This window comes from Arachis ipaensis, chromosome B6, assembly GCF_059453495.1.
Source record: "Arachis ipaensis isolate K30076 ecotype BB chromosome B6, ASM5945349v1, whole genome shotgun sequence".
Taxonomy (NCBI): domain Eukaryota; kingdom Viridiplantae; phylum Streptophyta; class Magnoliopsida; order Fabales; family Fabaceae; genus Arachis; species Arachis ipaensis.
The window spans coordinates 92,192,366-92,264,454 of NC_142441.1; the positions used below are offsets into that span (position 1 = coordinate 92,192,366).

The 72,089-nt window shown below is 38.2% G+C and overlaps 2 non-coding genes across 2 annotated transcripts; both read right to left on the reverse strand.

Annotated features, from left to right (window-relative positions):
- Positions 1–14,007: 14,007 nt before the first annotated feature.
- Positions 14,008–14,111, reverse strand: LOC148561773 (small nucleolar RNA R71). The gene has a single exon (XR_015886379.1). It is a non-coding gene; the product is annotated as a small nucleolar RNA R71 (small nucleolar RNA).
- A 6,889-nt stretch (positions 14,112–21,000) lies between these two features.
- Positions 21,001–21,104, reverse strand: LOC148561774 (small nucleolar RNA R71). Its single transcript, XR_015887434.1, has one exon. It is a non-coding gene; the product is annotated as a small nucleolar RNA R71 (small nucleolar RNA).
- Positions 21,105–72,089: the final 50,985 nt, after the last annotated feature.

The window sequence follows — 72,089 nt, forward strand, 5'->3', positions numbered from 1 at the left end:
ACCGCATGCCCCATGCGATCGCGTCATATTGCGAGAAACACCACCCACGCGACCGCGTGATCCACGCGGCCGCGTGATATATATATCGGCGTAAGCATCCAACGAACAGAAAGTTAGGCTGGAATCGTGCGGCCCTTGTGCGTTTCGCACAAATTGGCCCACGCGATCGCATGCCCCATGCGATCGCGTCACTTGCACAATACCAATCCCACGCGACCGTGTGAGCGACGCGATCGCGTCACATGGATTGCACATCACCCCAAAAGGAGACAGAGAGTTGCGCTAAAACGGCGGTGGAGTCTTGCGTTTATCACGAATTCCGGCGACGCGATTGCGCGACCCACGCGATCGCGTCACCCTTCTTTCCCCCATCTCATGCGATCGCGCGCCCCACGTGATCGCGTGACTCCCATTTTTACCCAACCACGCGACCGCGTGCCCCACCCGGTAGCGTGAATTCGAAAGTATAACCCCCAGCCACGCGAACCCTATCAGTTGCGCAGCCCCCCCACCCCCAACCCTCTTCTCCCTCTCTGCTCCCTCTCCCTCCAACCACCACCCAGCACCCCCAGCCGCCACTGCGCCACCACCCAGACGCTGCCGCCACGCCGAACGCCGCCGCCGCAACCCCCTCCCCTCCCTTCTTCTCCCTTCTTCTTCTCTCTTCCCCTCTCCACCACTGCCCTCCACGACCACCGCCTCCCCACTGCCGGCCACGCAGCCGCGCCCCCCCTCTCTCTGCCACCCGCCCACAAACCCCCTTCTTCTATCACTAACCCTAAACCCTCTATCCGCCAATACCCCCCTCAGCCGCCACCGCAACACCGTGCCCCGCCACCGCGCCGGACGCCGTCGCAGCCACCTTCTTACCCGTTCCACCCCTCCCGCCTACCAGGTTCCGCAAAACACAACCCCCTTTTATCCATTCGTCGTTTTTCTATAATTTTTTCCGTTTCTGTTCATCATTAGGATAGATAGATATGCATGCTGTAGTGGATTTTTAGGTTGTTAAGTAGCTTAGGCTGTGGTTAGTGGATCTAGGTCTGTTTACTTGCACTGTTCCTATTTATGTTTTATCATAACTGCAATTCTGCTGTTCCTGTGACCTCATTCATATGCTATGATTTCTTGCAATTGCTGCTTGTTACTCCAGATTTTCCTGTTTCTATTCATTACTCGTAACTGCAGCAAGTTTTTAATTCATATGAACTGCTATGATTGCTGTTTATTTTCCGGGACAATCCAATTTTAGCCGGAATGCTGCCCAAATTTTTTTGAAATTATTTTCATTCATGTTTTGGTTTGGCAATTCTGAACTCTGTTTTACTCTGCTTTACCCAAACCATTTCATGAATGCTATGGCAGACATTCTTATCCTCTTTGATTTTCTGGTTCATAAACTGCATTTGTGATTCACTGATTCCAATTTTTGCTTTCTTTATTTCTATTCGAATCAGCATCACCCTGTTTTCCTTGTTCGATTATGAGTACTTCTATTCTTACCTGTGAATCCTTGTTATATGGAATTTTTCTATGCCACTTACTTTAACCCGCACTTTACTAACTCACTAATTTTAATTTACTAATTTCTTTTTCAAATTCTAACCATACTAACCCTTTTGATCTCTCTTCTGTTTATTTTCACTTTCCTCTAACTTTCTAACCATGGCATATTGTTTATTTTTCCATTTAACATAAATTCAATCACATTTCATTTACTCATTTTCCTTATTCTATTTCTCCCTTGCTGCTTTGAGTTTACTTTGTTTAATTGCCTATTTGCTTTCCTATTTTATCCATATCCTGGTTTTCTATTTTTCAGGATGTCTGCCTCACAGAGGAAAGAAAAAGGCAAGGCTACTGGCAAGCGCAAGAGAGGAGATTCCTCCCAGTCCATCATTGCTCTAATGCACGATTCTTCATGGCGGGAGAAGAACTTCACACAGCAGGAAAAAGCTGACCAGCTGCTCCCTGCGAATGACCCTATAAAATTTGCAAACCGGTACTGTGAGCTGAAGTACCCGGCTTTTGCAAACTCCAGAAATCTATATCTAAAACGAACTCTGAAGATTCCAGAAGCCCTCCAGCAGTACACCACTGAGCAAATCAAGAAAAGGGGCTGGTTCTTTCTGGAAAAAACACTGACAGAGGTCAATTCATCTTGGGTACGGGAATTCTACTGCAACTAATATCTCACTACCCTAGATGCAGTGAACCTGATAGGAAAACAAATTCTGGTCACTGAAGAGGCCTTAGAGGACATTCTCCGGCTCCCAGCCAAGTCCGATCAGCCTGATGGTTATTCAAAGGCTGAGGAGGACATGCGTCAGATGCAGTTTGATTGGGATGCCGTAAAGGCACGGATAGCTCTCGACCCGACAGTTCCTTGGGAGATGGGTCAGGACACTACCATGCCTAGAGGGATCAAGAGAGCGTACTTAAATGATAAGGCTCGGTTATGGCATCAGATCTTGAGTAATTATGTGATGTCGAGTACTCACGAGACGGAGATCCCGGCTGCAATGATCACCCTCCTTTGGTGTGTGCTGGAGGGTAAGGACCTTTATCTGCCACGTTTCATTCGGCACTATATGGCCAGGGTCCACGTCCGAGGCACCCTCCTCTTTCCATATCTAGTTACACAGCATGGCCGTCGAGCTGACGTGCCATGGGAGGCTGCCGATGAGAGACCACCAGCGGCGGATTGTAGGAAGATCATTCCGCACAGCCGAAACTTCTTAGCCTTGGGCCACAGACCACCACCATTCACTGCTACTGATGAGTCAGCCCCACCGTCTGCTGGACCCTCTTCCTCCACTGCTGTACCACCCACCCCTGCTACCACCACTGCACCTCCACCTACCACAGAGCCCGTCTATCATCTGGTGCACCGCTTGTTCCGACGACTTGACCAGATAGAGCATCGCAACAAGTGGCGCTATGAGCACCTAAAGCTGATGATATGATCTGGTGACATCCCCTCCGAGCCCGACACACCATCCGAGGCATCTGAGGAGGAGGCGGATGCGCCCGAGGCAGAGACCCATCCCTATGAGGCAGCACCAGCCGCACCACAGGCAGCGGTCCCACATCAGATTGAGGCTGCGGATCTTGAGATCCCGATCCAGTCAGCACCTCCTCCACAGCAGCCAGACCCTCAGCATACCACCACTGAGACTCCCGCTACCATCCCTCCCAATGATGACACTCCTTCACACCCGGCTTGATTGAGCATCAAGGACGATGCTTCCTTTTAAGTATGGGGAGGTCGCCATCTCTAGCGTTTATTTTGGTGAACCACTACATACTTTTTCTTTTATTTTGGATATTTTTCTGTATTTTTCTCTTTTTCTTTTACTGTTATTTTCTGAGTACTTATACATTGCTCTTATGTATTTTTACTCTATTTTCTGTATTTTGCATCTTTAGTTCACATTTTAGCCATTTAGTTTATTTTAGTTATTTAGTTTAGTTTGCAATTCTGATTTTGCATTAGCCCAGCAAGATGCATGCACAAAATCCTATTGGAGGATGATGCTAAGCCAGTGGTTCAACCACAGAGGCAGCTAAATCCAGCCATGAAGGAAGTGGTGCAGAAAGAGGTCACTAAGTTACTAGAGGCTGGGATTATTTATCCTATTTCTGATAGCCCCTGGGTAAGCCCTGTCCAAGTTGTCCCGAAGAAGGGAGGCATGATAGTGGTTCATAATAAAAAGAATGAACTGGTTCCCACAAGAACAGTTACAGGGTGACGTATGTGTATTGACTACAGAAGGCTCAATACAGCCACCAGAAAGGATCATTTTCCTTTACCATTCATAGACCAGATGCTAGAGAGACTAGCAGGCCATGAATACTACTACTTTTTGGATGGCTATTCAGGCTACAACCAAATTGCAGTGGATCCTAAAGACCAAGAGAAAACAGCATTCACATGTCCATCTGGAGTATTTGCTTACAGAAGAATGCCTTTTGGTCTGTGCAATGCACTTGCAACCTTTCAGAGGTGCATGCTTTCTATCTTATCTGATATGGTAGAGAAGTTCCTGGAAGTCTTCATGGATGACTTCTCAGTATTTGGAAACTCATTCAGCTCCTGTCTTGATCATCTAGCACTTGTCTTGAAAAGGTGCTAAGAGACTAACCTGGTCTTAAACTGGGAAAAATGTCACTTTATGGTGACTGAAGGAATTGTCCTTGGGCACAAAATTTCAAGCAAGAGAATAGAGGTGGATCAAGCCAAGGTAGAGGTAATTGAGAAATTACCACCACCTGCCAATGTTAAGGCAATCAGAAGCTTTCTGGGGCATGCAGGATTCTATAGGAGGTTCATAAAGGATTTTTCAAAAATTGCAAAACCTCTAAGCAACCTGCTAGCTGTTGACACGCCATTTGTGTTTGACACAGAGTGTCTGCAGGCATTTGAGGCCCTGAAAGCCAAGCTGATCACAGCACCAGTCATCTCTGCACCTAACTGGATATTACCATTCGAATTAATGTGTGATGCCAGTGACCATGCCATTGCTGCAGTGTTGGGACAAAGGCGCAACAAGCTTTTTCACGTCATTTACTATGCCAGTCGTGTTCTAAATGACGCACAGAAGAATTACACAACCACAGAAAAGGAGTTACTTGCAGTGGTTTATGCCATTGACAAATTTAGATCCTATTTAGTAGGATCAAAAGTGATTGTGTACACTGACCATGCTGCTCTTAAATATCTACTCACAAAGCAGGATTCAAAACCCAGGCTCATAAGATGGGTGTTGCTTCTGCAAGAGTTTGATATAGAAATAAGAGACAGAAAAGGAACAGACAACCAGGTAGCTGATCACCTGTCCCGGATAGAACCAGTAGGTGGGGCGTCCCTCCCTTCTACTGAGATCTCTGAAACCTTTTCGGATGAGCAACTCTTTGCCATTCAGGAAGCACCATGGTTTGCAGACATTCCAAATTATAAAGTTGTGAGGTTTATACCCCAGGAGTATAGCAGGGTGCAAAAGAAAAAAACTAATTTCTGATGCAAAGTACCACTTATGGGATGAACCATATCTCTTTAAGAGATGCGCAGACGGAATGATCCACAGATGCGTCCCTAGAGAGGAGGCACAGAAGATCCTGTGGCATTGCCATGGATCATAGTATGGAAGACATTTCGGAAGTGAGCGAACAGCCACTAAAGTCCAACAATGTGGCTTCTATTGGCCTACTCTCTATAGAGATGCCCGAGCGTTTGTGCATAACTGTGACAGTTGCCAAAGAGCTGGTAACATGCCTCATGGTTATGCCATGCCTCAATAAGGGATCTTAGAGATTGAATTGTTTGATATATGGGGTATTGACATCATGGGTCCTTTCCCACCATCATACTCAAACACTTACATTCTGGTGGCAGTAGACTGCGTATCTAAATGGGTGGAGGCAATTGCCACACCCAGTAATGATACCAAGACTGTGCTGAAATTCCTCCAGAAACATATTTTCAGCAGATTTGGTGTTCCCAGAGTACTAATCAGTGATGGGGGCACCCATTTTTGCAATAAACAGCTTTACTCTGCTACGGTTCGATATGGAATTAGACACAAAGTAGCAACTCCGTATTATCCACAGACAAATGGGCAGGCTGAAGTCTCTAATAGAGAACTAAAGAGAATCCTGGAACGGACTGTAATTGCCCGTAGAAAGGATTGGCCAAAGAGCTTGGATGATGCTCTGCGGGCATACAGAACAGCATTCAAGACTCCTATAGGAACCTCTCCATACCAGCTTATGTATGACAAGGCCTGTCATCTACCCGTGGAACTGGAACATAAAGCCTACTGGGCAACCAGATTCCTAAACATGGATGCTATGTTAGCTGGTGAGAAAAGATTGCTCCAGCTAAATGAGCTAGAGGAGTTCAGACTCAATGCTTTTGAAAATGCAAAAATTTATAAGGAAAAAGCAAAATAGTGGCATGACAAGAAATTGTCATCCAGAGTCTTTGAGCAAGGACAAAAAGTTCTGCTGTTCAACTCTAGGCTCAGATTATTCCCCAGGAAATTAAAATCCTGGTGGAGGGGACCATATGTGATCACAGGAGTGTCACCATATGGTTCTGTTGAGCTTCAAGATATTGATTCTGACAAAAAGTTCATTGTTAATGGACAGAGAATCAAACATTATATTGAAAGCAATTTTGAGCAAGAATGCTCAAAACTAAGGCTTGAATGAAGCTCAGTAAAGGTCCAGCTAAAGACAATAAAGAAGCGCTTGCTGGGAGGCAACCCAGCCATTAGCAAGTTATTTATTTTAATTAATACTTGTAGAAGTTTGATATACATTTTTCTTCAAAGGTTAATCACCAAAACTGAAGGAATTCATAGAGTTACAGAAGGATTCAGTTCAAAAAGCAGAGAAAAGGAGCTTGCTGACAAGAAAATGCCAGTAAAGAGCATTTTGGGCATTTAACGCCAGTAAAGGTGCCATTTTGGGCGTTAAATACCAGAGTGGGTACTATTCTGGGCATTTAACGCCAGAATTGCAGCATCCTGGGCGTTCAGCAAAATGCCCAGTGATAAAGGGGTTTCTGGCGTTTAACGCCAGCCAAGGTACCTGGCTGGGCGTTAAACGCCCATAATGGCCAACAATTGGGCGTTAAACGCTAGAATGGATACCATTCTGGGCGTTTAACACTAGAAAGGCAGGGGGAGGAGATTTTGTTTCCAACTTCAAATTTTTTCAAATTTTCATGTTTTGATTCATACTCTTCTGCATAAACATGTTTCAAACTTTCATCATTCACCCTCAATTTTCAAAAATTCAAACATTTTCTAAATCTCTTTTCAATTTTCTTTCAAATCCTTCCCAAATCTTCTTCAAAAACTCAATTATCTTCTTAATTTCTTTCCAAATCTTTTTCAACTCATCTTATCATCTCTTAATTCTTAGATATATAACCAAATTTTCAAATTTAACATCTTTATATCTTTTTCAATTACAAATCTCATCTTTTTCATATCATGATTTTATTTTCTTCCATCAATCATATCTCTATGTCATATCTCTTTCAAATTTTTCAAAATTTCCCTCCTCCTCCTATAAATATACATTCGGCCATCCACTCCTCTCCACCATTCAAATTTGCCTCTTCTCCTCTCTCTCCCCTTTCCCTTCTTTTGCTTGAGGGCAAGCAAACCTCTAAGTTTGGTGTGTTTTTCCGTGATCATTGAGCTAAGACTCATCAAGATCATGGCACCTAAGGGAAAACAAACCAAATCAAGAGGCAAGAAAGAGAATACACCAAAGAGTCTTTGGAATCAAGAGAGGTTCCTAACCAAAGAACATGCAGACCATTACCACAAAATAATGGGTCTGAGGTCAGTGATCCCAGAAGTTAAATTCAATCTGAAAGAAGATGAATATCTGGAGATCCAAGAGCAAATTCGAAACAGAGGATGGGAAATTCTAGCTAATCCAAAAACAAAGGTTGGAAGAAACATGGTTCAGGAATTCTACTCAAATCTATGGCTAACAGATAAGTAGAGAATAACTGGAACCGCCTTTCATACCTACCAAACCATGGTCAGAGGGAGGCTTATTTACTTCAATCTGGACAAAATAAGAGAGGTCTTCAAATTGTCTCAACTACAAGATGACCCAGAATCCTGTAATAGGAGAATGGTGAGAGTAGATAAGGGGTTGGATCAAGTTCTAGAGGACATATGCCTCCCTGGAACTAAGTGGATAACCAATAAAAAAGGTGTCCCAAACCAACTTAAGCGGGGAGATCTCAAACCAGTTGCAAGAGGCTGGTTGGACTTCATTGGGCGTTCTATATTGCCCACTAGCAACCGCTCGGAGGTCACTGTCAAAAGAGCAGTGATGATTCATTGTATTATGCTTGTAAAAGAAGTGGAGATTCATCATCTGATTTCTTGTGAGATTTACATAATTGCAAACAAGAACTCCACTGAAGCCAAACTGGCCTACCCAAGCTTAATTTCTCTACTATGTAAAGATGCTGGGGTAAGGATGGGAGTAGATGAATTCATCCCAATCGAACACCCAACCATCAAGAAGTCAATGGAAGGACAAGTTCAAGACAACTCCATAAAAAGGAGGGCGCAGGAGTTCCTCCCAGAAATTCCTGAAATTGACTACTGGACCCGCCTAGAAGCATCTGTTACCAAGCTACAAGAAACTATGGAACAACTTAAGGAAGAACAGCAGAATCAAAACTGCATGCTCTGCAAACTGCTGAAGGAACAGGAGAAGCAGGGGCGTGAGCTAAAGGAGCTGAAGCGCCAGAAGCTATCTCTTGAAGGACCAAGCACCCCACAGATTGAGGGAGCATCCACTTCTCAAAATCAAGGTTGTTGAGTCCTAACTCTATGATAACCTTTAGTATTAAGAGTCTATTTTTAAGAGTCATTTATTTTTCAGTTTTTTTTCTGCCTTCTATTATTATTGGTTTGCGTCTATATTTATTTTTGAGTCTTATTGTCATTCCATGATTAATAAAATTTAAAGTTTATGTCTTAAAGCTATGAATGTCCCATGAATCCATCACCTTCTTAAATAAAAAGCGTTTTTAATTGAAAAAGAAAAAGAAGTACATGAATTTCAAATTTTAAAACAGTTTAATTATTTTGATGTGGTGGCAATACCCTTGTTTTCTGAATGAATGCTTGAATAGTGCATATGTTTGAATTTGATGTTTATGAATGTTAAAATTATTGGCTCTTGAAAGAATCATGGAAAAGGAGAAATGTTATTGATAATCTGAAAAATCATAAAATTGATTCTTGAAGCAAGAAAAAGCAGTGAATAGAAAAAAAATAGAGAGGATGATATGCGAAAAAAAAAGCAAGCAGAAAAAGCTAATAGCCCTTTAAACCAAAAGACAAGGGTAATAAAAAGGATCCAAGGCTTTGAGCATCAGTGGATAGGAGGGCCCACAGGAATAAAATCCTGGCCTAAGCGGCTAAACCAAGCTGTCCCTAACCATGTGCTTGTGGCGTGAAGGTGTCAAGTGAAGACTTGAGACTGAGCGGTTAAAGTCGTGGTCCAAAAGCAAAAAGAGTGTGCCTAAGAGCTCTGGACACCTCTAATTGGGGACTCTAGCAAAGCTGAGTCACAATCTGAAAAGGTTCACCCAGTTATGTGTCTGTGGTATTTATGTATCCGGTGGTAATACTGGAAAACAAAATGCTTTGGGTCACGGCCAAGACTCATAAAGTAGCTGTGTTCAAGAATCAACACACTTAACTAGGAGAATTAATAACACTATCTGGATTCTGAGTTCCTATAGAAGCCAATCATTCTGAACTTCGAAGGATAAAGGGGGATGCCAAAACTGTTCAGAAGTAAAAAGCTAAAAGCCCCGCTCATCTAATTAATACTGATCTTCATAGATGTTTTTGGAATTCATTGTATATTCTATTCTTTTTATCCTATATGATTTTCAGTTGCTTGGGGACAAGCAACAATTTAAGTTTGGTGTTGTGATGAGCGGATAATTTATACGCTTTTTGGCACTGTTTTTAGTATATTTTTAGTATATTTTAATTAGTTTTTATTATATTTTTATTAGTTTTTATTTAAAATTCATTTTTCTAGACTTTACTATGAGTTTGTGTGTTTTTCTGTGATTTCAGATATTTTCTGGCTGAAATTGAGGGACCTGAGCAAAAATCTGATTCAGAGGCTGAAAAAGGACTACAGATGCTGTTGGATTCTGACCTTCGTTCACCCAAAGTAGATTTTCTGGAGCTACAGAAGCCCAATTGGCGCGCCCTCAATTGCGTTGAAAAGTAGACATCCTGGGCTTTCCAGTAATATATAATAGTCCATAATTTACTCGAGATTTGATGGCCCAAACAGGCGTTCCAAGTCAGCTCAAGAATTCTGGCGTTTAACGCCAGAACTGGCATAAAAACTGGAGTTAAACGCCCAAACTGGCACAAAAGCTGGCGTTTAACTCCAAGAAAAGTCTCTACACATGAAAGCTTCAATGCTCAGCCCAAGCACACACCAAGTGGGCCCCGGAAGTGGATTTTTACACTAAACACCCTGGCTTACTCATTTTCTGTAACCCTAGGTCACCAGTTTACTATAAAAATTACTTTTAGTGATTCATCTTGTACCTCATGACATTCTACACATTTCATATTGTATTTTCTACGGCATGAGTCTCTAAACCCCATTGTTGGGGGTGAGGAGCTCTGCTGTTCTTCATGAATTAATGCAATTACTACTGTTTTCCATTCTATCACGCTTGCTTCTATTCTAAGATATTCATTCGCACTTCAACCTGATGAATGTGATGATCCGTGACACTCATCATCATTCTCACCTATGAACGCGTGCCTGACAACCACCTCTGTTCTACCTTAGATTGAATACATATCTCTTAGCCTTATGATTCAGATCAGAGTCTTCGTGGTATAAGCTAGAATTATTGGTGGCCTTTCCTGAGATCCGGAGCGTCTAAACCTTGTCTGTGGTATTCTGAGTAGGATCTGGGAAGGGATGACTGTGACGAGCTTCAAACTCGCGAGTGTTGGGCGTAGTGACAGACGCAAAAGGATCAATGTATCCTATTCCGACATGATTGAGAACCGATAGATGATTAGCCATGCGGTGACAACGCATTTGGAACATTTTCACTGAGAGGACGGGAAGTAGCCATTGACAACGGTGATGCCCAACATAAATCTTGCCATGGAAGGAGCCTTGCGTGCATGAAGAAGAAGATAGTAGGAAAGCAGAGATTCAGAAGACAAAGCATCTCGAAAGCCTCAACCTGTTCTTCATTACTGCATAACAAGTTGATGCCAGGGCATCTTGGCCAGTTTCACTGACCTTTTCTTTACTGTTTTTAGGTTAGTTTCATGCATTTCTTTAGGAAATAAGCTAGTTTTGGGTAGATATTCACCTATGCCTTGATTCAAGCATACATTGTGCATTTTACATAATTTCATGAGGATTTTGCATAAGTTTAGTGACAATTATTATGTTGCATTACTCATGACTTGGACTAGAGCTTTGATGCACTTTATTGCTTGATTTCAGGAGCAAAAGAAAGCAAGAAAAGGGGAGGTAACTTGCAAGGTTAATGAGAAAAGTGATTGCCAATAACACTCTCAAAAAGCCATCAATGCCCACGTTAGAAAGTCACGTTAACTAAGTTAACGTGAACTCTAACGTGGAGAAGAGAAGTTGAGCCAACGTTAGTGACACTTAACATTGTCACTAACGTTGGCAATTACTCATAAGTGGCCACGTTAGAAGCCACGTTAACCTAGTTAACGTGACCTCTAACGTTAAGGGGGGAAGAGAAGCCAACGTTAGTGACACTCAACATTGTCACTAACGTTGGCCTATGATGCAAAGTACCACGTTAACTCCCACGTTAACATGGTTAACGTGGGAACTAACGTAAGGGATGAAGAGTTGTCGACAACGTTAGTGACACTCAACATTGTCACTAACGTTGAAGCAACCACACAACCCCCAAGAGTCACGTTAACTTCCACGTTAACTTGGTTAACGTGGATGCTAACGATGAGGAATGAAGGATGAACCAACGTTAGTGACACTCAACATTGTCACTAACGTTGGGATGGCTAAAGATGGCCACGTTAGAAGCCACGTTAACCTAGTTAACGTGGACTCTAACGTGAGACCTAGGGGCACATTGGAACATTAGTGACAATGTTGAATGTCACTAACGTTCTCGAAGGATGGCAAGGGCCATGTTAGAAGCCACGTTAACCTAGTTAACGTGGGCTTTAACGTGAAGCAAGAAGGGGCACACTGGAACGTTAGTGATAATGTTGAGTGTCACTAACGTTCTCGAAGGTTCACAAGGCAACGTTAAAAGCCACGTTAACCTAGTTAACGTGGGTTTTAACGTGAGGCAAAGGGGTGCATTGGAACGTTAGTGACAATGTTAAGTGTCACTAACGTTCTCGAACTATTATTCTCACTAAATATTAACACCCCTAACGTCCTGAACTAAAGTCTCCGCCCACTTCGCACTTTCTCTCTGCAAGTAAAGCCAAGCCCAAATAAAGAAAGGAACTGCTTCAAACTCAAGATCCAAAGGCCCAAGACTTGAAGAATCACATTAGAAGTGAGAAGAGTAGTATATATAGGAGTAGCTTTGAATTGAGAAGGAGTTCGGGAAGGCTGGGAAAAAGAGAACTACTCTCTGTATTTACTTTCTTTGCAATTTCTAGTTTTATGATGTATTCTCCATCTTTGTTTTCATTTTCAAGAGCTATGAACAACTAAACCCCTTTCATTGGGTTAGGGAGCTCTGTTGTAATTTGATAGATCAATACTAATTTTCATTATTCTTCTTCTATCTTTCCTCTTGATTTTACTTGAAAGCTTTCGATCTTCATCCAATTGAGTAGTTATCTTGGAAGAGAAGCTATTCAAACTTGGATCTCTTTTGAACCTTGAAAGAGGAATGAAGAGATCAAGCTAGAAATGCTTTCTCATGCTGGACCAAATTGGGTTTAGATGGGTATGTGACTATAACCCTCTCAACACTTGATTTGGGAAATGCATGTGGTATAATCAGTGACCATACTTCATCTCTTCTCATGAGCAATTGACCAAGGAATTGGCTATTGATCAAGATTTGAGAGATTGAATTGCAAGAAATTGTAATTCAATCACTTAAGATTGCCAAGGAGATCAATGAGTGCATTGATTGAGGAAGAGATGAAAATGAACTTGATCCGGAGAATTGCAACATCTCCTAAGCCCAATGAACTCCCCATCTCTGATCTTACCCATTATCTTTAATTTCTGCTATTTACTTTTATGAGCAAATCCCCCATTCCCATTTACAATTCTGTATTTTATTTTCAGTAATTTACTTTCAGTTCTTTAATTCTAGCATTTACTTTTCTGTTATTTACATTCCCGCCATTTTATTTTCTGCAACTCTTAACCCAAATTCTGGATTCGCTCAACTAGAACATTCTTCTAATTAAAGTTGCTTGATCAATCAATCCCTGTGGGATTCGACCTCACTCTATTGTGAGTTTTTACATGACGACAACTTCGGTACACTTGCCGAAGGGAGATTTGTTGAGAGACAAGTTTTCCGTGCATCAAGTTTATGGCGCCGTTGCCGGGGATTGATTGTGCATCAACAATGATTAAATTGGAAGATCACTAGATTGAGCATTTTTATTTTGTGAATTATATTTTTCTGTTTGAGTAATTTACATTTTGTTTCAGTTAAACTTCTTCCCTTCCCCCTCTACTCTTTTGTTTTTCTTTGTTATTTTCAATTCTGTTTGCTAACCCACTAACTATTTGATATATTGCATCACCCACAACTACCAGTAATTCTGACACAAATACTATCTGTACTTATTTTCTTTACTTGTACTTGTTGGTTGTATGACAGGGAGAAGAAGCGGGGCTTCAACTTCCTTTGATTCTGAACCTGAGAGAACCTTCCTTAGACTAAGGAGGGAGGCAAAAGAAAAACGAGTAGTTGGTGCTAAAGAAGAGGAGGAACACTTTGAGGAATACTTTGAACCAAACATGGAAGAAAACATGGAAAATCATCATGAAGAAGAGACTCACAACCATGGCAAAGGAGGTGGAGCAAATCATGCTGGGGAGGATAGAAGAGTTTTGGGCTCTTACATTAATCCAAACCCAGGCAATTGTGGAAGTAGCATCCAAAAGTCAACAATCCATGCCAACAACTTTGAACTTAAACCACAGCTCATCACCCTTGTCCAGAACAACTGTTCGTTTGGAGGAGGTGTTCAAGAAGACCCCAATCAACATTTGACCACCTTCCTGAGAATATGTGACGTAGTGAAATCTAATGGTGTTCATCCTGACGCCTATAGACTGCTCTTATTTCCTTTCTCACTCAGGGACAAGGCAGCCAAGTGGCTGGAATCCTTCCCAAGGGAGAGCTTGACAACTTGGGAGGATGTGGTGAACAAATTCTTAGCAAGATTCTACCCTCCTCAACGAATCGATAGGCTGAGAGCTGAGGTTCAAACTTTCAGGCAACAAGATGGTGAGACTCTGTATGAAGCATGGGAGAGGTTCAAGGACTTGACAAGGAGGTGTCCACCTGACATGTTCAATGAATGGGTCCAGCTGCACATTTTCTATGAAGGTCTCTCTTATGAGTCAAAGAAGGCCGTGGACCATTCATCTGGAGGATCCTTGAACAAGAAGAAGACCATTGAGGAAGCCATAGATGTTATTGAAACAGTAGCAGAAAACGACTACTTCTATGCTTCCGAAAGAGGGAACACAAGAGGAGTGATGGAGCTAAACAATGTAGATGCTCTGTTGCCCCAAAACAAGCTCATTACCCAACAGCTGGCTGACCTCACCAAGAAGATGGAGAGGAACCAAGTAGCAGCAATCTCATCTTCATCAACAATCCAAGAAGGGCTGAATGAAGAAGCAGAAGGGAGTCAGGAGCAAGCCAACTACATTGGAAATTCACCAAGGAAAAACTATGATCCATACTCCAAAACTTACTACCCTGGATGGAGAAACCACCCAAACTTTGGGTGGGAAAGTGAGCAAGATCAAAACCAAGACCAGAGACGTTACAACTCCAACAACAATGCAGCTCACCAGCAATTCACCAGAGGACATCTCAACACCCCCACAACAACACTTCTCCACACACTTATCAAAACCAAAACAGCACATCTGCTTCGAACCACTCATCAATTAATGACAAGCTCTCTAAGATTGAAGCCTTACTTGAAGGAATAAGCCAAGAGATTTAATAAAATAAGGTGTTCAAAGAGGAGGTGCGAGCCAATATTAAGAACCAGGGAGAGACCATTAGGAAACTGGAATTCCAGGTGGGATATTTAGCTGAGAAGATTCCCAAACCTACTGATAGCTTCCCAAGTGACACGGAGAAAAACCCCAAGGGAGAAGCAAAGAAAGTAAGATGGGAAGATTGCAAAATGGTCACTACAAGAGATCAAGAGATTGAAGACAAGCAAGGCACAATGTACAAATAACCTGAAGACAACTCAACAAAGGAGGAGAATAGAGATCACAAAGAACCAGAAATCTCACAACAAGAGCTGCTGAAGCTCTATGCACCATTCCCTCAACTGCTCAATGGTGCTGTGGGAAAGAGAATATACTCAAGGTTCCTAGACTTGTTTGCATCTCTGCATGTAAACATACCATTCATTAAGGCAATTCAACAAATGCATGCATTCATCAAGTATATGAAGGAACTTCTTCCCAGGAAAAGCTCACTCAAAAGAGGCCAGACTATAGTGATGAACAAGGAATGTAGTGCCCTTATTCAACCTGAGCTGCCTACGAAAAGAAGGGACCCAGGGAGTTTTCACATCCCTTGTGCCATAGGTGAAACTATGTTCGATAGAGCACTATGTGATTTGGGGGCCAGCATCAACTTACTGCCTTTATCCCTGGTGAAGAGGCTGCAGATTAATGAGATAATGCCCACAGATGTAATCATCAGACTGGCTGACAAAACTCAAAAGCAAGCAGTAGGAGTGGTGGAAAATGTGTTGCTAAAGGTTGGGAAGTACTTTCTCCCAATAGACTTTGTCATTCTGGACATGGAAGAGAGTCACACTCACCCAATCATATTGGGAAGACCATTCCTAGCTACAGCCAGAGCACTTATCGATGTAGAGAAAGGGGAGCTAATATTGAGAATCCATGATGAAAGACTCAGCTTCAATATCTTCAAACTCTCACAAGAAACAGATCAAGAGGACAAGGAACTAAGCACAAATGATAAGGAGACACTGAAGGAGGAGACAAGCACCGAAGCACAGCCAGTTCATTCTGAAACCCCCTCAATTGATAAACAAGGAAAACAGCAAATGCCACAGCTCAAAGAAAAGTTGGAGGAACCCAAACCTCTAGAGGCAGGCGAAGACAGCATCACAACTCCTTGGAGAAAAGAGATCACCAAGGGGAAGGCAACCTCAAAAGAAACAAAGAACAAGGTACCAAGGAGATGGAGGAACAAGAAGATCCCTACGGAAGATTTCTCTCCAGGGGATAGAGTTGTCTCAGCTTACTTCCTAGATATTCCCCCTAATCTCCCTACTGTACCATCTCAGTTACCTAAGGTCTTCACTATCAACAGAGTTCTTTCCCTGGAACATGTGGAGATCATTGATCCAACCAATGGATACAAGTCCACAGCAAGAGGGGAGGACTTTAAGCACTACCAACCACCCTGATGAAGGAAAAACGTCAAGCTAGTGACGCTAAAGAAGCGCTTCATGGGAGGCAACCCATGTTTTATATGTTTTTAAAAAATAATGAATAAATCAATGTTTATGAATTTCAACCCAAACTTGACAAACATTTGGTGAAATCTTTATCATGCAGTATATAGTGAAGAACAAGTTTGGTGTTCAAAGCAAGCCAAGATGCATGCTAGTCTTGGTAGCTTTGAACAAAAACTTTTCATCACATTACTTCAAACTAAGTTTGGTGTCACCCCATGGTGCCACCAAAATGCATATAAGGACCCACCAATAGTTAGTTAGTTAGTTGGAATTCATAAATGAACAATCAAATCCTTTCTTTCATTTTATTCTAGCCATAGAGTTTCAATTTTTTTTATGATATTAATTGCCTTATTTTAAATCTTTATAGGAGAGGAAAAGAAGCATGAAAAGAGCATGGACATCCACAATAGTAAAAGGTGGTGGAGTTCCTTCTTTGTTCCATCTTTCTCTATGTCTTAAAATAAGGAAGATCTTGTATGAAATAGAACTTGCTTCCATGTTATGTTAAACCTTTTTCAATCATGTCTTTTAAGTTTGTGGTATTGAATAGGTCTATGTGCACTAGTCTTTATGTTACTGCACCATCACTTAACTTACTTGTATGCTTGTCCCTTTAAATCAAATAAAAAGAGAATGAGTGTTTTTAAAAGACCAGAAGTAGAGTTCATATTGTGGAAGTGCATTCATGAATCTTTGGGGTAGTCATAAGTTAGCTAAGTTAGTTCAACCACAAGGCTGGGATGACAATTATATGGCCTGAATACTTTGCTTTGGATACACTCATGAGACTAAGTTAATAACAAGATCCTAAGAAGAGAAAAGGGAAAGAACAATGGAAGTGAAAAACAAAAGAAAAAGAGTAAACAATAAGGCTAGGCATCAATGGTTTTAATCTTGAGGCAAGTGTCTGTGGTGCTCCTGTGTGAGGGATCTACTTGGATGAATAAGCTCTTAGGGGTGCCTTATCACCTGGTAACTTGGGTTAACTAACTCGGGATTATCAGCTGAAAGTCCACTATCAAGAGTAACCTTCACTACAGAGCATTTAGTAACCCAAAGAGGTGCTGGACACCAAGGTCTCAAGAAAAGAAAATAAACAAACTATATGCCTGTGGTGTGTATGTATGGGGGATAGGCTTGAGGGAGTAAGTCCTTAGGGGTGTCTCAACACCTAGCACCTTGAACTAACTGGTTCGGGAGTGTTAGCTGAAAGCTTATCTTAAAGAGTTGCCCCCTTACAGAGCACTTAGCCTAAATAACACAAACAACCCTTGAAATAACAATAAAAGGATCAATGAATAAAAGTCTCATGGGATATAAACAAAGTGGGTGTTTTAGGACATGATAAAGGTCTGAAAGCTAGTAATGGAATGAACCTAAGTTGCTATGCATGAAACAACCATAAAATCAGTAACATGACTTCCACAAGAATGACTCATTCCTCTGGACATTTCATTCATCATTCTCTTGTTCTAGTACTTGCTTAGGGACAAGCAAGCTTTAAGTTTGGTGTTGTGATGCCAGGGGATCTTGGCCAGTTTCACTGACCTTTTCTTTACTGTTTTTAGGTTAGTTTCATGCATTTCTTTAGGAAATAAGCTAGTTTTGGGTAGATATTCACCTATGCTTTGATTCAAGCATACATTGTGCATTTTACATAATTTCATGAGGATTTTGCATAAGTTTAGTGATAATTATTATGTTGCATTACTCATGACTTGGACTAGAGCTTTGATGCACTTTATTGCTTGATTTCAGGAGCAAAAGGAAGCAAGAAAAGGGGAGGTAACTTGCAAGGTTAATGAGAAAAGTGATTGCCAATAACACTCTCAAAAAGCCATCAATGCCCACGTTAGAGAGTCACGTTAACTAAGTTAACGTGAACTCTAACGTGGAGAAGAGAAGTTGAGCCAACGTTAGTAACACTTAACATTGTCACTAACGTTGGCAATTACTCATAAGTGGCCACGTTAGAAGCCACGTTAAGTAGATTAACGTGGCCTCTAACGTTAAGGGGGGAAGAGAAGCCAACGTTAGTGACACTCAATATTGTCACTAACGTTGGCCTATGATGCAAAGTACCACGTTAACTCCCACGTTAACTTGGTTAACGTGGGAACTAACGTAAGGGATGAAGAGTTGTCGACAACATTAGTGACACTCAACATTGTCACTAACGTTGAAGCAACCACAGAACCCCCAAGTGTCACGTTAACTTCCACATTAACTTGGTTAACGTGGAAGCTAACGATGAGGAATGAAGGATGAACCATCGTTAGTGACACTCAACATTGTCACTAACGTTGGGATGGCTAAAGATGGCCACGGTAGAAGCCACGTTAACCTAGTTAACATGGACTCTAACGTGAGACCTAGGGGCACATTGGAACGTTAGTGACAATGTTGAATGTCACTAACGTTCTCGAAGGATGGCAAGGGCCACGTTAGAAGCCACGTTAACCTAGTTAACGTGGGCTTTAACGTGAAGCAAGAAGGGGCACACTGGAACATTAGTGATAATGTTGAGTGTCACTAACGTTCTCGAAGGTTCACAAGGCAACGTTAAAAGCCACGTTAACCTAGTTAACGTAGGTTTTAACGTGAGGCAAAGGGGTGCATTGGAACGTTAGTGACAATGTTAAGTGTCACTAACGTTCTCGAACTATTATTCTCACTAAATATTAACACCCCTAACGTCCTGAACTAAAGTCTCCGCCCACTTCGCACTTTCTCTCTGCAAGTAAAGCCAAGCCCAAATAAAGAAAGGAACTGCTTCAAACTCAAGATCCAAAGGCCCAAGACTTGAAGAATCACACTAGAAGCTGAGAAGAGTAGTATATATAGGAGTAGCTTTGAATTGAGAAGGAGTTCGGGAAGGCTGGGAAAAAGAGAACTACTCTCTGTATTTACTTTCTTTGCAATTTCTAGTTTTATGATGTATTCTCCATGTTTGTTTTCATTTTCAAGAGCTATGAACAACTAAACCCCTTTCATTGGGTTAGGGAGCTCTGTTGTAATTTGATGGATCAATACTAATTTTCATTATTCTTCTTCTATCTTTCCTCTTGATTTTACTTGAAAGCTTTCGATCTTCATCCAATTGAGTAGTTATCTTGGAAGAGAAGCTATTCAAACTTGGATCTCTTTTGAACCTTGAAAGAGGAATGAAGAGATCAAGCTAGAAATGCTTTCTCATGCTGGACCAAATTGGGTTTGGATGGGTATGTGACTATAACCCTCTCAACACTTGATTTGGGAAATGCATGTGGTATAATCAGTGACCATACTTCATCTCTTCTCATGAGCAATTGACCAAGGAATTGGCTATTGATCAAGATTTGAGAGATTGAATTGCAAGAAATTGTAATTCAATCACTTAAGATTGCCAAGGAGATCAATGAGTGCATTGATTGAGGAAGAGATGAAAATGAACTTGATCCGGAAAATTGCAACATCTCCTAAGCCCAATGAACTCCCCATCTCTGATCTTACCCATTCTCTTTAATTTCTGCTATTTACTTTTATGAGCAAATCCCCCATTCCCATTTACAATTCTGCATTTTATTTTCAGTCATTTACTTCCAGTTCTTTAATTCTAGCATTTACTTTTCTGTTATTAACATTCCCGCCATTTTATTTTCTGCAACTCTCAACCCAAATTCTGGATTCGCTCAACTAGAACATTCTTCTAATTAAAGTTGCTTGATCAATCAATCCCTGTGGGATTCGACCTCACTCTATTGTGAGTTTTTACATGACGATAACTTCGGTACACTTGCCGAAGGGAGATTTGTTGAGAGACAAGTTTTCCATGCATCAAGTTTATGGCGCCGTTGCCGGGGATTGATTGTGCATCAACAATGATTAAATTGGAAGATCACTAGATTGAGCATTTTTATTTTGTGAATTACATTTTTCTGTTTGAGTAATTTACTTTTTGTTTCAGTTAAACTTCTTCCCTTCCCCCTCTACTCTTTTGTTTTTCTTTGTTATTTTCAATTCTGTTTGCTAACCCACTAACTGTTTGATATATTGCATCACCCACAACTACCAGTAATTCTGACACAAATACTGTCTGTACTTATTTTCTTTGCTTGTACTTGTTGGTTGTATCACAGGGAGAAGAAGCGGGGCTTCAACTTCCTTTGATTTTGAACCTGAGAGAACCTTCCTTAGACTAAGGAGGGAGGCAAAAGAAAAACGAGTAGTTGGTGCTGAAGAAGAGGAGGAACACTTTGAGGAATACTTTGAACCAAACATGGAAGAAAACATGGAAAATCATCATGAAGAAGAGACTCACAACCATGGCAAAGGAGGTGGAGCAAATCATGCTGGGGAGGATAGAAGAGTTTTGGGCTCTTACATTAATCCAAACCCAGGCAATTGTGGAAGTAGCATCCAAAAGCCAACAATCCATGCCAACAACTTTGAACTTAAACCACAGCTCATCACCCTTGTCCAGAACAACTGTTCGTTTGGAGGAGGTGTTCAAGAAGACCCAAATCAACATTTGACCACCTTCCTGAGAATATGTGACGTAGTGAAATCTAATGGTGTTCATCCTGACACCTATAGACTGCTCTTATTTCCTTTCTCACTCAGGGACAACGCAGCCAAGTGGCTGGAATCCTTCCCAAGGGAGAGCTTGACGACTTGGGAGGATGTGGTGAACAAATTCTTAGCAAGATTTTACCCTCCTCAACGAATCAATAGGCTGAGAGCTGAGGTTCAAACTTTCAGGCAACAAGATGGTGAGACTCTATATGAAGCATGGAAAAGGTTCAAGGACTTGACAAGGAGGTGTCCACCTGACATGTTCAATGAATGGGTCCAGCTGCACATTTTCTATGAAGGTCTCTCTTATGAGTCAAAGAAGGCCGTGGACCATTCATCTGGAGGATCCTTGAACAAGAAGAAGACCATTGAGGAAGCCATAGATGTTATTGAAACAGTAGCAAAAAACGACTACTTCTATACTTCCGAAAGAGGGAACACAAGAGGAGTGATGGAGCTAAACAATATAGATGCTCTGTTGGCCCAAAACAAGCTCATTACCCAGCAGCTGGCTGACCTCACCAAGAAGATGGAGAGGAATCAAGTAGCAGCAATCTCATCTTCATCAACAATCCAAGAAGGGGTGAATGAAGAAGCAGAAGGGAGTCAGGAGCAAGCCAACTACATTGGGAATTCACCAAGGAAAAACTATGATCCATACTCCAAAACTTACAACCCTGGATGGAGAAACCACCCAAACTTTGGGTGGGGAAGTGAGCAAGATCAAAAGCAAGACCAGAGATGTTACAACTCCAACAACAATGCAGCTCACCAGCAATTCACCCAGAGGACATCTCAACACCCCCACAACAATACTTCTCCACACACTTATCAAAACCAAAACAGCACATCTGCTCTGAACCACTCATCAATTGATGACAAGCTCTCTAAGATTGAAGCCTTACTTGAAGGAATAAGCCAAGAGATTCAAGAAAATAAGGTGTTCAAAGAGGAGGTGGGAGCCAATATTAAGAACCAGGGAGAGACCATTAGGAAGCTGGAATTCCAGGTGGGATATTTAACTGAGAAGATTCCCAAACCTACTGATAGCTTCCCAAGTGACACGGAGAAAAACCCTAAGGAAGAAGCAAAGAAAGTAAGATGGGAAGATTGCAAAATGGTCACTACAAGTGATCAAGAGATTGAAGACAAGCAAGGCACAATGTACAAACAACCTGAAGACAACTCAACAAAGGAGGAGGATAGAGATCACAAAGAACCAGAAATCTCACAACAAGAGCTGCTGAAGCTCTATGCACCAATCCCTCAACTGCTCAATGGTGCTGTGGGAAAGAGAATATACTCAAGGTTCCTAGACTTGTTTGCATCTCTGCATGTAAACATACCATTCATTAAGGCAATTCAACAAATGCCTGCATTCATCAAGTATATAAAGGAACTTCTTCCCAGGAAAAGCTCACTCAAAGGAGGCCAGACTATAGTGATGAACAAGGAATGTAGTGCCCTTATTCAACCTGAGCTGCCTACAAAAAGAAGAGACCCAGGGAGTTTTCACATCCCTTGTGCCATAGGTGAAACTATGTTCGATAGAGCACTATGTGATTTGGGGGCCAGCATCAACTTACTGCCTTTATCCCTGGTGAAGAGGCTGCAGATTAATGAGATAATTCCCACAGATGTAATCATCAGACTGGCTGACAAAACTCAAAAGCAAGCAGTAGGAGTGGTGGAAAATGTGTTGCTAAAGGTTGGGAAGTACTTTCTCCCAATAAACTTTGTCATTCTGGACATGGAAGAGAGTCACACTCACCCAATCATATTGGGAAGACCATTCCTAGCTACAGCCAGAGCACTTATTGATGTTGAGAAAGGGGAGCTAATATTGAGAATCCATGATGAAAGACTCAGCTTCAATATCTTCAAACTCTCACAAGAAACAGATCAAGAGGACAAGGAACTAAGCACAAATGATAAGGAGACACTGAAGGAGGAGACAAGCACCGAAGCACAGCCAGTTCATTCTGAAACCCCCTCAATTGATAAACAAGGAAAACAGCAAATGCCACAGCTCAAAGAAAAGTTGGAGGAACCCAAACCTCTAGAGGCAGGCGAAGACAGCATCACAACTCCTTGGAGAAAAGAGATCACCAAGGGGAAGGCAACCTCAAAAGAAACAAAGAAGAAGGTACCAAGGAGATGGAGGAACAAGAAGATCCCTACGGAAGATTTCTCTCCAGGGGATAGAGTTGTCTCAGCTTACTTCCTAGATATTCCCCCTAATCTCCCTACTGTACCATCTCAGTTACCTAAGGTCTTCACTATCAACAGAGTTCTTTCCCTGGAACATGTGGAGATCATTGATCCAACCAATGGATACAAGTCCACAGCAAGAGGGGAGGACTTTAAGCACTACCAACCACCCTGATGAAGGAAAAACGTCAAGCTAGTGACGCTAAAGAAGCGCTTCATAGGAGGCAACCCATGTTTTATATGTTTTTAAAAAATAATGAATAAATCAATGTTTATGAATTTCAACCCAAACTTGACAAACATTTGGTAAAATCTTTATCATGCAGTATATAGTGAAGAACAAGTTTGGTGTTCAAAGCAAGCCAAGATGCATGCTAGTCTTGGGAGCTTTGAACAAAAACTTTTCATCACATTGCTTCAAACTAAGTTTGGTGTCACCCCATGGTGCCACCAAAATGCATATAAGGACCCACCAATAGTTAGTTAGTTAGTTGGAATTCATAAATGAACAATCAAATCCTTTCTTTCATTTTATTCTAGCCGTAGAGTTTCAATTTTTTTTATGATATTAATTGCCTTATTTTAAATTTTTATAGGACAGGAAAAGAAGCATGAAAAGAGCATGGACATCCACAATAGTAAAAGGTGGTGGAGTTCCTTCTTTGTTCCATCTTTCTCTATGTCTTAAAATAAGGAAGATCTTGTATGAAATAGAACTTGCTTCCATGTTATGTTAAACCTTTTTCAATCATGTCTTTTAAGTTTGTGGTATTGAATAGGTCTATGTGCACTAGTCTTTATGTTACTGCACCATCACTTAACTTACTTGTATGCTTGTCCCTTTAAATCAAATAAAAAGAGAACGAGTGTTTTTAAAAGACCAGAAGTAGAGTTCATATTGTGGAAGTGCATTCATGAATCTTTGGGGTAGTCATAAGTTAGCTAAGTTGGTTCAACCACAAGGCTGGGATGACAATTATATGGCCTGAATACTTTGCTTTGGATACACTCATGAGACTAAGTTAATAACAAGATCCTAAGAAGAGAAAAGGGAAAGAACAATGGAAGTGAAAAACAAAAGAAAAAGAGTAAGCAATAAGGTAGGCATCAATGGTTTTAATATTGAGGCAAGTGTCTGTGGTGCTCCTGTGTGAGGGATCTACTTGGATGAATAAGCTCTTAGGGGTGCCTTATCATCTGGTAACTTGGGTTAACTAACTCGGGATTATCAGCTGAAAGTCCACTATCAAGAGTAACCTTCACTACAGAGCATTTAGTAACCCAAAGAGGTGCTGGACACCAAGGTCTCAAGAAAAGAAAATAAACAAACTATATGCCTGTGGTGTGTATGTATGGGGGATAGGCTTGAGGGAGTAAGTCCTTAGGGGTGTCTCAACACCTAGCACCTTGAACCAACTGGTTCGGGAGTGTTGGCTGAAAGCTTATCTTAAAGAGTTGCCCCCTTACAGAACACTTAGCCTAAATAACACAAACAACCCTTGAAATAACAATAAAAGGATCAATGAATAAAAGTCTCATGGGATATAAACAAAGTGGGTGTTTTAGGATATGATAATGGTCTGAAAGCTAGTAATGGAATGAACCTAAGTTGCTATGCATGAAACCACCATAAAATCAGTAACATGACTTCCACAAGAATGACTCATTCCTCTGGACATTTCATTCATCATTCTCTTGTTCCATTACTTGCTTAGGGACAAGTAAGCTTTAAGTTTGGTGTTGTGATGCCAGGGCATCTTGGCCAGTTTCACTGACCTTTTCTTTACTGTTTTTAGGTTAGTTTCATGCATTTCCTTAGGAAATAAGCTAGTTTTGGGTAGATATTCACCTATGCCTTGATTCAAGCATACATTGTGCAGTTTACATAATTTCATGAGGATTTTGCATAAGTTTAGTGACAATTATTATGTTGCATTACTCATGACTTGGACTAGAGCTTTGATGCACTTTATTGCTTGATTTCAGGAGCAAAGGGAAGCAAGAAAAGGGGAGGTAACTTGCAAGGTTAATGAGAAAAGTGATTGCCAATAACACTCTCAAAAAGCCATCAATGCCCACATTAGAGAGTCACGTTAACTAAGTTAACGTGAACTCTAACGTGGAGAAGAGAAGTTGAGCCAACGTTAGTAACACTTAACATTGTCACTAACGTTGGAAATTACTCATAAGTGGCCACGTTAGAAGCCACGTTAACCTAGTTAACGTGGCCTCTAACGTTAAGGGGGGAAGAGAAGCCAACATTAGTGACACTCAACATTGTCACTAACGTTGGCCTATGATGCAAAGTACCAAGTTTTTGGCGCCGTTACCAAGGAATGAACAATCACGATTTTGCATACCATTCCTCTAAACTACTAAAGCGAGGGAAAGTACATTCTAGGTCTTCAAAACTTCAAGTAAGGTAGAACGTCATTAAAAGGTGGAACATCTTCTACTACTCCTCTGCACGATCATACATCATCTTAGAGTATATCGCTGGTAGTTTATTGAGTGGTTGTATAACACCAACATCGTACGGAGGACTTAGGTTAAAGTTCATAGATAAATGGGGCATAGATGTCGGCTGGTCCCACGGTATATACATATAAACAAATAACGGAGTTCACTCTGGACTCAGAAGACAACCTAGAGCGGAATCCTCTTTGCGGAATGATCATCAACGAACTACGGAAGGGTATTCTTGCTTCCATCTGAAGGAGGAAGTGGGAGAGAAGGGGTAAGAACTGGGGAGTTCTTAGCAGGGCCAGGGTTATTAGTTAAGTTCATTAATTCTGTGTTGTTTAGCAGACAAATAGCAAAATATAGAGAAGCAGTGAACAGAAGATACAGATAAATAGGAAAAATAGAGAAAATAAAAAGCAGAACACAAATAGATGAATACAAGAAAATAAACACAGACACAGAGGATGAAATACAAACAAAGGAAGCATACATTCATACAACAATCATAACAGAGAAAATGCACAACCATGTATGATGCTTGTCTAGCCCTAGTGCAAGTAATGAGTTCATTTGTCGGTTACATACTCGGACCCGACGTTACCCAGAGTCCTCTGACCAGGTAAGGCTTCCCCGTTGGCAATACCTAATAAACCCCAATTTTGTGGTTTATCTTGTGCTTAATTTGGGGGATTTTATCAACTTTTCCCATATTTATTCAATAAAATAGCACGGTTTTGCAATTCTCCCTTGATTTGTGCTTAAATTTGAAAACATGCTTTTTAGGCCTTAAAATAGCTAAATTTAATTCACTTTAATTCCATTCGATGCCTTGATATGTTTTTTGAGTCACTTCAGGTTCATAAGGCAAGTATTAGATGGAAGAAGTGAGGAGAAAAGCATGCAAAGTGGGAGAACTCATGAAGAAATGAAGAAACTGCAAAGCTGTCAAGCCTGACCTCCTCACACTCAATTGATCATAACTTGAGCTACAGAGATCCAAATAAGTCGGTTCTAGTTGCGTTGGAAAGCTAACATCCAGGGCTTCAAAATAATATGAAAGTCGCTATAGTTGCCTGACGTCTAGGGACACGCATGCACACTGTACGCGTGCGCGTCGGTGCTACACATGGCCCACTAAAGATGAAATTGCTGGGGGCGATTTCTGAAGCACTTTGGGCCCAATCCAACTCATTTCTGATGCTATTTCATGCAAAATTCAAGCTTGGGCAAGGAGGGAGCAATTGTTTGGTAGTATAGCATCATGTAGGTTAGTTTCTAGAGAGAGAAGCTCCCTCTTCTCTCTTGAATTAGGTTAGGTTAATCTCTCCTAGATCTAGGTTCAATCTCATCTTTTCATCTTGTTTCCTTTATGATTTCTTGCTTCTACACTTTCATTCTCTTAGTTTGTGATGTTAATTTTACTTTTATGCTTCTTTTATGTTCATGGATGCTCATGTTGGATTTAGATCTCTTTAATGCAATTTAATGTTTGATGTTCTTTTAATTGTTAATTTGAGTTGTGGATTTACTTTTCTTGCAATTGGTAGTTGGTAGATTTATTATTCTTGCATTTTTACCAGGCTTTCCTTTATTACCCACCAAGTGTTTGACAAAATGCTTGGCTGGGCTTTAGAGTAGAATTTGAGCAGTCTTGGCTTGGGAAGAGTAATTGTGCAATCTTGAGTCATGAAACCCAACCTATGTTGGTGATCTAGAGTTGTTAGTTAATATCATTTTCAATGACTCTAATCTCTTGCTAATTCAATTAGTGAGTTGATTAGGATTTTTGACTTGAGATTAACTAGTCTTGTTTGACTTTCTCGCATGGAAGATAACTTACACCTTCTTCCAAGGTTGGAGATGACGAAATAAGATAAATTCTTGTTAATTATTGTTATGATTAATGACTAGGTTAGAAAGCCTATATTCTCAACCCTTGCCATGAATGTCTCTCTTTATTAATTGCTTTCTTTAATTGCTCTCTTTACTTTTCTTGTCATTTATTTTATTGCCCCTTCTATCAATCAAAACCCATTGCACCTTTATAGCCAATAATCATTCATTTCATTGCAATTCCTTGTGAGACGACCCGGAGTCTAAATACTTCGGTTAATTTTCATTAGGGTTTGTACTTGTGACAACCAATATTTTTTATGTGAGAATTGTTTGTTGGTTTGGAGCTATGCTTACAACAAAGTTCTTGTTTCTATAAGAGAAATTCTAGACCGACACGACAAAACTCATTATCAATACCCATCGCAAGAGTCCTTTGATTTGCGGGGCAAACTACTGCAAGAGTCCTTTGACTTGCAGGGCGGAGCTAGTTAACTTATATCTGCCCAACACACGCATTCTAAGAGTCCTTTGACTTACAGGAGCATATGCTAGTTATGTGTTTTCTCGACACCTCTGTAAGAGTCCTTTGACTTACAGAATAGCATTATAGGTAAGTATCCCAGGATAACGCTCTCAGTGGTCGTAGCACCATCTATCTGACTGCCTCAGTGTAGCAAATGAACAAACAAATAACTCTGGAGTTGGTGATGAGTGGATAATTCATACCCTTTTTGGCATCATTTTTATATAGTTTTTAGTATGTTTTAGTTACTTTTTATTATATTTTTATTAGTTTTTATTCAAAAATCACATTTCTAGACTTTACTATGAGTTTGTTTGTTTTCTGTGATTTCATGTATTTTCTGGCTGAAATTGAGGGACCTGAGTAAAAATTTGATTAAGAGGCTGAAAAAGGACTGCAGATGCTGTTGGATTCTAACCCTCCTGCACTCGAAGTGGATTTTCTCGAGCTACAGAAGCCCAATTGGTGCGCTCTCAATTGCATTGGAAATTAGACATCTTGGGCTTTCTATCATTATATAATAGTCTATACTTTGCCTGAGATTTGAGGGCCCAAACTGGCGCTAAAAGCCAGCCAAAAACTTTCTGGCGTAAATCGCCAGAACTGGCACCAAAACTGGAGTTAAACGCCCAAACTGGCACCCAAGCTGGCGGTTAACTACAAGAATGGCCTATGCACATGAAAGCTTCAATGCTTAGCCCAAGCACACACCAAGTGGGCCCTAGGAGTGGATTTTTGCACTATCTGCACTAAGTTGCTTATTTTCTATAATCCCTAGTAACTAGTTTAGTATAAATAGCACTTTTTACTATTGTATTCGCATCTAGCTTATGCCATTTATCACATTTGGAGGCTGGCCATTTGGCCATACCTAGACCTTTTTCTCTTATGTATTTTCTACGGTGGAGTTTCTACACCTCATAGATTAAGGTGCGGAGCTCTGCTGTTCTTCATGAATTAATGCAAGTACTATTGTTTTTCTTTCAATTCACGCCTACTTCTTCTCCAAGATATACTCTTGTACTTAATTCAGTTAAGTCAAAATGAAGGGGTGACCCGTGACAATCACCCACTATCTTTGTTACTCGCTTAGCCAAGATCCGCGTGCCTGACAACTACAAGTGGTCTACATGATGTTCAATGTAGTCATTGGACGACATCTGGAGTATATTCTCTTGGGTCTTTGATCCGCAATTCGCATTGTCTCTCCTGACAACAGAGCATCAGAATCTAAGATCAGAACCTTCGTGGTATAGGCTAGAACCATTGGCAGCCATTCCTGAGATCTGGAAAGTCTAAACCTTATCTGTGGTATTCCGAGTAGAATATGGGAAGGGATGACTGTGACGAGCTTCAAATTTGCGAATGTTGGGTGCAATGACAGTGTGCAAAAGGATAAGGGTCCTATTCCAACGCTAGTGAGAACCGACAGATGATTAGCCGTGCGGTAGCTGTACTTGGTATTTTTCATCCAAGACGAGAAATCCGATAGTTAATTAGCCGTGCAGAGATCGTACCTGGTATTTTTCATCCGAGAGGATCATACAGCATGCCATGGAAGGGAGCACGCATAATTGAAAGAAGACAATAGGAAAGTAGAGGTTCAGAAGCAACAAAGCATCTCCAAACGCTTATCTGAAATTCCCACCAATGAATCACATAAGTATCTTATTTTATTTTATGTTTTATTTAGCTTTTAATTATCGAAACCTCATAACCAATTGAATCCGCCTGACTGAAATTTACAAGATGACCATAGCTTGCTTCAAGCCAACAATCTTCGTGGGATCGACCCTTACTCACGTAAGGTATTACTTGGACGACCCAGTGCACTTGTTGGTTTTTTGTCAAATTTTAAGTTTGGTGTCAATTGCATGTTTTTTATTTTTCTTGAAATTTTTGAAAATTCATGCATTATGTTCTTTATAATCTGTAAGTTGTTTTTGATGATTTTCTTTGTTTAATCTTGTGATTTTCCTGTTTTTTTTTTATATAGTTTTTCATATGCATTTTCGAATTCATAGTGTCTAAACATTAAAAATTTTTAAGTTTGGTATTTTGCATGTCTTTCTTTTCTTAAAAATTTTCAAAAATATATTCTTGATGTTCACCATGATCTTCAAAGTGTTCTTGGTATTCATCTTGACATTCAAAGTGTTCTTGCATGCATTATTTATTTTGATCTTAAATTTTTATGTCTTGTGTCATTTTGTTGTTTTTCTCCCTCTTCATTAAATAAAAAAATAAAAAATAATATCTTTCCCTTATGTTACTAATAAATTTCAAAATTTTGGTTTGATTTGGTCAAAAATTTTTAAAATTTAGTTCTTTTCAAATCTTTTTCAAAATCAAATTTTTTTCATTTTTCTTTCATGTTTTACAAAAATTCTCCAAAATTAATTTTCAAAATCTTTTTCTTAATTTTTATTTCATAATTTTCGAAATCATTGCTAGCATTTAATGTTTTGATTCAAAAATTTCAAGTTGTTACTTGCCTAATAAGAAAGGTTCAATCTTTAAATTCTAGAATCATATCTTTTAATTTCTTGTTAGTCAAGTCATCAACTTTAATTTCAAAAATCAAATCTTCTTAATTTCCATGTCAATCTTTTTCAAAATAAATTTCAATCATATCTTTTTCAGAACTTAATTTCAAAATCTTTTTCTCACTTCTTATCTTTTCAAAGTTTATTTTCAAATCTTTTTTAAAATAAATTTCAATCATATCTTTTTAAATTTTAATTTCAAAATCTTTTTCTAACTTCTTATCTTTTCATAGTTTATTTTCAAATCTTTTTCAATTAACTACATAACTTGTTTGTTTTAATTTTAAAAATTTACTATTTCTTATCTTTTTCAAAATCACCTAACTACTTTTCTCTGTCTCTAATTTTTGAAAACAACTAATAACTTTTTCAAAAATCTTTTTAATTAACTAATTATTTTAAATTTTAATTTTCTTCTGTTTCTTTTAATAAATTCGAATACTAACCAATAATTAAAATAAAAAAATATTTTTCTTTTCTTTTAAATTAATATTCGAATACTCCCTCTCTCATCTCTTTCTATTTATTTATTTACTAACACTTCTCTTCTACTCATAATTCGAACCATCTTCCTCTCTCTGTGTTCGAATTCTTCTTATTCTCTCTCTACCTCATTCTTCTATTCTTCTATTCTTCTACTCACATAAAGGAATCTCTATACTGTGACATAGAGGATTACTCTTCTTTTCTGTTCTCCTCTTTTTCATATGAGTAGGAACAGGGATAAAGACATCCTTGTTGAAGCTGATCCTGAACCTGAAAGGACTTTGAAGATGAAGCAAAGAGAAGCTAAAGCACAACACTCTGGAGAGGATCTTACAAAAATTTTCGAAAAAGGAGTAGACATGGCAGCCGAACCCAATAACAATGGTGGAGATGCAAGGAAGATTCTTGGTGACTTTACTGCACTAAGTTTTTGGCTTTAATAATAACAATGGTGGGAGAAATAGGTTTGGCAATAGAAAGCATTTTCCATCATCATCTCAGCAACAGACAAAGAATTCTAGGCAGAGCCTCTCTGACTTAGCAACCATAGTCTCTGATCTAACTAAGACCACTCACAGTTTCATGACCGAAACAAGGTCCTACATTAGAAATCTGGAGGCACAAATGGGTCAGTTGAGTAAAAGAGTTACTGAGACTCCTCCTAGTACTCTCCCAAAAAATACAGAAGAGAATCCAAAGAGAGAGTGCAAGGCCATCAATATACCCAAAGTGGCCGAACCTATAAAGGAGGAAGAGGCAGTGATTTCCTGTGAGGAAGACCTCAATGGACGTCCACTGACCACTAAGGAGTTCCCTAATGAGGAACCAAAGGAATCTGAGGCTCATAAGAGACCATAGAGATTCCACTGAACTTACTGTTGCCATTCATGAGCTCTGATGAATATTCTTCCTCTGAAAAGGATGAAGATATTATTGAAGAGCAAGTTGCTCAATATCTAGGAGCAATCATGAAGCTGAATGCCAAGTTATTTGGTAATGAGACTTGAGAGGATGAACCTCCATTGCTCATCAATGAACTGAATGCATTGGTTCAACTGAAATTACCTTAGAAGAAACCGGATCCTGAAAAGTTCTTAATACCTTGTACCATAGGCACCATGACCTTTGAGAAGGCTCTGTGTGACCTGGGGTCAGGTATAAACCTCATGCCACTCTCTGTAATGGAGAAACTATGGATCTTTGAGGTACAACCTGCAAGAATCTCACTAGAGATGGCAGACAAATCAAGGAAACAGGCTTATGGACTTCTAGAGGATGTCTTAGTGAAGGTTGAAAGCCTGTACTTCCTTGCTGATTTTATAATCCTAGACACTGGGAAGGAAGAGGATGAATCCATTATCCTTGGAAGACCCTTCCTAGCCACAGCAAGAGCTGTGATTGATGTGGACAGAGGAGAGTTACTCCTTCAATTGAATGAGGACTACCTTGTGTTTAAGGCTCGAGGATCTTCTTCTGTAACCATGGAGAGGAAGCATGAAAAGCTTCTCTCAATACAGAGTCAAACAGAGCCCCCACACTCAACTTCTAAGTTTGGTGTTGGGAGGCCACCATTAAGCTCTAAGTCTCCGTGAAGCTCTCTAAGAGCTCACTATCAAGTTATTGACATTAAAGAAGTGCTAATTGGGAGGCAACCCAATGTTATTTAATTATATTTATTTTTATAGACATTTGTTTTTTATTGTGATTTTATGTTTTCCTTAGGTTGATGATCATGTGGAATCATAAAAACAGCTGCAGAATTAAAGCAAAATAAAAAATAGCATAAAAAATAGCACACCCTGGAGGATAGGCTTACTAGCGTTTAAACGCCAGTAAGGATAGCAAAATGGGCATTTAACACCCATGCAGGCAGTATTCTGGGCATTAAAATGCCAGAATGGGCAGCATTCTGGGCGTTTAACGCTAGAAATGGCAGTATTCTGGGCATTCAGAAAAACGCCCAGTAAAGAAGGAATCCGAGCGTTTAACGCCAGCCAGGGTATCTGGCTGAGCGTTAAACGCCCAAAGAGGCAGACAAGTGGGCGTTAAACGCCAGAATGGATAGCTGATAAACCCCTATTTTATGATTCATCTTGTGCTCAAGTAATTTTATCAATTTTTCACCCACTTATTCATATGAATTGCATGGTTTTATAACTCCTTCCTTATTATGTGATATATGTGAAAACATGTTTCCTATGCCTTAAAAATATTAATTTTAATTATCCTTTATTACCATTCGATGCCGTGACCTATGTGTTAAATAATTTTAGGCTTCATAGGGCAGGAATGGCTTAGAGGACAGAAAGGAAACATGCAAAAATGGAAGGAACGCACAAAATGGAGTTTTGAAGAAAATGGCAGCGACGTGCACGCATGGACGACGCGGACACGTGCCTAGCGCAAAACGCAAACGATGCGTACGCGTGATAAGGAAAAACTACAAATTACACGAACGCGTGACCCACGCGCACGCGTGACGAACGCCACGTGCAAAAAATTGCAGAAGTCACCCCCAGCGATTTCTGGACCCTTTTTCGGCCCAAATCCAAGTCCAGAAACACAGAATAGAAGCTGAAGAATGGGGGATCAACAGAGATAATTCAGACAACATTCATTATTGACAATTATTAGGTTTTAGATGTAGTTTTTAGAGAGAGAGGTTCTCTCCTCTCTCTTAGGTTTTAGGATTAGGATTTCTTTTACTTTATTGTTATTTCTTCAATTCAGGTTCAATGTTTCTTTAATTTATATTCTCTTCTACTTTTATTCATTCTATTACTTTAGTTTGTTTATTTTCCCAAATTGGTTTATGGATTCCTATGTTTAATTTGATTTAATACAATTCGAGGTATTTCAGATTTATAATTGCTTTCTTCTATTTATGATATAAATAATTTGGATTTTTCCCCTTTTGGCTATGGTTGAGTAATTGGTGACACTTGAGTTGTCAAACTCAGCGGTTGATTAAGAATTGGAACTGCTGATTGATTTGGATCCCTCTAAAGCTAGTCTTTCCACAGGAGTTGACTAGGACTTGAGAAATCAAATTGATTAGTCCACTTGACTTTCCTTTATTTAGTAAGGGTTAACTAAGTGGGAGCAATAAACAATTCTCATCACACCTGATAAGGATAACTAGGATAGGATTTCCAGTTCTCTTACATTGCCAAGAGTTTTTCTAATCATTAATGTATTTTTCTTGCCATTTAAATTCTTGTTCTCTATTTCAAAAACCCAAACAATACCTTTTTCCATAACCAATAATAAATCATACTTCCCTGCAATTCCTTGAGAAGACGACCCGATGTTTAAATACTTCGGTTATAAATTTTATTGGGTTTTGTTACTTGTGACAATCAAACTTTTGTACGAAAGGATTTTCTGTTGGTTTAGAAACTATACTTACAATGCGATTATTTTTATAAAATTCTTTACTAGCGAAAACATGTTCGTTCAATAGCATTCTGGGCATTTAATGCCAGGATGACACAAGGGAGGTAATTTCGTTTCCAATTCAATTTTTTTTCAATTTTTCATGTTTTAATTCATAATTTTTTGCATCAAACATATTTTAAACATTCATCTTTCAATTTCTATTTCCAAAAAATTAATAATCTTTCCAATTCTTTTTAATTCTTTCTCAATTCTTTTCAATTCCTTCCAAAACATTTTCAAAACTTACATATCTTTTTAAATTCTTTTCAACTCTTTTTAATTTCTCTTGCATACAATAATAAGTTTTAAAAATTAATTGCATCATTCTTCTTCTACTCCCTTCTATCTTATTTTGCTCGAGGATGAGCTAACCTTCTAAGTTTGGTGTGGAAAAAGCTATGCTTTTTGTTTTTCCATAACCATTAATGACACCTAAGGCCAGAGAACGGAAGTGGTTGTCAGGCACGCGTTCATAGGTGAGAATGATGATGAGTGTCACGGATCATCACATTCATCAGGTTGAAGTGCGAGTGAATATCTTGGAATAAGAATAAGCTTGAATTGAATAGAAAAACAATAGTACTTTGCATTAATTGATGAGGAACAGCAGAGCTCCACACCTTAATCTATGGGGTTTAAAAACTCCACCGTCGAAAATACATAAGTGAAAATAGTCTAAGCATGGCCGTGAGGCCAGCCTTCAATGTCTAAGGACTAAATGTTCCAAAAATGATAAATCAATCACTAAAAGTAGTTTTTATACTAAACTAGTAGCTAGGGTTATAGAAAATAAGTAACTAAGTGCAGATAGTGCAGAAATCCATTTTCGGGGCCCACTTGGTGTGTGCTTGGGCTGAGCATTGAGCTTTACATGTGTAGAGGCTTCTCTTGGAGTTAAACGCCAGGTTGTAACCTATTTCTGGCATTTAACTTCAGAATAGGGTAGGAACTTAACGTTTGAATGCCAGTTTGCGTTGTCAAAACTCGGGCAAAGTATGGACTATTATATATTTCTGGAAAGCCCTGGATGTCTACTTTCCAACGCAATTGAGAGCGCGGCAATTAGGTGTCTGTAACTCCAGAAAATCCATTTCGAGTGTAGGGAGGTCAGAATCCAACAGCATCTGTAGTCCTTTTTCAGCCACTGAATTAGATTTTTGCTCAGGTCCCTCAATTTCAGCCAGAAAATACCTGAAATCACAGAAAAACACACAAACTCATAGTAAAGTACAGAAATGTGAATTTTGCATAAAAACTAATAAAAACATAGTAAAAATTAACTAAATTATACTAAAAACTACATAAAAACAATGCCAAAAAGCGTATAAATTATCCGCTCATCACAACACCAAACTTAAATTGTTGTTTGTCCCCAAGAAAATGAAAAAAATAGGATAAAAAGAAGAGAATATACTATAAATTTCAAAATATCAACGAAACTTAGTACCAATTAGATGAGCGGGACTAGTAGCTTTTTGCCTCTAAACAGTTTTGGCATCTCACTCTATCCTTTGAAGTTCAGAATGATTGGCATCTATAGGAACTCAGAATTTGGATAGTGTTATTGATTCTCCTAGTTCAGTATGTTGATTCTTGAACACAACTACTTTATGAGTCTTGGCCATGGCCCTAAGCACTTTGTTTTCCAGTATTACCACCGGATTCATAAATGCCACAGACACATAACTGGGTGAACCTTTTTCAAATTGTGACTCAGCTTTGCTAAAGTCCCCAATTAGAGGTGTCCAGGGTTCTTAAGCACACTCTTTTTGCTTTGGATCACAACTTTAACCGCTCAGTCTCAAGCTTTTCACTTGACACCTTCACGCGACAAGCACATGGTTAGGGACAGCTTGGTTTTTAGCCGCATAGGCCAGGATTTTATTCCTTTAGGCCCTCCTATCCATTAATGCTCAAAGCCTTGGATCCTTTTACCCTTGCCTTTTGGTTTAAAGGGTTATTGGCTTTTTGCTCTTGCCTTTTGGTTTAAAGAGCTTTTGGCTTTTTCTGCTTGCTTTTTCTTTTTCTCCCTTTTTCTTTTCGCCATTTTTTTTCGCAAGCTTTATATTCACTGCTTTTTCTTGCTTCAGGAATCAATTTTATGATTTTTCGGATTATCAATAACATTTTTCCTTTTTCATCATTCTTTCAAGAGCCAACAATTTTAACATTCATAAACAACAAATTCAAAAGACATATGCACTGTTCAAGCATTCATTCAGAAAACAAAAAGTATTGTCACCACATCAAAATAATTAAACTAATTTCAAGGATGAATTCAAAATCATGTACCTCTTAGCTTTAAGACATAGACACTAGACACTAATGATCATGTAATAAGACACAAACATAAATAAAAAGAAAGCCTAGAGAACGAAAACAGAAAAATAAATAGACAAGGAGATTAAGGAACGGGTCCACCTTAGTGAGGGTGGCGTCTTCTTCCTTTTGAAGAACCAATGGTGCTCTTGAGCTCTTCTATGTCTCTTCCTTGCCTTTGTTGCTCCTCTCTCAAAGCTCTTTGATCTTCTCTAATCTCATGGAGAATGATGGAGTGCTCTTGATGCTCTACCCTTAGTTGTCCCATGTTGGAACTCAATTCTCCTAAGGAGGTGTTGATTTGCTTCCAATAGTTTTGTGGAGGAAAGTGCATCTCTTGAGGCATCTCAGGGATTTCATGATGAGGAATTTCCTCATGATTTTGTTGAGGTCCATAAGTGGGCTCTCTTGTTTGCTCCATCCTCTTTTTAGTGATGGGCTTGTCCTCTTTAATAAGGATGTCTCCCTCTATGACAATCCCAACTGAATTGCAGAGTTGACAGATGAGATGAATCTCTCCATCTCCCATGACTCGGAGGTGGAAGCAATTGCCTTCCCTTTCCTCTTTCTAGAGGTTTCTCCGGCCTTAGGTGCCATTAATGGTTATGGAAAAACAAAAAAAGCAGTGCTTTTTCCACACCAAACTTAAAATGTTTGCTCGTCCTCGAGCAAACAAAGAAAGAAAGGAGGAGAAGAAGAAATGGAGGAGATGGAGGTGTGTGTGGGTTTGGCCAAGGTGGGTAGTAGTGTGTATTTGGGGTTGGGTTTGGGAGGGAAAAAGAGTTTTAAATTTGAAGGTAGGTGGAGTTTTGGGGAAAAGTGAATGAGGTGATTGGTGAAGGGTATTTGGAGAAGAGTGTTATGAAAAGGTGTGAAGAAGAGAGAGTGAGTTGAGGTTGGTGGGGATCATGTGGTTAGGCATGTAAATGCCCTTAGAGTGCAATCCTGGCGTTTAACACTAGACTGTTGCTTGTTTCTGGCGTTAAACGCCAGCTTTTCTCCCTTTATTGGCGTTTAACGCCAAGTTGGTGCTTGTTTCTGGCGTTAAACGCCAGAATGTAGCTTGTTTCTGGTGTTTAACGCCAGCTTGATGCTTCTTTCTGGCGTTAAATGCCAGTCTGATACTTCTTACTGGCGTTTAAATGCCAGTAAGCTCTTCCTCCAGGGTGAGCTGTTTCTAACGCTATTTTTCATTCTACTTTTGATTTTTCAGCTATTTTTGTGACTTCACATGATCATTAACCTAAAGAAAACATAAAATAACAAAGGGAAACATAAATAGATAAAATTAGATAACATTGGGTTGCCTCCCAATAAGCGCTTCTTTAATGTTAATAGCTTGACAGTGAGCTCTCATGGAGCCTCACAGATAATCAGAGCAAGATTTTGGCCTCTCAACACCAAACTTAGAGTTTGGTTGTGGCCTCCTAACACCAAACTTAGAGTTTGAATGTGGGGGTTTTGTTTGACTCTGTATTGAGAGAAGCTTTTCATGCTTCCTCTCCATGGTTACAGAAGGAGGACCTTGAGTCTTGAATACAAGGTAGTCCTCATTCAACTGAAGGACCAACTCTCCTCTGCCAACATCAATCACAGCTTTTGCTGTGGCTAGGAAGGGTCTGCCAAGTATGATGGATTCATCCTCATCCTTCCCATTGTCTAGGATTATGAAATCAGCAGGGATGTAAAGGCCTTCAACCTTCACTAGCACGTTCTCTACTAATCCATAAGCCTGTTTCATTGATTTGTCTGCCATCTCTAGTGAGATTCCTGCAGCTTGTACCTCAAAGATTCCCAGTTTCTCCATTACAGGGAGTGGCATGAGGTTTATCCCTGACCCCAGGTCACATAGAGCCTTCTCAAAGGTCATGGTGCCTATGGTACAGGGTATGAAGAATTTTCCGAGATTCGGTTTCTTCTGAGGTAATGTTTACTTCATTAATGCATGCAGTTCATTGGTGAACAAGGGGGTTCATTCTCCCAAGTCTCATTACCAAACAACTTGGCATTCATCTTCATGATTACTCCTAGATACTTAGCAACTTACTCTTCAGTGATGTCTTCATCCTCTTCAGAGGAAGAATATTCATCAGAGCTCATAAATGGTAGAAGAAAGTTCAATGGAATATCTATGGTCTCTGTATGAGCCTCAGATTCCTTTGGTTCCTCAAAGGGAAACTCCTTTCTGTCCAGAGAACGTCCCATGAGGCTTTTCTTACTGGGACTCACGTCCTCCTCACTCTCTCCAGGTTCGGCCATGTTAGTCATGGTGATGGCCTTGCACTTTCTCTTGGGATTTTCTTCTGTATTGCTTGGGAAAGTACCGGAAGGAGTTTCAGTAATCTTCTTACTCAGTTGACCCACCTGTGCCTCCAAATTTCTAGTGGAGGACCTTGTTTCATTCATAAAACTTAGTGTGGTCTTGGGTAGATCAGAGACTCTGTTTGCCAGGCCAGAATGGCTCTGTTCAGAATTCTCTATCTGTCGCTGAGAAGATGATGGAAAAGGCTTGCTATTGCTAAACTTATTTCTTCCACCATTATTATTGAAGCCTTGTTGAGGCTTCTGTTGGTCCTTCCATGAGAAGTTTGGATGATTTCTCCATGAAGGATTATAGGTGTTTCTATAAGGTTTTTCCATGTAATTCACCTCTGCCATTGCAGGGTTCTCAAGATCATAAGCTTCTTCTTCAGAAGATGCTTCTTTAGTACTGTTGGATGCAGCTTGCAATCCATTCAGACTCTGAGAAATCATATTGACTTGCTGAGTCAATATTTTGTTCTGAGCCAATATGTCATTCAGAGTATCAATTTCAAGAACTCCCTTTTTCTGAGGCGTCCCATTGTTCACAGGACTCCTCTCAGAGGTGTACATGAATTGGTTATTTGCAACCATTTCAATGAGTTCCTGAGCTTCTTCAGGCATCTTCTTCAGATGAAGAGATCCACCTATAGAGTTGTCCAATGACATCTTGGACAATTCAGACAGACCATCATAGAATATGCATATGATGCTCCATTCTGAAAGCATACCAGAAGGACACCTTCTGATCAATTGCTTGTATCTTTCCCAAGCTTCATAAAGGGATTCGCCTTCCTTCTATCTGAAGGTTTGGACTTCCACTCTAAGCTTACTCAATTTTTGAGCTGGAAAGAACTTTGCCAAGAAGGCATTGACCAGCTTTTGCCAAGAGTTTAGGCTGTTCTTAGGTTGTGAGTCCAACCATGTCCTAGGTCTGTCTCTTACAACAAAAGGGAAAAGCATAAGCCTGTAGATCTCAGGGTCAACCCCATGAGTCTTAACAGTGTCACAGATTTGCAAGAACTCAGCTAAAAACTGATAAGGATCTTCCAATGGAAGTCCATGATACTTGCAATTTGCAATTCTGCTGCATTAGAGAAACTAATTCTCTTTCTTTTTCGAAAATTTTTGTTAGGTCCTCTCTAGAGGGTTGTGCTTTTGCTTCTCTTAGTTTCCTCTTAAGAGTCCTTTCAGGTTCAGGATTAGCTTCAATAAGAATTTCTTTTTCCCTGTTCCTGCTCATATGAAAAAGAAGAGAACAGAAAAGAAGAGGAATTCTCTATGTCACAGTATAGGGATTCCTTTATGTGAGTAGAAGAAGGTAAGAATATAAGAAGGATAAGAGAAAAACTCGAACACAGAGAAGAAGATGGGGAAGAATTCGAAAATTAAATAAAATAAAATAAAAATATTTTTTTTATTTTAAATATTAATTATAATTCGAAATTTAAAAAGAGAAATAAAACTAAATTAAAATTTGAAACAATTAGTTAATTAAGAAGAATTTTGAAAAAGTGGTGAGGAATTTTTCAAAAATTAGAGAGAGAAAAGTAGTTAATTGAAAAAGATTTGAAAATCAATTTTGAAAAGATAAGAAGTTAGAAAAGATTTTGAAATTAAGTTTTGAAAAATATATGATTGAAAGAGATTTGTTTGAAAAAGATATGATTGAAAAGATATTATTGAACTTTATTTTGAAAAAGATTTGAAAGATAAATTTAAAAAGATTTTATTTTTAAAATTAAAGTTAATTACTTGACTAACAAGAAACAAAAAGATATGATTTTAAAATTTAAAGATTGAAACTTTTCTTAATAGGCAAGCAACAACTTGAAATTTTTGAATCTAAAAATTGAATGCTAGCAATAAATCCAAAAATATGAAACAAAAATAAGAAAAAGATTTTGAAAATCAATTTGAAATTTTCGAAAATATGAAAGAAAAAATGAAAAAGATTTGATTTTTGAAAAAGATTTGAAAAAGATAAAATTTTTTAAATTGAAAATTTGACTCGATTCATAAGAAACAATTAAATTTTAAAAATATTTATGACTAAATCAATTCAAATTTTCGAAATTTATGAGTGAAATAAGGAAAGATATATTTTTTATTTTTGAATTTTTAATGAAGAAAGAGAAAAACATAAAAATGATGCAAAATATGAGAATTTAAGATCAAAACACATGATGCATGCAAGAACACTTTGAATGTCAAGATGAACACCAAGAACACTTTGACTGTCAAGATGAACACCAAGAATGTATTTTTGAAAATTTTTAAGAAAAGACACACATGCAAGACACCAAACTTTGAAATTTTCAATGTTTAGACACTAAAAAAATTGAAAATGCATATGAAAAACAATAAAAGACACAAAACATAAAAATGCAAAGATCAAATAAGGAAAATCATCAAGAACAACTTGAAGATTATGAAGAACACATGCATGAGTTTTCGAAAATTTTAATGAAATTAAAAATATGCAATTGACACCAAATTTAAAATTTGACACTAGACTCAAACAAGAAACACAAAATTTTTTTATTTTTATGAATTTATTATTTTTTTGTGATTTTTCGAAAATTAATTGGAAAAAGAAAAATAAGGATTTCAAAATTTTTAATAAGAATTCCAGGAATCATGCAATGTTAGTCTAAAGCTTCAGTCTAAAAAAATTAGACATGGCTAGCCAAGCTTCAGCAGGACATTACATACAACAGCCAAATTGATGAGAATCAATTAGCTCCTGTGATGATAAAAGCATCATCTGAAACTCTAGAGTTCATTCTTAAAAATTCTGAAGAACAAACATTAATTATATATTATATATTTTTTAAATTTTTTGAAAATAAAAATAATAAAAACAAAAGCTTAAAATTAAAATAAAATTACCTAATCTGAGCAACAAGATGAATCGTCAGTTGTCCAAACTCGAACAATCCCCGGCAATGGCGCCAAAAACTTGGTGCACGAAATTGTGATCTCAACTACGCCAACAACTTGGTACGCATGATTACAATCTCAATTCTTTTTCACAACTCCGCACAACTAACCAGCAAGTGCACTGGGTCATCCAAGTAATAAACCTTACGTGAGTAAGGGTCGATCTCACGGAGATTGTTGGCTTGAAGCAAGCTATGGTCATCTTGTAAATCTCAGTCAGGCAGATTCAAATGGTTATGGGGTTTTAATATTTAAAATATAAATAAAATCTAAGATAAGATAGAGATACTTATGTAATTCATTGGTGAGAATTTCAGATAAGTGTATGGAGATGCCTTGCTCCTTCTGAATCTCTGCTTTCCTACTGCTTTTATCCAATCATTCATACTCCTTTCCATGGCAAGCTTTATGTTGGGGGATCACCGTTGTCAATGGCTACCGTCCGTCCTCTCAGTGAAAATGGTCCAAGTGCGCTGTCACCGCACGGCTAATCATCTGTCGGTTCTCGATCATGTTGGAATAGGATCCATTAATCCTTTTGCGTCTATCACTACACCTAACACTCGCGAGTTTGAAGCTCGTCACAGTCATCCCATGCCAGATTCTACTCGGAATACCACAGACAAGGTTTAGACTTTCCGGATCTCAAGAATGACCGCCAATAATTATAGCCTATACCATGAAGACTCTGATCTCACGATTAGGAGGCTAAGAGATACACGCTCAAGCTATTGCAGATAGAACGGAAGTGGTTGTCAGGCACGCGTTCATAGGTGAGAATGATGATGAGTGTCACGGATCATCACATTCATCAGGTTGAAGTGCGAGTGAATATCTTGGAATAAGAATAAGCTTGAATTGAATAGAAAAACAATAGTATTTTGCATTAATTAGTACAGCTCCACACCTTAATCTATGGGATGTAGAAACTCCACCGTTGAAAATACATAAGTAAAAATAGTCTAAGCATGGCCATGAGGCCAGCCTTCAATATATAAGGACTAAATGTTCCAAAGATGATAAATCAATCACTAAAAGTAGTTTTTATACTAAACTAGTAGCTAGGGTTACAGAAAATAAGTAACTAAGTGCAGATAGTGCAGAAATCCACTTCCGGGGCCCACTTAATGTGTGCTTGGGCTGAGCATTGAGATTTACACGTGTAGAGGCTTCTCTTGGAGTTAAACACCAAGTTGTAACCTATTTCTGGCGTTTAACTCTGGTTTGTAACCTGTTTCTGGCATTTAACTTCAGAATACGGCAGGAAGTTGGCGTTTGAACGCCAGTTTGCGTCATCAAAATTCGGAAAAAGTAGGGACTATTATATATTTCTGGAAAGCCCTGGATGTCTACTTTCCAACACAATTGAGAGCATGCCAATTAGATTTCTGTAGCTCCAGAAAGTTCATTTCGAGTACAAGAAGGTCAGAATCTAACAGCATCTGCAGTCCTTTTCAAGCCTCTGAATCAGATTTTTGCTCAGGTCCCTCAATTTCAGCCAGAAAATAACTGAAATCACAGAAAAACACACAAACTTATAGTAAAGTCTAGAAATGTGAATTTTGCATAAAAAATAATAAAAACAAAGTAAAAATTAACTAATTTATACTAAAAACTACCTAAAAACAATGCCAAAAAGCGTATAAATTATCCGCTCATCAGCAACAGAGGCAAGGAAGAGACATAGAGGAGATAAAAAACTCCACTGGTTCTTCAAGAGGAAGAAGAAGCCACCATCACTAAGGTGGACCTGTTCTTTAATCTCCTTGTTACTTATTTTTCTATTTTTCGGTTTCTATGCTCTAAGTTTTGTCTATGTTTTTGTCTTTATTACATGATCATTAGTGTTTAGTGTCTATGTCTTAAAGCTATGAATGATTCCATGAATCCTTCACCTTTCTTAAATGAAAAATGTTTTCTGAAAAAGAAAAAGAAATACATGGATTTCAAATTTTATCTTGAAATTAGTTTAATTATTTTGATGTGGTGGCAATACTTTTTGTTTTCTGAATGAATGCTTGAACAGTGCATTTTTTTATATTGTTATTTATGAATGTTGAAATTGTTGGCTCTTGAAAGAATAATGAAAAAGGAGAAATGTTATTGATAATCTAAAAAATCATAAAATTGATTCTTGAAGCAAGAAAAAGCAGTGAAAAACACAAAGCTTGCGAAAAAAATAGCAAAAAAATAATAAAGAAAAAGAAAGAAAAAGAAAAAGTAAGCAGAAAAAGCCAATAACCCTTTAAACCAAAAGGCAAGGGTAAAAAGGATCCAAGGCTTTGAGCATTAAGGGATAGGAGGGCCCAAAGGAATAAAATCCTGGCCTAGGCGACTAAATCAAGTTGTCCCTAACCATTTTCTTGTGGCGTGAAGGTGTCAAGTGAAAAACTTGAGACTGAGCGGTTAAAGTCGTGGTCCAAAGCAAAAAAAAAAAGAGTGTGCTTAAGAACTCTGGGCACCTCTAACTGGGGACTCTATCAAAGCTGAGTCACAATCTGAAAAAGGTTCACCCAGTTATGTGTCTGTGGCATTTATGTTTCCGGTGGTAATACTGGAAAACAAAATGCTTAGGGCCATGGCCAAGACTCATAAAGTAGCTGTGTTCAAGAATCAACATACTGAACTAGGAGAAAGTGAGATGCCAAAACTGTTCAGAAGCAAAAAGCCACTAGTCCCGCTCATCTAATTGAAACAAATCTTCATTGATATTTTTGAAATTTATTGTATATTCTCTTCTTTTTATCCAACTTTGTTTTTAGTTTCTTGGGGAGTAGCAACAATTTAAGTTTGGTGTTGTGATGAGCGGATAATTTATACCCTTTTTGGCATTGTTTTTATATAGTTTTTAGTATGTTTTAGTTACTTTTTATTATATTTTTATTAGTTTTTATTCAAAAATCACATTTCTGGACTTTACTATGTGTTTGTGTATTTTTCTGTGATTTCAGGTATTTTCTGGCTAAAATTGAGGGACCTGAGCAGAAATCTGATTCAGAGGCTAAAAAAGGAATGCAGATGCTGTTGGATTCTGACCCTTCTGAACTCGAAGTGGATTTTCTGGAGCTACAGAAGCCCAATTGGTGCGCTCTCAATTGCGTTGAAAATTAGACATCTTGGGCTTTGCAGAAATATATAATAGTCTATACTTTGCCCAATATTTGATGGCCCAAACTGGCGCTAAAGCCAGCCAAAAACTTTCTGGCGTAAAACGCCAGAACTGGCACCAAAACTGGAGTTAAACGCCCAAACTGGCACCCAAGCTGGCGTTTAACTACAAAAATGGCCTATGCACATGAAAGCTTCAATGCTCAGCCCAAGCACACACCAAATGGGCCCCAGAAGTAGATTTCTGCACTATCTGCACTTAGTTGCTTATTTTCTGTAATCCCTAGTAACTAGTTTAGTATAAATAGCACTTTTTACTATTGTATTCGCATCTAGCTTATGCCATTTATCACATTTGGAGGCTGGCCATTCAGCCATGCCTAGACCTTTTTCTCTTATGTATTTTCTACGGTGGAGTTTCTACACCTCAGAGATTAAGGTGCGGAGCTCTGCTGTTCTTCACGAATTAATGCAGGTACTATTATTTTTCTTTCAATTTACGCCTACTTCTTCTCCAGGATATACTCTTGTACTTAATTCAGTTAAGTCAGAATAAAGGGGTGACCCGTGACAATCACCCACTATCTTCTTTACTCGCTTAGCCATGATCCATGTGCCTGACAACTACAAGCGGTCTACATGATGTTCAACGTAGTCGTTGGACGACAGCCGGAGTATATTCTCTTGGGTCTCTGATCCGCGATTCGCATCTGAATCTAAGATTAGAACCTTCGTGGTATAGGCAAGAACCATTGGCAGCCATTCCGGAGATCCGGAAACTCTAAACCTTGTCTGTGGTATTCCGAGTAGGATCTGGGAAGGGATGACTGTGACGAGCTTTAAACTTGCGAATGTTGGGCGCAGTGACAGTGTGCAAAAGGATAAGGGTCCTATTCCGACGCTAGTGAGAACCGACAGATAATTAGCCGTGCGGTAGCTGTACCTGGTATTTTTCATCCGAGACGAGAAATCTGACAGTTGATTAGCCGTGCAGAGATCGTACCTGGTATTTTTCATCCAAGAGGATCATACAGCTTGCCATGGAAGGGAGCATACATGATTGGAAGAAGACAATAAGAAAGCAGAGGTTCAGAAGCAACAAAGCATCTCCAAACGCTTATCTGAAATTTCCACCAATGAATCACATAAGTATCTTATTTTATTTTATGTTTTATTTAGCTTTTAATTATCTAAACCTCATAACTAATTGAATCCGCCTGACTGAGATTTACAAGATGACCATAGCTTGCTTCAAACCGACAATCTCCGTGGGATCGACCCTTACTCACATAAGGTATTACTTGGACGACCCAGTGCACTTGCTGGTTAGTTGTGTGGAGTTGTGAAAAGTATGAATCACAATTTCGTGCACCAGTTGGCTTAATGTAACAAATGACCATTCAATAGGCCCTCTGTTTGTTCTCTAATCTATTTATCATATTACTCTTATCTCTTTGTCTCTTTACTCTGCTCTGATTACTCTTTTTTCTTTATCTCTTTACTCTGCTCTGATTACTCTTTTTTCTTAGTCACTTTACTCTGCTCTGGTTACCTTTTTCTCTTAGTCTCTTTACTCTGTTCTGATTTCTCTGTTTGACGTATGTATTTAAAGCTTATGTAAATTTCAGTATGAATAGTTGGCCTGTCCAAAGTATAGGTTCATTAAGTCTATAATAGAATAGTTTAACTTTTCATATTATACCTAACGCTAGGCACAACTCAGGAACTAACTATGTTGCTCCTAGTTCGTTCACTAATTTCTGTTTGTTTCTGTCATTGAAATTGGTGCACGAATTCCCACACTTTATACAACTAAACCAGCAATTGCACTGGGTCGTCCAAGTAATACCTGAGCGAGTCAGGGTCGATCCCATGAAGATTGTGGTTTGAAGCAAGCTATGGTGATCTTGCAGATCTTAGTGATAAACCCCAATTTTGTGGTTTATCTTGTGTTGAATTTAGGGGATTTTATCAAATTATCTCACACTTATTCACTAAAATAGCATGGTTTTGTAAACTCTCCCTAATTTGTACTTAAGAGTGAAAATATGCTTTTTAGTCCTTAAAATTGTTAAATTTAATTCACTTTAATTCTATTTGATGCCTTGATATGTTTGTTTGAGTGATTTGAGGTTTTGAAGGCAAGAATGACTTGAAATAAATGGAAGAAAAGCATGCAAAGTGGGAGAACTCATGAAGAAATGAAGGAATTGCTAAGTTGTCAATCCTGATCTCTTCGTACTAAATTGATCATAACTTGAGTTATAGAAGTCCAAATGAGGCAGTTTCACCTACGTTTGAAAGCTAATATCCGGAGCTTCAAAATGATATGAAATTTCCCATAGTTTCCTAGCAGTTAAGTGACACATAGGTGTCGCCCATGCGTGCGCGTCGCAGGATTAGCGTGACTCACTTAGAGACAACACGTAACCAGCGATTTCTACAGCATTTTGGGCCCAATCCTACCCATTTCTGATGCTATTGAAGCACGGATTGAAGGGGGAATAAACCATGTAGTCATAGAGTAGTTTTTATCATATTTTAGGGTAGAATTCTAAAGAGAGAGGCTCCCTCCTCTCTTTAGATTTTAAGGTTCTTATTTTAATTCTTTTTAGATGTATATTTTAATCTTGTTTCATTTTAGTTTTCCTTTACTTTTATTTGTTTTAGCATTTTAGTTTATCTACTTCTCTTGTTAATTTCTTATTTTGCTCTCTTTTACGTTGATGAACCCTTATTGGATTCTTATTTTCTTTTTATGCAATTTTATATTTCTATGTCTCTTGATGTTTACCTCACTTGCTATTGTTGATTTCTTGCTTTTGTTAGTTATAGTTTTCATTAATTCTTGCATTTTCTGATGTTTACTTTTATTGTATTCTAGGTGTTTGTGCAAATGTTTTCTCTAGTTATTGAGTAGTTTTCTTTACTCTTGGCCTAGGCTAAGGGAATTGGATGACCTTGAGTCACCGGGTCTCATTGAATTGGTGATTTGAGAACCCTTAATGGTCAAATTGATACCCATTAATGCTAGCCTACTACTAAGTCAATTAGTAGCTAGGTTGGGACTTATGGGTTGATGTTGATCAAGCCTATTTGACGTACTCCAAGCGTTGAAGTAGACTTTTGACGTACTACAAGCATAGAAGTAGACTTGATATGTTGGTCCATCATAATTGTTAATACTTGGTTTGTAGACAAGGATGGTGATCTCAATTTCCATGCCTTAGCCAAGAGTTCATTTCCTTTCCCTTTCCTTTATTAGTCAATTGTTTATCTACTTTCTTGATTTTATATTTTCTGGTCAATTGAAAATCAAACCACCTTGTTTCTTCAAAGCCAATAATTTAGCACTTTATTGCAATTCCTTGTGAGAGGACCTGAGGTTTAAATACTTCGGTTTATTTTTTATTGGGGTTTGTACGTGTGACAAACAAAATTAAACTTTGATGGAGAGTTATTAGTTAGTTTGGAACTATGCTTACAACGAAATTCTATTTCTATTGAGAAATTCTAGACCAACAATAATTCTCACATCATGTTTTTGGCGTCGTTGCCGGGGAATGGCAATGGTGTTATGTTATTGGCTATTGTACATATGTGAATATTGTGAATATGTTTGTCTTTTGCTTGTTTATTAGTTTTTTGTTAGGTTTAGGACTTTGTTGCTTATTTTTGTTAGCCCTTGTTTTTATTTGCCATTATGAATTCTCATCCTTTTGGCTATGATTATGGTTACAATTATGTTGTAAGGAATGGGAATTGCAATGACAACATGCATCAAGGATGGAACAATCAAAGATGGGAGGAGCCTCAAGGAATTAATCAACCTTCTTGGCAACAACCTTCCCAAATGTACTATGAGCAAGAGCCATTCTATGATGTATACCAAGACAATGGATATGGTGGACTCCCTTGTGACTATCAACAACCACTACCATATACCTATGAACCCCCTCCTCAACATTGTTATCCACCATACTCACAAGTTCCTTGCCATCAAACACCTCCATATGATCCTAATCCTTACCCACTATACCAACAACCATATGAGCCATACACACCACACATAGAACCACCCCAATTCCAACATCAATACCCCCAAGAACCACTACCTTACTATTCTTACCAAGATGAATCACCTCCCATGTATGAGAATTTTCAACCACATAATGAATTTCCCTTTCCACCACAACCCTCTATTGAAGAATATCCATATCCATTGGTCCAAGAGCAACATGATCCTACTTACGCTAGCCAAGTGGAACAAAAGCCAAGGGATCGTTTCAAGAAAGCAATGGACCGGCTTCAAGAAATCATCCGTTAAAAGGAGCAAGAGAAGGTCCAAAGGATGAACGAAGTTATCGAGGCTAACCTTTCCAAAATTAAAGCCAACATGGACTCATGGGTCTTATACCGTAAACAAAGCATCTCCACGGATAAATGTGAGAAATCAACCGAAGAGTGGAGCTTGAAGGAGATTTTAGAATTCCAACATGAGAACAAGGAGATAGGGTATGTCTTGCAACAAGTGGAGGAGAAAGTGATCGTTGAAGAAGAAGAAGTGGTTGAAGACCTAGGTGAAGTTGAACAAGAGGTGGATTCCAAGCTTGAGAACACTTCCAAACCAAGTAATGTTGTTGATGATTTTGTGGAAGTTGTTGAACCTTCTTCCACTGAGCTTGAAGATAATGTTGAGGAGGATAATGCACAACCTCCAAGGCATATTATAAATAATGAAAGATTGGAAGAAGTTGATCAAGAAGCAAGCTCCACTATTGAAGATGATTCCATGCCAACCAATGTATCGTTTGAAATTGATGAACCTTCCTCATTATGTTATGAAATTGATGACAAGGAGGATCGTGCACAACCTCCGACACATCATTTGAGTAATGAGGGATGTATAGAAGAAGTTGGTGAACAAGGAATTGACATTGAAGATGCTTGCCAAGAAGTGGAGGTATTTAAAGATGAGTACAAGGGAGTGGAACTTACAAGATCATTGGGACCATCCCTTCTAAAGTCACCATCCAACACAACATTCAAGTAGGAAAAATTCTTATCCCTAAGCTTCACTTTCCCACTTGAATATGATTTGCTTGAGACGGATGGGCAACTTAGAGCTCTTTGTGGAGTTAAGAGCACAAGAGAATTGGTTAGTGGGTAGAAATGCCAATCAAGGTTCATTATGGTTGGAAACTCAAAGTCTAAGTACAATGGTTGGTATAGTTCTCAATTAAAGGGGTCTAGAAATATGCTTTGGTGTTTACTTGAGAATTCGGATCACTTGCCGCCCAAATGGAATTGTCTTGATCAACTTGAAGATGGGTGTAGAAATAAGATTTGGGATCCGGGTATATATGAGGATCAATTTTGGGAGCCCTTAGCTTGTGTGGAACTTCATCAAAACTTTGTGCCATTGATTTTGAAATTCGGAGCTTACTTGAAATCCAAGCATTGGTGGAAGTTCAAGGAAGAGTACAAGCACAAGCCACCATAACAAGGAGCCTCCCAATTGTCCAACTTAAGGACTTAAACTAAAAGTGCTAGGTGGGAAACACCCCCACCATGGTAAACTCTTTCCATTCTCTTGTATATATAATCAATGAATGAATTGAGTTGCCATTGTTAGGTAGTTTTCTTCTTTTCATACTTTTGCATACCTTGCTTTGATTGTTAGGTTACTTGTTAAATTCATGTTTTGAGTAGGATAGTTGTTTTGAATTGCATTTCGCTTGAAGTGAAAGTTTTGTTTGTTTTGTCTTTGAAAATATTTCAAAAACTAAAAGATTCTTGTTAAATTTGAATTTTTGTTGCTTTAGAATTTTTATAATTTAGAAGAGTGCCCTGTTTCTATTTTATGCTTCTTTAAAAAAAAAAGGGGGCGCGCCACGCGTGAGTATGGCCAACGCACACGCATCGTATGCTATGATGGGACTCCTGGTACAAAAACCGGAGAGTTGCGCTGGAGTGGTGCTGCTTATATGCAAATAGCACAATTTAGCACCACGTGTATGTGTGGATGATGCGTACGCGTCACCTCTCTTTTCTGCGTTCCACGCGTATGCGTGGTCGATGCTTACACGTCACTTCCCCTTCCTGCTTTTCGCACGCACGCGTCGCCCATGCGTGCACGTCACCTTCGCGCCCTATTTTTCCCCTATTCCTTCTCTCTTCTCTCCTTCTTTCCTTCTTCTTCTTCTCTCATCCCTTCTCCCATTTCTTTTCTTCCCTTTCTTCTCTTCTCTTCTCACCTTTCTCATAATTTCTTTTTTACTTCTCTTTATTTCTTCTTCTCTATCTTTTTAATTTTTCACTTCTTATTTTTCTCATCTTTCATTTTCTTTTGTTTATTGCATTCACATAATCTTATTCATTGCATTTTAATTTTGTTTTTATAAGTTATTCTTATTTTATTTTCTAATTTTTTATTTTATTATTGGTGTTGAATTCTCCTGCTCAATTGTTGAGACTTTCTTATTTAGTTTTGGTGCTTCTTGACTTGTTTGATATTGATGGGTGATGAAATTTCTAAGTCAATGCTTAACCTTTGATGATTCTTGCATCCTTTGTGCATTGATATAAACTTGCATGTCTTTCATGACCCACTCTTTCTTCTTTGAACTTGATGCTCAACATGCTCTTCATGTCATTTACTTATGCTTTGACTTAACTCTTGCATCAAGTGTTAGTAATATGCCCTTTACTTACATTGCTTTCTCACTCACATGTTGTAGCTACCATGTAGTTGAGGACCCTACTCTTATTTAGCATTAGCGCCCGCCTATGATCTATTTGCCTTGATATCTTTGCCTTGGGCTTAATTTCCCTTCTTTTTCTCTCTTTTTAGGCTGGCCACTGAGAGGGAAGGGAAAAGCTTCTGAATGAGGCAACAAGCAAGTCCCTCTGCACGACCTTTTGAAGGAGCTCATCAGTTGTAGCAACACATCCACCTTGCACTTCTTTGATTTGTTTGATTCCTTATGTCCATTATTTCGTGTATGAATGCATTTATATAATTGAGGCCATCATTTCATTTAGCTCACTTATAGAAATAGCCTATCTTTCATCAACCATTGTTAGCCAATTTTGAGCCTATTCAATCTCTTTTGCTCTTAATTTTAGCACATCACTACCCCTAAGTGAAAAACAATAAATGTTCCTTAATTTTGATCTTTGATTAGCTTAGGCTAGTGAGGGCGTGTATCATTTGGGTATGGGAAACTTAGGAATATTGGTTGAGGTAAAAGTGTATTTTGTATTTTTGTTAAAAATCATTGGATTGGATACATATTCATGCACTAAATGTTTTAATCATATGCATTGATACTCTTGTATATATTTTATCTTGAAAAGAAAAAGATATAGAAAAAAATAAAAATAAAAAAAAAGAAAAAATGGAAAAAGAAAAGAAAAAGAAAATAAAAAAGAAAGCAATAAAAAGGGAACAAAAATGCCCTAAAGTAAAGTAATAATAACAATGCATATGGAATGTGAATTAAAGAGAATGCATGAGTATGTGTGAAAAAGTGAGAATAATGGGTAGCTAGGTGGTGTATTAGAATTGTATAGGTTGTTATATGTATTTGGTGTGAGCTTAGGTTAATCAAAGATTCAAATTTCAAGCTCATTTAGCCACATATATATCCTTACCTTTACCCTAGCCCCATTACAACCTATGAATAAGTCCTCATGATAAATGTATGCATGCATTGAATAATTGTTGTTTGTTAGATGAAACACAAATCTTGGAAAGTATGATTAGAGGAGACTTGAGTGAATTAACCCTATACACTTGAGCGACTAGAGCGGATACACTTCTGGTGAGGGTTCGATGCTCAATTCCTTGTTCCCGGCTTTCATGAGCTTTCTTCTTGCAAGTCTACTTGCACTTTTTTTTGAGATTTGAATTGGTAGAATTCATGAATCATCATGCTATGTGAGCCCTACATGCTTATATATGTTCTCGGAGATTGATTCATTTTTAACCAAGTAGGTAGAAGCATTTTCCATTTAGTTGCATTCATGTAGATAGATTGCATTAAATAAATGTTCATATCCCTTTTTCTTGTCCTTCTTTATTCTTAGCATGAGGACATGCTTGGTTTAAGTGTGGGGAGGTTTGATAAAATCCAATTTTGTGGTTTATCTTGTGCTGAAGAATGAAAACATTTGTAAACTCTCCCTAATTTGTGGTTTAATCTTGGTTTAACTTATGTCACATTTATTCACTAAAATAGCATGGTTTTGTAAACTCTCCCTAATTTGTGCTTAAGAGTGAAAACATGCTTTTTAGGGCTTAAAATTGTTAAATTTAATTCCATTCGATGCCTTAATATCTTTGTTTGAGTGATTTAAGGTTTTCAAGGCAAGAATGGCTTGAAAGAAATGGAAGAAAAGCATGCAAAGTGGGAGAACTCATGAAGAAATGAAGGAATTGCTAAGCTGTCAATCATGATCTCTTCGTATTAAATCAATCATAACTTGAGCTACAGAGGTCCAAATGAGGCAGTTCTAGTTGCCTTAGAAAGCTAATATCCGAAGCTTCAAAATGATATGCAATTTCTCATAGTTTCTTTGCAGTTACGTGATGCGTAGGCGTCGCTTATGCGTGCGCGTTGCAGGATCAGCATGACTCACTTAAAGGCAACACGTGACCAATGATTTCTGAAGCATTTTGGGCCCAATCCAATCTATTTCTGATGCTATTGAACTAGGGATTGAAGGGAGAATGAACCAAGTAGTCATAGAGTAGTTTTCATCATGTTTTAGGGTAGAATTCTAGAGAGAGAGGCTCCCTCCTCTCTCTAGATTTTAGGATTCTTATTTCAATTCCTTTTAGATCTATATTTTAATCTTATTTCATTTTAGTTTTTCTTTACTTTTATTTATTCTAGAACCTTAGTTTATCTATTTCTCCTGTTAATTTCTTATTTTGCTCTCTTTTATGTTGATGAGCCCTTGTTGGATTCTTATTTTCTTTTAATACAATTTTATATTTCTATATCTCTTGATGTTTACCTCACTTGCTATTGTTGATTTCTTGCTTTTGTTAGTTATAGCTTTTATTAATTCTTGCATTTTGTGATGTTTACTTTTATTTCACTCTAGGCGTTTGTTAAAATGTTTTCTCTAGTTATTGAGTAGTTTTCTTTACTCTTGGCCTAGGCTAAGGAAATTGGGTGACCTTGAGTTACCGGGTCTCATTGAATTGGTGATTTGAGAACCCTTAGTGGTCAAATTGATACCCATTAATGCTAGCCTACTACTAAGTCAATTAGTAGTTAGGTTGGGACTTATGGGTTGATGTTGATCAAGCCTATTTGACGAACTTCAAGCGCTGAAGTAGACTTTTAACGTACTTCAAGCATAGAAGTAGACTTGATGTGTTGGTCCCTCATAATTGTCAATACATGGTTTGTAGACATGGATAGTGATCTCAATTTCCATGCCTTAGCTAAGAGTTCATTTCCTTTCCCTTTCTTTTATTAGTCAATTGTTTATCTACTTTCTTGCTTTTATATTTTCTTGTCAATTGCAAATCGAACCCCCCTTGTTTCTTTATAGCCAATAATTGAGCACTTCATTGCAATTTCTTGTGAGACGACCCGAGGTTTAAATACTTCAGTTTATTTTTATTGGGGTTTGTACTTGTGACAAACAAAATTAAACTTTGATGGAGAGTTATTAGTTGGTTTTGAACTATGCTTACAACGAAATTCTATTTCTATTGAGAAATTCTAGACCAACAATAATTTTCACATCACTTAATACGGCGGATAGAAGAGTTATTGGTTTGAATTTGGTTAAAAGCATAAAAGGAATGAAAAATTGAATTACAAGGTTTGATTATAAGTAGTGATAAGAAGATGTTTAAGGCTTAGAGTTGCTTTGTCCTTCTGGATTAACTCTGGTTTTACTGTCTTCTTCAATTGTGAATGATTTCTTCTATGGCAAGCTGTATGTTATTGACACTGGTTTGAGCAGCCACCAATACTCCTCCAGATCTGAACCCCAGGGTTAGTGCGGATCCATTCTGATTGACGGTGAAGTTCCTGCAGTTCATTCTCTTTGGTGATCCTACCTAAAATGCCACAGACAAGGTCGAATCTTACAGATCAGAGGATGCTGTGCCTTGATTCTAGTCTCTACCACAGAGACCCTAATCTCCCCAAACCTCGGCTGAACTGGTGTCTCGAGAAGTCCCCAACGAAGTTTTGGATTAGCTGTCTAAGAGATATATAGTCAAGCTGGGGGGTTCAATGCTTTCTACTTAAGTATTCACACGACCCCAAGAAGAACACGGGTGGTTGTCAGGCACGTGGTCTTAGTATGAAGAACAAAGATTATTGTCACAGGTCATCCCGTTCATCATTTTCAAGAACGAAAATACATCTTAGAATTAAATTAAACACGGATTGAAAAAAAACAGTAATACTTTTATTAATCCATAAAACTTAGCAGGGCTCCTCCCCTCAACCTAGGAGGTTTAGAAAATCATACTGATAGGAAAAACAATGACAAAAAAAAATATGGCATAAAGGTCTGTATGATTATGTAACATATCCCTTAAATACTAAAGTAATGACTAAGGATTACATAAGAAAGGGTAAAACAGTCTTTTAGTACTAAAATCCACTTTTGGGGCCCACTTGGTGAGTGTTTGGGCTGAGCATTGATGAGATCCACGTGCTAGGAGGCCTCTAAGGCGTTGAACGCTGGCTAGGGGGTCCTATTTGGGCGTTTGGACGCTGGTCTCCTCCTTGTGGGCGCTGGACACTTGGAATGGGGTAGGAAGCTGGCGTTGGACGCCAGTTTTGGGCCTTCTATTCAGAAGTAAAGTATAGACTATTATATATTAATGAAGAGCTCTGAAAGTCAGCATTCCATAGACGTTGAGAACGCTCAATTTGGACTTCTGAAGCTCTAGAAAAGCTCTTCTGAGTGCAAGGAGGTCAGATCCAGACAACATCTGCAATGCTTTCTCTATCTCTGAATTAGACTTTTGCTCCAGCTCCTCAATTTCAGCCAGAAAATATCTGAAATTGTATAAAAACACACAATCTCAAAGTAAAATCCAAAAATGTGAATTTAACACAAAAACCTATGAAAATATAATAAATACTAAACAAAATATGCTAAAAACTATATGAAAATGATGCAAAAAAACGTATAAAATATCCACCCATCACAACGCCAAACGTAAACTGTTGCTTGTCCCCAAGCAACTAAAAATAGAGTAGGATAAAAAGAAGAGTAAGATATAATAAATCTCAGAGTTTCCGATGAAGCTTAGTTTCAATTAGATGAGCGGGACCTAGTAACTTTTTGCTTCTGAAGAGTTTTGGCATCTCACTATCCATTGGAACTTAGAAATGCTGGTCTCTTTAGGAACTTAGAATCTAGATGATATTACAGACTTTCCTAGTTCAGTTTTTTTTATTCTTGAACACAAATTTTAGAGTCTTGGCTGTGACCCTAAGCACTTTGTTTTCTAGTATTACCACCAGATACATAAATGCCACAGACACTTTAACTGGGTGAACCCTTTTGGATTGTGATTCAGCTTTGCTAGATCCCCAGATAGAGGTGTCCAGAGTTCTTAAGCAAACTCTATTTGCTTTGGACCATGACTTTAACTGCTCAGTCTCAAGCTTTTCACTTGACACATTCACACCACAAGCACATGGTTAGGGACAGCTTGGTTGAGTCGCTTAGGCTAGGATTTGATTCCTTGTAGGCCCTCCTAACCATTGATGCTCAAAGCTTTGGATCCTTTTTCCCTTGCCATTTGGTTTAAAGGGTTATTGGCTTTTTGATCTTACCTTTTGGTTTAAAGAGCTATTGGCTTTTTCTGCTTTTTGTTTTTCTTTTTTCGCATGCATATATAATTTTTTTTCTTCTGCAACATGCTTTTTCTTTTTCTTTTTGCTGCTTTTTCTTGCTTCAAGAATCAATTTTTTGGATTTTTCAGATTACCAATAATACTTCACTTTCATCATCATTCTTTCAAGAGCCAACATTCTAAAATTCCAACTTCAAATATGCACTGTTTAATCATACATTCAGAAAATAAAGGCAATGCTACCACATCAAAATAATTGAACTATTCTTATGATAAACTTGAAATTCATGTATCTCTCAATTCTTTTCAAATAAAATTTTCTTTTTAAGTAAGGTGAGAGGTATATGGAACATTTTACAACTTTAAGACATAGATGGAAATGATCATGCAATAAGAACAAGAGAACAGACAATACAACATAACAGAAAACAGAAAAATAACAAAAAAGGGAGATAAAGAAAACGAATCCACCTTTAATGGTGCCGGCTAGTGCTCCTTCTTGAGGATCTAATGTAGTGCTTAATCTCTTCAATGTCACTCCTTTGTCTTTGTTGTTCTTCCCTCATAGCCCTTTGGTCTTCTCTAATTTCATTGAGGATGGTAGAATACTCTTGATGCTCCATCCTCAACTGATTCATGTTAGAGCTTAATTCTCCCATGGAAGCATGCCATTGATCCCAATAGCCTTGAGGAGGAAAATACATCCCTTAAGGCATCTCAGGGATCTCATGCTGAGGCGGCTGCATAGGCTCTTGTGCATGCTCTCTTGTTTGATCTATCCTCTTCTTAGTGATGGGCTTGTCTTCCCCCATGGAGATATCTCCCTCTATAACAATTCTAGCTGAATTGCATAGATGACAGATGAGGTGTGGGAATGCCAACCTTGCGTTGGTGGATGACTTCTCAGTTGTCTTGTACAGTTCTTGAGGAATAACCTCATGTACTTCCACCTCACTTCCAATCATGATGCAATGGATCATGCTGGCCCTTTCAATGGTCACTTCTGACTGATTGTTTGTAGGGATGATAGAGCATTGGATGAATTCCAACTATCCTCTAGCTATGGGCTTTAGGTCAAGCTTTCTTGGTTGAATGGGCTTGCCTTGGGAGTCCCTTTTCCACTATGCTCCTTCCACACAGATGTCTAAGAGCACTTGATCTAGTCTCTGATCAAAGTTGACTCTCCTAGTGTAAGGATGTGGGTCTCCTTGCATCAGAGGCAAGTTGAATGCCAACCTCACCCTTTCCGGGCTGAAATCTAAGATTCTCTCTTGGACCATGGTGCTTCAATTATTTGGATTTGGGTTCACACTCATGTCATGGTTTTTAGTAACCCATGCATTAGCATAGAACTCTTGCACCATTAAGATTCCAACCTCTTGGATGGGATTAGTTAGGACTTCCCAACCTCTTTTTTGGATTGCTCTTCGGATTTTCGGATACTCATTCTTCTTGAGCCTAGAAGGGACCTCAGAGATTACCTTCTTCTCTGCCACTACTTCATAGAAGTGGTTTTGGTGGGATTTGGTGATGAATCTCTCCATCTCCCAAGATTCAGAGGTGGCGGCTACTACCTTTCCTTTCCTTTTTCTAGAGGATTCTCCAACCTTGAGTGCCATAAGTGGTAATGGAAAGCAAAAAGCAATGCTTTTCCCACACCAAAGTTAAAATCTTTCGTCGTCCTCGAGAAAAAATAAAGAAAAGAGAAGAATGGAGTAAAAGAAGAAGAAAATAGAAGGAGATGGAGGGTGAGAGAGGGCTTGGCCGAATGGGGCTTATGAGTGTATGAAGTGTGTGTGTGTATGAAGGGTTAGAAGGAGGGGTATTTATAGGATGGGTGGTGAATCCACATTTCATGGTATTCATTTGCTATATTTGGGTGTATTTCATCAACTTTTCTTGCACTTATCCATTGAAATAGCATAGTTTCATGATTTCTTCCTAAATTTTGCTTGAAAGTGAAAACATACTTTTTAAGCCTTTTAATTGCTAAATTTTATCCACTTTGATCCCATTTGATGCCTTGATGTGTTTGCTGAGTGATTTTAGGTTTACAAGGCTAATATGGATTGATGAAGTGAGGAAAAAGCATGCAAAAGTAGAGAAATCATGAAGAAATGGAGTTTGGAAGATTCAGCATCCGTGCGTGCGCACAATGATGCATCCATACGCACAAGTACGAGCTTGGCGATGCGCACGCATGACCCACGTGTACACGTGGGAGTGAATTTCGCCAGGTGACGCGTACGCGTGACCTGCGTCACGTGAGCTCATTAATTGCAAATTGCTGGGGGCGAATTTTGGACCTCCAAAATCCAATCCAACTCATTTTTGAAACTATTTCAACCCTAATTCAAGTGGAAGCAAGGGGGCACAATTAGGTTTAGCTTTTACATGTTTTTGTCTTAGTTTTCTAGAGAGAGAAGCTCCCCACTCTCTCTAGAATTTAGGTTTTCTTAGTTAATTTTCCTTTAATTTTAGCTTTTAATTCTTCTTCTAATGTAGTTTCATTTATATTTTCATGCTTTATTATCTTAGTTCTCTTAGTTCTTCTTCTTAATTTCTCATTTATGTCCCTTTTTATTTTATGAACAATCTTGTAAATCTTAATTTCCATTTAATGCAATTTATGTTTTATGTTCATTTAATGCTTGTTTTAGTTATTATTATTATTTTCTTGCTTTTGGTAGTTAGATTTTATTTTTAATACAATTTAATATTATTTTATTTTCATGTACACCAAGTGTTTGATAAAATGCTTGGCTTAGTATTTACCTAGTTTTTCTTCACTTTTGGCTTGGAATTGAGGACTTTGGTGACCCTTAAGTCATTGATGTCCATTCTTGATTGATATATCAGAGTAGTTAGTTGATTTGGTTTCCACTAACTCTAAGTCTTCCATTAATAGAGTTGACTAGGACTTGTGGATTGAAATCAATTATGCCTATTTGACTTATCCTCGATGTAGGGTTGACTATGTAGGATTGACTCTTTATAATCATCATATCACTACAAGAATTGCCACGCTTTTAAAGCGTGGCAAAAAGCTAAAAAAGTGTGGCGCTAGCTTTTCGCCATGCTTTTTGAGCTACCGCCATGCTTTTGAAAGGGTGGCATCTACAAGCGTGGCAGTTGCTCTATCGCCACGCTTTTGGTGAACTAATCCCACGCTTTTTCTTTTGCCATGCTTTTTACAAATGGCCACCCTTTAAAGCATGGTCATATGTGGGAGATATGGCCATGCTTTAAAAGCGTGGTTGTATGTGGGAGATATGGCCATGCTTTTGTAGCATGGCGATAGAGAGAGATAAGGCCACGCTTTTGAAGCGTGGCCATAGCCAGAGATATGGCCACGCTTTTAAAGCGTGGCCATAGCCAGAGATATGGCAACGCTTTTAAAGCGTGGCAATAGCCTTATAAAATTAAAAAAAATCCTTTTTCTGATTTTTACCTTCATCGATATAAAATATAAATTTTTCAGTTCTTTTTTATTACCAAACCTATAAATATAGTATGCAATTTTTATTACAAGACAAATAAAATAATAATTAGTGACATATATAGTTTTTGCTATAATTGTTTTATACATTAAAAAACTAATATTCAAATACAAAATAAATGTCGAGTTCAAATTCCAGCTGAAGAAAAATACAGAAACAATACAACTTAAATCCTAAGTCCTTTGCTGTTCTTCCTTCCTCTAGCCCTCTTAAGCTTCCTTCCCTTAGATCATACATAATTCTTTCGAAAATATTTGTGAACTTCTTTACCTGCAAAAGATGGAAAAAATAGATACAAAATTGATAAATTATTTTGAAGCTTCACTTTCCATTCTAGGCAACACTAGCTTTATTTTCTTTTAGCCTATTACTCAAAGTCACAAACCAAAACATGTGTTATCTTGTAAAAAAAACTTTAAAAGAAGATTAAAGAATAAAAAAAAAGGAAACAAGCATTATTACCAGAAGTCCTCCTCCAACAAGGAAAGCCAATCTGATTTCTTTTGATCGAAAAACATGCCAAAATTTGACATTATTCCTTTTTTGTCGGTCTTGCTCTGATTGAGCTATGAGGAAATCAACTTCATCTTCTAAGCAACCAATATCATATATAGATCTTAGAAAGCACATCAACTGCTTCATTTTTCCTATTCTATAAACATAGCATTTGTAAAATAGCATCACTGATTGGTTCTCATTGATTAAAAGATAACGGCAAAATCACACTAATTACATGTTAGACTTTACACTGATTATCAGCAAGTTAGTTAAATAACTAACTAACAGCTCTAACAACTGATGCACCACTATTTCATGGTATATTTTATGCTAAATTGAGTGGATTTTATCCATTATTCTCACACTTATGCATATAAATTGCATGTTTTACATTTTCCTGCCTAATTTTGTGCTTTGATTGAAAACATGCTTCTTTGGCCTTAAAATTGCTAATTATCAATACTCTTTTATTACCATTCGATGCCGTGATATGTGTGTTAAGTGATTTCATGGTTTATAGGGCAGGAATGGCTTAGAGAATAGAAAGGAAGTATGCAAAAGTGGAAGGAATACAAGAAATTGAAGGAATTGCTAAGCTATCAACCCTGACCTCTACGTACTAAATCAACCATAACTTGAGCTACAGAGGTCCGAATGAGGCGGTTCTAGTTGCGTTAGAAAGCTAACATCTGGGGCTTCAAAATGATATGTAATTTGCCATAGTTGCCATGCAGTTAAGTGACGCGCAGGTGTGGATCACGCGTACGTGTGACCTTGCAAAAGTTCAGCGACACGTACGCGTGGACGACGCGTACGCGTGACAGAGCCACATGCTGGACGTATCAGAAATCACTGAGGCAATTTCTAGGCTGTTTTTGGCCCAGTTCCAAGCCTGAAAACACAGATTAGAGGCTGCAGAGTGGGGGAATCAGAGAATACAACTTTCATTCAAATAATTTTAGGTTTAGATGTAGTTTTCTAGAGAGAGAGAGGCTCTCTCCTCTCTCTAGGTTTTACGGTTCTTAGTTTATTCCTTTTTAATTTCTGAATTCTATCTTATTTCAATTTAGTTTTTCTTCTACTTTTATTTGTTCTAGCTTCCTAGTTTATTTATTTCCCTTGTTGATTACTTTATGTTGCTATTTTAGTTTATGAATTCTCATGTTAGATTTAATTTTCTATTTAATGCAATTTGAGGTATTTCATAATTATTGTTCCTTTCTTCATTTGTCATTATTGATGTTTGCAATTGGTTGTTTAGATTTAATATTCCTTGTTAGTTTTCTATGTTTTTATGTTGTGCCTTCCATGTGTTTGATAAAATGTTTGGGAGGATTTTAAGTTAGATTTTTATATTTTTAGCTTGAATTGATTGATTGGAGACTCTTGAATCATCATAAGTCCCTTGTTGGTTGGTGATTGAAACTTGCTAGTTGGCTTGAGCTTCACTAACTCTAGTCTTTGATTAGGACTTGTGAATTCAAGTTAATTTTCTCACTTGACTTACCTTCAATAGTTAGAGGTTACCTAAGTGAGTGCTATTTACGATTACCATCACAATTAACATTGATAATAAGGATAGGACTTCCAATTATCAATCCTTGCTAGGACTTTTCTTAATTATTAGTTTATTTTCTTGTCATTTACATTCCCTGTCAACAGCTCAGCTACCAACTTCAGCAAACACTGAACATGGTGGTTAAAATAACAAATTTCACAACTTCTTTTAGCCTATCACTCATTCTCAAACCAACACATGTTATCTTTGAAAAAAACTTTAAAAGAAGATTAAAGAATAAAAGAAAAGGAAACAAGCAAAACCGTATTAAATGTCCACAATATTTGACGAAAGTTTTAATTTTACCTCAAATATTTTTAAAGGATTTCAATTTATCTCTCTTCTATATGTGGAACTTTGAAGATTTCTTATACAGTTTAACAACTATTTATTTCTAATACCTCACCTGTACTTTTACTGGTTTACGGAACTGCATTTACTTTAAATTACAATTTGACTTTATAGTTCCAATGCACATCTTCATTTGATTCTGTATTTGGATATTTTTCAAAATTTTGAAAAGAAAGGATTTACCACTTTTGTCTCGGTTGAGTTTCGTTTGATAAACTTTACTTAATTTGTTTTGAATTGAGTTTGGTTTAGCATACTACATGGTTTATGCCATTATTGTTCTTTTGAAAATGTTGGACTCATGGCTTTCTTATGAGCGAGCTCGTTCCTTCATAAGCTTTTCACCTCTATGAATGTCATACGTGATTCTGTTTTTAATTATACATCTACCTTTTGGGAACACTACAATCAATCTATCTTGTAATGTTTGCTTTGCAATCACACCCCTACCTTTGTATCCTTATGCATATGATAATCAAAGTATTTAAAAATCGTATATATGTTTATATGATGAGATATTTTTGTTCATTTCTTAAACGTGTTCAAAGATGAACTATTATGAAATTTCTTTCGTTTTGTATCAATTTTCGAGGGCAAAAATTTTTATAAGGTGGGTAGAATGTAAGACCCAGAACCTTTGAAAAGTATTTTTATGATCAAGTCTCAATTCATATAATTATTTATAGCCTTAATTTCAGAGATTATTTTATTAAAGGTAATTAAGGCAAGTTTTGATTTATTGAACTTGAGATAAGTTATGATTATTATCCAATTTTATAATTATTGGATTATTTTCTATATTTAAACTATAAGGTTGATAGTTATGAAATAATAAGGATTTTATATGATTTGGATTAGATAAGTAATATTTTAAATATTATTACTGCTATTTTGGAAAAATGAAGAAATTAAGTATATTATTTCTAATTTTTAGATTTGGGCATTTTATTGAAAATAATTTGTGAAATTGATGAGAAAATAGTATTCTCTATAAATAATTAGTGTTGGATTTAATTTGGGTTTCAATTATTATATTATTCCCAATTTTATGTGAAATTACCCAATCACCCCTAACCCTAAGTTTCAAAATGAAACCCTAGCTCCCTCAAACCCAAGCAGCAGCAGCTGCTGCCCCTCTACCCTAGACACCCACATGCAGAGGCAAAAGGAAAAGAAAGAAAGAAACAAATGAATTTGAGAGTGAAGGAACGGAGTTCGCTGCGTGTGGAGGAAAGGAGATCGCCGGAGGAGGAGAGGAAGACTCGCGCCGGCGTGCTGGCCTCACCGCCGCCGTCGCGCCATCGTCAAACCATGGAGGGAAGTGGGGAGAGGAATCAGAGAAGAAGGACGGTGCGGTGCCGGCGAGGAGTGACGTCGCCGTTGCTGTCGCCAGGGGAGGAGAGCGATGCGAAGGAGGGAGATGAGGCTTCATTGCCGTCGCGTTCTGCCGCACGCGAGGAGCGCCGCCGTCGAAGCCATGCCTTTCGTCTCTGCCCAGTCGCGATTCTGCCATCCTACGACGCCACTTGGTGTCACTGCTGTGTGTCGCTGTCCAAGGAAGAGCGAGAAGACCTGCGGCTCAGGGATGCACAGAGGAAGAAAAATGCTCCGGCCGCCACTGCTACTAGGGTTGTGTCGCCGGCGTTCCAGCGCCACCGTTCGTTCCCTTGTCGCCATCGCTGTTCTACCCGGCATCGCCAGTATTGAAGTTAGCCACTACCACCATCGAGTTGTTGGGGTTGGTGCTTCTTTTGGAGGTTTGAATGGGAGATTTGCTCAGTTCTGCCTCTGCTCCTGATTCTCGGCGCTGTCGGAGCCTCTGCCATCATCGGGATTGTTGTTCAGTTGGTGTCGCTGCCTGGGTCGCTGCGGTACCCGCCACTATGATGGAGCTACTTTGTTTAGTGATTTCTACGAGTTTTGACTTTGAGGTAAAGGGGTTTTAATTTGTGGTTTCTGTCCTTTTTGGATTTCAGAAAGAGTATTGACACTGCGTGGGGGTACAGCTGCTATTACCAGATATTTGGGCCACCGCCGTCGCCCAAAAAAATTATTGACGGAGCTGCTGCTAGGCCGATTTGATGTTGCAGCTGCTTCGTTTCACTAGTTCAGTAAGTAATCTATGTTTCGAAAAGCCTCTCGTTAGTATTCGGTTGTGTTTGGTTAATGAATATAAGTCTTGGTAACGTGGGATCGAGTCCTGATTATTATATGTTGCGATTAGTGTTGCTTTGGTTATTGCGAAAGTGGCTGGGAGCTGAGGTCTTGGTTGCCGTCAGTTCGGGTTGAGGCGGAAAGGACTCTGTGAGACGTTTGGGTTATGGAATTTGCGTTTTGAGGTAGGGGCGCTTTCCGAAAACTATATTTTATATATTGGAATTATTATATATGGATACTGATGTGAGATAATGTATTTGGTGATTGTATAAGCCTTATGTGATGTTGATTGTCCTGGATGAATGTAATTATATGTTTGAACGGATTATTACTGGGTTTTGATGAACGGATCTGTTGTGTGGCTTTGTGAAACGAAATGCTTTTGAAGTTGATTCTTTTAAAGCTTTGAAATCGAGTCAAGCCATTGAGAATTGATTTGAGCTAAGTTGACTCTTTTGATAATGTGAAAGATAGAATACTCTTTGAAATTCAGCCTAGTTTGCTTTAATTGATTTGGTTTTGATAAATGATTTGTTGCTGAACCGATTCTTTAAAGCTTTGGAAATGAGTTAAATCGGTTGATATTGAGTTGATTTTGAAATGGTTTTCTTGAGATATGCCATTGAGGCGACTGTTGGATTTAGCTTGCTTTTGAATTGATTTCTGGTTTTGAGCTGTTGAAAAGGAATGAGAAACGGTTTAGTTGGGACCCGAACTGGGTGGCAAAAGTCCAAGTTTTAGGGGAGGTGCTGCCGAAATTTCTACAAAATCCTAGTCTTGTTTGAAAAGTTATTTAAAAAGGGTTGGATTCGAGAAGTTGTATTATTTGATTTATTAAGAGAATATTTATGTTTTCAAGCTTAATTTATTCAGTGAACCTTATGCCTTGAGTTTGACTTATTTAGAAATGAACTATTTTTACTGTTTGAACCACTGAAGGAAAGAATGATGCTCTAATATTGATTTCAATATAAAAAGGAGCTTTTAGTGATTTCAAAGGAATCTAGACTTTTGATTGAGTAATTAAGTTTGAGGCATTTTGGAAGAGTTAGAAAAATGGGTTCCAAAAAGAAACCTGAAAGTGGTTTGATTTAAATGAACCGGTTCCTTTTCAAATGAGTTCATTTTTGGACCGGGTTGGAACTTGTGATTTCGTATGGTTGGTTTCATAATAAATTCAGTTTTATTTACTTGAACCGAGAATCCATGATTTTAAGAGTTTCAATGAATTTTAAGAAATTGATATAGGTTGACCTTCCCTAAAGACTTTGAACTCTGCCGAGAAGCTTTTGTTATAAAATCCCATTGTTGGATGGGTGGTTTTGAATACTTTGAAATAAATCCTTAACTTGCTATGGTTTTGGAAGTTTTGGAGAGAGAATGGCGAGAGTGGCTTTGTTTTAAAAAGGGAACTCACTTTGAGTAAAATTTGGCTTATGAGCCTGAGATGATTTGAGAAATGAGATCTTTAAAGCCAAGGCTAAAAAGAGTTGAAATTTGATTTCAAAGTGAAATGGCTTGAGAACAGTGATTTATGGCTTAAATGCCGGTTTTATGAATTTGATGATGTTGAATGGTGGAAATGCTGTTTTGTTATGGGCCGGAATGACTGTGTATGATTATGAATATTGGCTGGTTCTGGATTGAACCGTGAGCCGGAATGGCTGTGTATGATATTGATTTATGGCTGATTGCCGAATGAGTTATGGGCCGTATGGCTGACCATAAATTATGAATTTAAGCCGGATGGCTGAGATGGATGTTGATCCATGGCTGGGACTGAATGAATATATGCTTGAGATACTTGGGTAGTAGCAAGGGTTGTGGTTCATCCCACTTGCTCCAGGTCAGAGACTGTGACGCCTGGGTAGTAGCGGTAGTAGTGGTGATTCCACTCGCTCCAGGTTGAGCTTTTAAACACCCGCCTGGGTAGTAGCCGCAGTAGTGGTTATTCTACTGGCTCTGGGTTGGGCGGGTAGTAGCAATAGGGTTGTAGCTCAAACCTACTTACTCCGCGATGGGTGTTTCTGTCCATGTTTAGCTACCAGGACGTGTCGGGTTGGCTATATAACCGACAGATGATATCATCAGCCACTAGGGACAGGCATGTATCATATGCATCTATGTGACATTGTTTGGGTGTGCATGTATCCTATTACAGTAATTCCCAAAAACCATCTACTGAGAACCCTTTCGAGGATGATGTTCTCACCCCCCTACATTTCTCCCCTTTCAGGATATGGGCGCAGAAGTCACGAAGAGTTTATTTAGTTGTTGTTGTGATGCTCTGTATTGCTTTAGATTATTACTCATTATACCCTCGCCTTTATCTTGATATATTCTGTAAGAGAGATAGGAATTGTATTGGTTAATGCTTGTAAAGTTATTTATATATATTTATGTATATATATGGATGTACTCTTTATGAGTTGTTGTAAGTTGTATGATATTTATGGATGTACGTTATCGAACGAAAGTATTTTTGGGAGAGGTATTGCGGTTTTAAGTGTTTTAAACAGGCTCATATTGTAGTATTAAATAGTATAAGCGTTGTCGTAATGTCCGAGCTATCAGAGTTGCGCAGCCGGAAGCGTGAGCTTTGGTAGTTAGGGTGTTACATTGTTACTTTAGATGGTGAAAGTAAGGTTGAAAAGATTGAACTTGCACACATAAGGGACATAGCCACAATTCAGTGGGTACAGAAGAGCCATCAATCGATAGTGTTTGAACTCGGAGATTGGGTATGGATTCCTTGGAAGGAAGATGTAACAACCTAATTTCTAGTACATCATGACCATGCTGAAAACCAAGCACTACTAACTTGATTTCCTAAAACTTAACTTATATTTATTATTAAGCCTGTAGTCGAGTTAACATCCAATCAATTTTTTTTATAGAAACATGAATGATTGCAGAAAATCAAAAAGACACAAATAAGAAAACAGAAATAAATAAAGCAACACACACAGGGTAAATAGCATAATATACATCAAGTACAGTATACATAAAGCGTCATACAAAAGAAACTAGGTACTGTACCACCTCAACACAGCTTATGATTATACAAACACACACACACACACACACACACACACATATATACCACTCCGAGCCCTAGTCCATAAAGAAAACCCCTAATCTGGCACCTAAACTGGCCTAGGAAAGCTATACAAATCCTAATCTCTCGGTGGACCTATCCAAAAGTGAGAGACTACAACAAAAATCTATGCTAAGCTGAAACGCTCCCAAAGTATACTGTCAACCTCAGACCCTCAGTCATCGCTATCAAAAGACAAAATCTCTATGACATCAAGGTACTCCTCAGGACCCTCATCGTCATCATTAGAAATCTCTATAACCTCTGAAATCTCTCTGATGCTGCTATAACTTCTCATATCGATATGCACAGTCCCATCAACAAACATAGGTTGTCCGCAGCTGTCGTATCCGATCTATCTACAGAAGGTCCAGACAACTCTCCAGTCTATGTGCCAGACAAAGGTGATAAAACCAACTCTAGAGGAAGATCCCACTCAAGTACAGGCTCAGGTACAGGCTCAGGCACGTGCTACTCAACTGTGTCCAGTGGGGGAACAACATGGTCTACTAGCTGTACAGGATAGGGGTGTCCAGGTCCATCAGGAAACGAATAGTGTGAAGCATTCAGGTGAAGCCAAGATAAAGGAAACTTGTAGGGGGCATCAGAGTCAAAGAAAGGAGTGCGATAGGATGCTGGAAGGGATGGTCACTAACACATACCGTCATACTCGAGGCTCGACAGCTACTATGTAGAAAATGTGGTGCACCAAGTCCTCGTATCTGTATGGGTGGTCCAACTCATAGAATATTACTCCCATCCTCATCTAAAGCGGGAAAAGAAGGGGGTAAGAACTGCGAAGTCCTTAGTAAGGTTAGGGTAGCTAGTTAGGTTCGTTTTATTAAGTACTCAGCCACAACAACAATCAACAAACACAACCAAGCATAATAACTAAAGAACGTAGAAATCAAGCACAACACATACAAAATCATAGAAAACACAATTCACAAAAAATATTCGCAAACAATTATGATGCATGTCTATCCATAGTGCAGGTAATGAGCTCAATTGTCAGTTTCTACCCGCTCCTGAGGTAACCAAGCAACCTTTGTTTGATTATGGCTTTTCAGTTGGCATAACCTCTGTATGTAACCTCTGTCTTACAGTTGCAACTCTCTCTAGTCGATATATACCGGACATAACCTCTGTAAGCAACCTTTATTTTATAGGTGCAACTCTCTCTATCTATTGTATGTCATGATAAACCTCTGTAAGGACACCACCTTATAGGTATGACCATCAACACAAACTGGCCATTGTATTCCTGGAAAGAATTTCTCGGGGGACTCACCACAATTATCATTGCTTGTTTTCAGCAGGTAAACAATCATCTCGGCTCGTTCTCAGTGTCAAACAATATTTCTGCTCGTTTTCTTTTGTTTTCTTTTGTTTTCTTCAGTCTTTTACTTTATAATTCTTAATATCTCAAATCATGTTCGCACTATTCTCTCGCCTTTCCCTAAATGTCTTATGAAAAGAGATTCGTACGATTTTCAATATAATTCTTTATTTCTAATGCTTTCAAAAACTAATATCTCAAATCATGTTTGCACTATTCTTAGTATCTCAAATCATGTTCGCACTATTCTTAGTATTTCGAATTTTGTTATACAAAAACTAATTTTGTTAAGGCTTTACTCTTTAGAGTTTTAGAAATTATACTTTAAACCTCAAGCCTTTAGGTATTTTATTTTTAATCCAATAATTTCAGAAAATTAATAATATTTACAAAAGTAACCCAAAATTTTTATAAAATACCCATTCATCTCTGAACTCTTATTTTTTACTCAAAATACCCCTAAACTCATTTACATTACAAAATCAACCTCAATTTTTTATCGAATTACAATTTCATTCTCAAAATTATTTTTATGTTGGTGATAAACACAACTCTCCAAAACCAAAACCTTTCTTGTGATTTTCTTCAAAACATTTACTTGATTTATAATCTATTTTCGAGTTTTTTGGTTACCGATTTTTCACAGCTTTTAATTTAATTTCATGGCCATCAAATCTCATCAATTTTTCTCAATATTCTCCAACACAACAGTCCCAAAATCATCAATATATCAACAAAATCAATATAATTTCCATCAATATTCAAACAAAAATCAACAAACTAATACCCACTTATCAAAATCACATTTAATCGGTAAAAATTTATCAAACCCTACTTCTCGCTCACTGTCCTCATAACTGAAGTACCATAAAAACTTTGTGACCGAGAAAACTGAGAAGAAAACATCAGAGATCGCTACTCCACCTCTGGGCTCACTTGGCTGAACATGCATGGAGGGATAGCAGCTTCGTCGTCGACTTCTATCGAACGAAAGTGATGTCAATGTGAAGAGGAGGAAGATACGAACACTTTAATCAGATTAGATTTTTTATCGGAGTTATAGAGCTCAAGAAATCAGACTCAAAAAGTTTGGGGTTTCACAGTTTCTTCCTTTCTCTCTCTCAGTTCTCTTTTCTCTTTTTTCACCGAAATGAAGCTTTGCATGGTTGAATGATGACTAATGGTGATGATTAAAGTGTTTAAGTGACACATGGGGTTAGGTGTCATGATTTGGGGCGGTTCAAGTTATAAATATCTTAAACGGATAATAACCAAGGTAAATGTATTAAAACCCAAGTAATAATACATATGGAGATAAATATATATAAGTTACTAATATAAATTACATTAGTAACATAATGATTAAAATAAATAAAAATATATGATGAAGCATTAGCAACTCTAAGTTCGTCAAGGAGTACTTATATTTAGTTATATCGGTGAATATTGAACTCGATAATAATAATAATATTTTTATCTAAACTTTATTATAACTATAGCATATAAAATAAATAAATAACATAATAATGAAATTATATTATCATTTATTTTATTTGCAAGGTTTGGAAATGACTCGTAAAAATGAAAACAAACTACTGAAAAATCAAAATGTCGTTTAATTACAATAAAAAATAGGACGTTATCTTCTACTCTCCAAAAAGAAAATTTTGCCCTCAAAATTTCCTTTACATATAAACAAATACAAGTAATCAGCTCTCATCTTATCTTCTAGCTCCCAGGTATATTTCGTTTCTTCATTGTGTCCCAATCTACCTTAACCAAAAAAACCATCTTGCCTCTCAGCCATTTGTCACTCTTATCCACGATCCTAACCAGTGATACAGGATATTGATGCAGAATTTTTAAGCAAATGCATCGAATCATGTCAAGTAATACCACTGATGCATAAGCATCTATAGTTGTTTTTAGTTATTATTTCATTAAATAAAGGTAGTGATCTATTATTTTCATGCTTTTGATCAAAGTTTCCTAGAAATTCTTTCCTTGAATTAATTTGGAAATTTTCCTTGCTTTAATTGAGATTTTTTTGGTGATTTGATCAATGCTTCTTAGAGTTGCTTTGTATTTTGATAAGTGTAGGAAATGATTGAAAGATGATAGATAAGAACAAAGGAGGAGACAGACAAAACAAGGATCAAAAGAATAGAGGAGGAAGCCAAGGACACGCTTTGGAATGAAGGACATGCTTTGAAAGACACATTTTGTGGCTCAAAATTAAATCCTGGATTCATTTGGCATCCAACGTGGAGAAAGTGGCGTCCAACGGCAATTTGCATATAATGCGTACGCATGCTACATGCCTACTCACGTTTCGGTACAAAAAGGGGAGTTGCGTGTACGCATCCCTCATGTGTACGCGCAAATAGTAAAAAAAGAAAAATCATGCGTACGTGATGAGCGGATAATTTATACGCTTTTTGGCATTGTTTTTACTTAGTTTTTAGTATGATTTAGTTGGTTTTTAGTATATTTTTATTAGTTTTTAACTAAAAATCACATTTCTGAACTTTACTATGAGTTTGTGTGTTTTTCTGTGATTTCAGGTATTTTCTGGCTGAAATTGAGGGAGCTGAGCAAAAATCTGATTCAGGTTGAAAAAAGATTGCTGATGCTGTTGGATTCTGACCTCCCTGCACTCAAAGTGGATTTTCTGTATCTGCAAAACTCCAAATGGCGCGCTCTCAATTGCGTTGGAAAGTAGAC